Here is a 60,630-nt window from a genome sequence, read left to right as displayed (position 1 = left end):
ACATATGAGAGAAAACATGTGCCCTTTGTCCTTCTAAGTCTGGCTTATGTCATTCAGTATTACTGTTTCCTTACAAATGACAGCATTCTGTTCTTCATAATGGAAGCATACAGTTCTATTGTGTATATATCGCACATTTTCTTGATGCGGGCATCAGGCATGAACATCTGGGCTGTCCCATAGCTTGGCTATTGTGAATAGTGCTTTCCATCAGTAGATGGTTTTCATTTTGCAGCATCCTGACATGGCAGTTGGTTCTTTCTTTGTCCACGTTCCCCCATGTTGGGATAGGGCTTGCTGTAAGTTTGGCCTCTGCAGGACTTTTTGAAGATGTGAATGTGACCGGGCACCTTTCCCCATGGTCCTCGCATCTACTGCTCCTGAGCTTCTCCACTCATCTGGGATCACTTGTTTGTATTCCCTGCCTGGCCCTAGAAGCCTTTGGAACTTATGAACCTTGGTCTACAGGGGTGGTACCCAGACATTGTTTTAAAAAGTATAATGAGATTTGTAAACAGTACTAATCTTTCTGCAAATATCTGCCTTACTCAGGCCTTTGTGGTCCTGAGAACGCTTAGGACAAGGTCTTGCTCCTGAAGGACTAAAGTCTTGGGAGAGATGGGAGGGGACAGGAGTGGTAACTCACACACACCTCTGGGCTGGGGGCTGGACACAGACCTGCCTGCTCTGCAGGCTGGAAAGAACAAGAAATGGTTTCTTTCTTTCTGTGTTTGTTTGTTTGTGCCAGTCCTGAGTCTTAAACTCTGGGCCTACATGCTCTCCCTGAGCTTTTATGCTCAAGGCTAGCAAGCTACCATGTAAGCCACAGCTCCATTTCCAGCTTTTGATGTTTAATCGGACATAAGAGTCTCACAGACTTTCCTGCCCAGGCTAGCTTTGAAGCATGATCCTCAGATCTCAGCCTCCCGAGTAGCCAGGATTACAGGGGACACATGCCCCAGCTGGTCTGGAAGGCTTCTTTTCAAAACGACTACCTAGCAGTAGCTTCCACTTGACTAGTTGAAATTGCTTCAGCTAGAAAGAAAATAAATGTATGCACCCTGATAAAGAGAATTTGGGGTGCTACGTGGCCAGTGAAAAGAATACAGGATGAAGACACAAAAGACATGAGTTCGAGCGGAGCTCTGTAACTACCTAGGCCTGTGGTAAAGGCAGACCAGCTACCGTTTCAAACTCCAGTTTCTCTGTGGTAGAATATGGAAGAGGCAAGGAAAGGGATCAACATTTTCTGAGGTTCTCAGAGAGGAGCTGACCTTGTCCTATGGGCCAGCTCCTCTCTAGATGATATCATGGGCTTGATGGGACTGTGTGTGTTCACACATAGACACCCAAGCCTCTAGTGCTCAGAATGGCCAGCTAGGGTTTCTCAATAGTGTAAAATTTATATTAAGCCAGGAGAAGTTCAGGCCTGTAATTCAAGCTACTCAATTCTAGCTAATCATGATCTTCCCTAGCCAGCCTGGGGAGAAAAGTTCTGGTGATACCATCTCCAAAATAACCAGCAAAAAGCCAAGCCTGGAGGCCTGCCTCAAGCAGTAGGGTACCATCCAAACAAGCAAGCCAAATGGGAGAGGGGCCTTGAGTTTAAACTCCAGGACCACCCAAAACTTAAATGCTTTAGTATAATTCTTTGAAAACCTGAAGAACTGTCATATGACGGTTCGCAGAGGGAAAGAAAAGTGCATAATTGTACAAAATGTTGTTTATAATCACAGAAAATCACCAGCCACTGTGAAGCCAAGGCTAAGGATTCTCAAGAGAAACAATGAAAACAGACCAGAGTGGGCTCAAGTTCTAGGACTCCACTCTGATTGCAGGCTTCTCTTCCTTTGAAGACAAAAAAAAAAAAAAAGGAAGAAGAAGGTTTGAATTAAGAAACCAGACCTAGACAACGCCATCTTGGAAAATGAACACTGCTCATCTCTGAGAATGGGAAAGTACAAATGCAGAAAAATCTCTCTCCTAACAGATGCACAGGCCTGAAGGAGGAGCAGCAAGTTAAAGGCATTAATATTTATCATAGCCAAAGAAGAATGCTACAGGAAATGACTAGTGAGGGAAGGATGCAATTATAACCCAAGACAGGAAAGGAAGAAGGGGGTTAGTTATCTCCTTAGCCAAGGCAAGCAGAGTGACCACAGGCCATCACGCTGCGGGTCTCAAAGGAGCCTTAACCCCCTTCTAGAGTCCCCAGAGCCCCTGAAGAGGAGTCTGTGCCCTCTCCTTTTTTGGAAAGTGAGCATAGAATTCTGCTATGAGACGTGAAAGCTTTTATGTCAACTCTCAGTGCAAAGATACCAGGGTGTTGGTTTTGAAATGTGATTAAACCAGTTTATAGAAGCAGCCCCAAGGGTCGAGGTGCAAATGTGTTGGCCTGTCCCCAGAATAGACCAGGCCGAGCCCCGTACCCCTTCGGGATGGCAAGCTGTGTTGACTGCTGCCTCGGCTTCTGCCACATGGGGCTGGAGGATAGAGGGGCCAGACTGCCAAGCACTAGGGTGGGGACTTTTGTCTCACAGACACAGCCTAGCCTGTCGTTATCCACTCCCAGTACAACTGCTGGGTCTGTGGATGAACAGAAGGACAGGACACAGCAAGGCAGAGTTTACCTCGTCCTGCCTTTATCTTTATGCTGGGGGAAGGGGCTGGGGGACACAGCACACAGCCTATGTGCTGCCATTCAGCTCTGGGGTTTGTGCTGCTGGCAGACAGCAGGGGTGCTGGTCAGCCCAGTCTCCTGATAGGAGTGCTTCTGCAGGGGTATAGTCCCCTGGTCAAACACAGGAGCTTCCCACCAAATGTAGCAGAACCTGCTGGATGGCTCAGGAAAGACCACTGGTGTTCACAAAGTTTTTGTCCATTTTCAATTATAAGTCAGGATACAATAAAGACAGTTGCATGCCCATGTTCATTGCTGCACTATAGGGAAAGAGCCTAGATGCCCCTCGGTGGACAAATAAAACAAGAAAATGTGGCAGACATCTATAATGGAATTTTACTCCTCCATGGGGAAGAAGAACATATCGTTTGCAGGAAAATGGATGAAGCTATAAAAAATTATGTTAAGTGATGTCAGGCTCTGAGAGACAAAAGGTGCATGTTTTCTCTCATATATGGAAGTTATGGAAACATAGGAAAACACAGAAATGACCATATGCATATATAAATGATGACTGTTCAAGTATATGATACGCATGTGTAGAACAAGTAGCTGGCAGCTTAACAAAATGACTACCATGATGCAGAAGGATATCATGATGCCAGAAGGAGGCAGGGCTTAAGGAGGAGGGGGATAAATGGAGAGAGGAAAGGTGGGCAAATGTAGTCTTACTCCTCCATGTACTTGTGGGAACATGGAACCAGGCAACTGGAGAGGATGGGGTGGGGCTGGGAAAGGAGGGAGAGTATGATGGAAAGGGCAACCTTGATCAAGATGTGTTCTACTCATAAACTCACATGTTGAATTGCAGCCTCTTTGTACTTAAGTTTTAAAAAATGCTTTTTTAAAGTTGTTGTCTATATTCTTCATTTTTTCCTCTTTCTGCTGATTGGATAATCAATGTTAAGACAGAATCACTCTTCACACTGCCCTGCGTGGCTACAAAATCCGCACGCATGCATCCAGCTTTCCATGAGGACTCCACAGGGCCCTGACCCTCCACCATAAGTAACGTGTACAAAGCAGACTATCAACTCCTAACCTGAACCTGTGCCTCCTGCCAATGCTCCTCCCAGGAAAACTGGAACAGATCTTTGATTCTTTGCTTGACTCTACAGCACATCTGATCCATAACCTCTGGCGATTCTGGGCATGGCCTTCAGGTACTGCCATTGTCTCTGCTGTATACTCTGACCTATGCCACTCTCCATCTCCGCATCACCTCCGAGAGTTTCCTCACTGCCTTCCCCTGTCCACCCTTATTGTCTACACATTGTGATTGTATGTGTGCGCGCACACGCGTATGCATGTGCTGGTCCCGGGCCTTGAACGCAGGGCCTTGACACTGTCCTTGAGATTTTGTGCTCAAGGCTAGTGCTCTACCATTTGAGCCACAGCCCCACTTCCAACTTTTTGGTGGTTAAAGATAGCGTCTCATGGCCTTTCCTGCACAGACTGGCTTTGAACCACAATCCTCAGATCTCAGCATCCTGAGTAGCTAGGATTATTATACCCAATTTACCTATCATTTTTCAATTGTATCTTTTTTTTCCTGTTTGTTGCTGGTATAGAAAAATGTAATTGATATTATATATTGATCCTCTATCTAGAAAACCTAGTATCTTCACTACAGTTTACTTTTATATTTTCCATGAGAACAATAATATTGCCTTTGAGATATTATTTTCTGCGAAAGTCCACATGTTCTGATGGTTCATTCTGTGTCACAATGTTTTATGACTTGAAGATATTTCTTCTCTACAACCAATGCCTGGTAAGTATCCTGAAAAGGACACATTACATCTACAGGACTCTTATAATCTTATAATGGGCATTCTCCATTGCTCAGAATAAAGAAGCAAGCACAAAGTAGATTCTACAATGTAAAAACTACTTTATTATAGCATTATGAACTAGGTTGCTAGGTGCACCCTGATTGGACCTGCTTACATCTATTGCTTACTTCTGGACCAATCACGTGCCTAGAGGAATGCAATGTGCTTATTGGATTAGTTGAGCTCAAGTGCACCATCCTTAGACTCCAATAGGACCCAGGAGCTGCTGGAATGGGAGTAATGCATGCTGTGAGGCATTCCCAGTGTCTCTTGTCTTGGTCAGTTTGGGCTGCTGTGACAGAGTACCATAGATGGGGTGTTGGGAGGGGGGAGCCTCATACAACAGACATACTTCTCCTAAGTCCAGAGATCAAGGGGCTGGCAGGCCCAGTGTCTGGTAGGGGGCCCGTCTTTCTGGCTTAAACACATCTGTCTCCTCAGAATACATCTGTCTCCTTGGCTGAGAGCAAGCACAGAGAGGAAATAAGCTCTCCTGTCTCTTCTTATAAGGCCACTAACTTCACTCATGAGGGCTCTAGCCTTAGGACCTAAACCCTTCCCAAAGGTCCCATCCCCTAAAACCATCACACTGGGGTAGAATTTTAACATGAATTCTAGAGGGCCACAAGCATTCAGTCCATAGCATCCACAACACCCGTATCCAACTCTGTAACTCTACCTAGCTGTAGGCACATTTTAGCCAGCCTGATGTCTGGTCTTTGAGCCCACAGCAAGTGGGAGAGCATCTGAAATGGACAGACAAAAACAGGTAATGGCATAAAGTAGACACAAGGTGCCGAAAACCATAATCAGTTAGCCACAGGGACACAAAGCAACAGTGGCTCATTGGTGGCATTCCTCAGTATAATAACCGTGTTACAATAACCCTGAGGCCGTGTAAGCTGTCTCCAGTGGACAGTGCTTGACAAGAGAAATTAGAAGATGTTTAATGGACTTTGGAGAGAAGCCTATCAAAACATTAACCATTCTAAACCATGTCTGTTGTAACATTAACCGTTCTAAACCATGTCTGTCGTCAACAATATGAACAAACGGCGTATTTTGGCTCTCCCTACTGATGCCAATTAAATTAACTACTGCTAGCTATAATTATCAAAATTATAGTGAAATGAGAAGCGCTTCTTTCCAAGATTTCAGAGAATTTCCACCTATTACAGACCTAGAATTACAACAAAATTATAACAATTAAAGAGTAAAATGAGTGTTTTCACATAAAAAGTAAGAAGTAGTGCCTTCCAATCTCAAAATTTTAAAAAAGAGAACTTAAATCTCAGGTCCTTGTATTTGCCACTTAAGGTAGAGCTCTAGCTAGCTAGCTAATTTTTACTGAGAACCAAATCTATTTTTAGCCTGATTGTTCCTGACAGTCCTTTGGACAAAGGAGTCCTTTGGGCACATGGAGAAGTCAGGGTGCAAACCAGGGCACAACTCACTTACATGGGGACTGAGTCACTCATCAGTGCAACTTCCATTGGCCCACCTTGGCATTATGTTGAGCTGCCCATTGTTCTAAGATTTTCAGAACAAAACAGTGTGCTCCTGCTCCTGCTGTCAAAGCATTACTCCAGGCTCAGGGCTGTGCTCCCTGAACCTCCCTCCCTCCCTTCCTCCTAAGTATGAACTAGCCTGCTCAGTCAGGGTGCCTAAGCAATGTATCACAACCACAGAATGGGTACGTGAACAACTCTAGTTCGTTTTTCTCACAGTTATGGAAGCTACCAGTTCAAGATCAAGGAGCTGTCAGATTGGCTCTCTCTGGATCTCTGTCTTCCCTCTTAGCATGTCAAAATCTTAATTTCCTCTTCTTTTAACCTAATCCTTTTGGGCCAGAGTCTACACTCAAGACCTCTTTGTAACTTCATTTCCTCTTGAAAGACCTTTTCTCCTATGAAAACAGCATAGAGAACCTCCACGAGAGCTGTTGATCAGTAGGAAGTTTGGGGGTACAGGGAAAGAGAAACAGACTCTGCTAGTGAGTACTAATGGAGGGGGTTGGACTAACCACGAGAATGAGAGAGGAAGAATATGGCCTAAGGAGATTGTTTTCAGGGGTAAAAATAGAATACTGCAAAGAGCAAGCAAATGCAGTAGTGGTACTCACTAGACACTATGTTGAAAATGAACCGTACAACTTGTGGTGGGGATGGGAGGGAAAAACTGGGAGAGAGCGACAGACGAGCTGACATTTTCCAAAAAGAAATGTATTCTCTTAACCTGACTTAGGTAACTGTATCCCCTCTGTATACATCATCTTGATAATAACAGTAATTTTTTAGAATTATGTTCTTGATGTCCTTGCCTCTTTTCTAAATCTTATATAATATACATTCTCTTTTAGTTATAAAAAAGGAAACATGTAAGTTGACTAAGTTACTTAAATATGTAATTATGTTTCTTTGGGTTCTATTTTTATTTTTTATTTTTTTTTTAAAAATAATAAACTACTTTAATAGAATAAAAGACAGGAGAAATCAAATGATCATGACAACAGATTAATTTTTAAAAATTTGATAAAATTCAATCCAATTAGAATAAAATCTCTCAACAAACTGAGGAATGGAAGAGGACTTTCTCAATATGATAAATATTTTCAATATAATAACATTTTATTATATGAAATACAACTAAGTCTTGAACATTTTTTGCTAACGTGGAATGTAATGCAAGGATATCTACTTTCCTGGCTCTTGTATACTTAGTGTATAAGATCTTACCTTATTGGCAAAAAGCAGGGCTGGAGGTAAGGGTCAAGCAGTATAGCACCTGCCTTACAAGTTTGTAGGCCCTGAGTTCAAACTCTAAAGAAAGTGATAAGCCAGGTCTGGTGGCTCATGCTTGTAATCCTAGCTACTCAGGAGGTTGAGATCTGAGGATCATAGATCAAAGCCAGCCTAGGCAAGAAAGTCCATGAGACTCTTATCTCCAATTAATCTCTCAGAAAATGGGAAGTGGTGCTGTGGCTCAAGTGGTAGAGTGCTAGCCTTGAGCTGAAGAGCCGAGGGACAGCATGCAGGCCCAGAGTTCAAGCCCCACGACCGACCCAAAAAATAGTGATAAAATATATCTACTAAAAAAGTTAAAATTGCTTTTGTTTACAGATAATATGATTGTGCATATAGAAAATGTAAAGAAGATGTGCTACAGTTTGGATCTGTATTGCCCACAGAGGGCCACAAGTTGAAGGCTCTGTTTCCAGTTTGGTGCAATCAGGAAATGGTGTTCCAAGAAACTTTATTTGCAAAAAAAAAAAAAAAAACAAAAGTAAAAACAAAACCAGGTGGCAGGCCAAATGTGGCCTGCAAGGCATAATTTATTGACTCTTGCTTTATAAAACCTTAGTAAAGACATTACCTTCTATTCAAATCCAGACACAAAATAGACTTTTTTCTTCTATAATATATGGCAATAGCAGTCAGGTCTCCAATCCAGTGTGATTTTTTTTTTAATTTTTTTATTGTAAAGATACTATACAGAGGGTTACAGTTACATGAGTGAGGTAACGAGTACACTTCCTCTTGAACATTGTTACCCCCCTCCATTGTTTTCCCCCTACCATCCCCTCCCTCCCTCCCTTCCCCGAGGTTCTTTTTTTTTTTTTTTTTTGATTGTGATTAAGTGATTACATAATTTCCGGAAATTCACAGTATTGTGGAATAATGATGCTCATTTAAAGTCACAAGTTCATTCTAAGTTTCCTGGAGCAAATTGTCTATCACAGTCTGTAATATATAACGGTGCTCACATGTTATATACCATACATGTGATCAGCAGCATGGGGATATTTAGTAGTGGTTCAACCAGATGAGTGGGAGATCTTTGTTTCTTAAGTCCTGTTAGTTTTGTCATATCACCTAACATTTTGGATTTAGCATCCACTTATCAGGGAGACCATGTACCGTTTGTCTCTTCATTCTTGGCTTACCTCGCTCAACATGATTCCTTCTAGCTCCATCCATTTCCCTGCAAATGCCATTATTTTGTCATTTCTAATGGCTGCATAATATTCCATTGTGTATAGATACCACATTTTTTGGATCCATTCATCTGTGGTGGGGCATCTGGGTTGTTTCCATATCCTAGCTATTGCGAACAGTGCTGCAATAAACATGGAGGTGCACGTGTCCTTGTATATTGGTTCCTGTTGTTCAGGGTAGATGCCTAGAAGTGGTATGACTGGGTCGTAAGGGAGGTCAATCTTTAGCTTTCTTTTTTTTTTTTTTTTTTTTTTCTTTTTTTTTTTTTTCTTTTTTTTTTTTTTTTTTATTGTAAAGCTACTATACAGAGGGTCACAGTTACATGAGTGAGGTTATGAGTACACTTCCTCTTGAACATTGTTACCCCCTCCATTGTTTTCCCCCTACCATCCCCTCCCTCCCTCCCTTCCCCGAGGTTCTTTTTTTTTTTTTTTTTTTGATTGTGATTAAATGATTACATAATTTCAAAGTCACAAGTTCATTCTAACTTCCCTGGAGCAAATTGTCTACCACAGTCTGTAATATATAACAGTGTTCACATGTTATATACCATATTTGTGATCAGCAGCATGAGGATATTTAGTAGTGGTTCAACCAGATGAGCGGGAGTTCTTTGTTTCTTAAGTCCTGTTAGTTTTGTCGTATCACTAACCTTTTGGATTTAGCATCCACTTATGAGGGAGACCATGTACCGTTTGTCTCTTCGTTCTTGGCTTACCTCGCTCAACATGATTCCTTCTAGCTCCATCCATTTCCCTGCAAATGCCATTATTTTGTCATTTCTAATGGCTGCATAATATTCCATTGTGTATAGATACCACAATTTTTGGATCCATTCATCTGTGGTGGGGCACCTAGGTTGTTTCCATATCCTAGCTATTGCGAACAGTGCTGCAATAAACATGGAGGTGCACGTGTCCTTGTATATTGGTTCCTGTTGTTCAGGGTAGATGCCTAGAAGTGGTATGACTGGGTCGTAAGGGAGGTCAATCTTTAGCTTTCTAAGGACCCTCCAGACTGCTTTCCAAAGTGGTTGTATAAGTGTACATTCCCACCAGCAGTGTAATAGGGTTCCTCTTTCTCCACATCCCCTCCAGCATTTGTCGTTGGCTGATTTGTGGATGTGGGACATTCTGACTGGGGTAAGGTGGTATCTCAGGGTTGTCTTTATTTGCATTTCCTTCACCACCAGGGATGATGAACATTTCCTCATGTGTTTCTTTGCCATTTTTATTTCTTCATTTGAGAAGTCCCTCTTTAGTTCCCTTGCCCATTTAGTAATTGGTTTGTTAGGTTTGGGAGGGATTAGTTTCTTGAGTTCCCTGTATATACAGGATGTTAACCCCTTGTCTGATATATTGCTGGTAAATATTTTTTCCCAATTAGTTGGTTGTCTTTCTAGCTTAGTTGCGATAGATTTAGCTGTGCAGAAGCTTTTTATTTTAAGGTAGTCCCATTTGCCGAGTCTCTCTCCAACTTGTTGTGACCCTGGGACTCTGTTCAGGAAGTTCCTTCCTGTGCCTATTAGTTCCAGTGTCTCTCCTACTCTGTCCTGCAGTAGTTTCAGAGATTCAGGTTTAATGTTAAGGTCTTTAATCCATTTTGAGTTGATGTTGGTGCATGGTGATAGGCTGGGGTCCACTTTTAGTTTTCTGCATGTGGCTGCCCAGTTTTCCCAGCACCAGCGGTTGAAGAGGCTGTGTTTCTTCCATTGTATGTCTTTGGCTCCTTTGTCGAATATCAGCTGGCTGTAGGCCTGTGGATTTATATCTGGATCTTCTATTCTGTTCCATTGGTCTTCGGGTCTGTTTTTGTGCCAGTACCATGCTGTCTTTGTGATTATAGCTCTGTAGTAGAGTTTGAAGTTCGGCATGGATAGCCCTCCCATATTGTCTTTATCCCCTAGAATTGTTTTGGCTATTCTAGGTCTTTTGTTGTTCCATATAAATTTTTGGACTGTTTTCTGTATTTCAGTGATGTACGTCATTGGGATTTTAATAGGAATTGCATTGAATTTGTATATTAATTTTGGAAGTATCACCATCTTTACTATATTAAGTCGGCCTATCCAGGAGCATGGGAGGTCTTTCCATTTCCTAGTGTCTTCTGCAATTTCTTTCTTTAACTTTTTATAGTTCTCATTAAATAGTTCTTTTACATCTTTGGTTAGGTTAATTCCTAAATATTTTATTTTTTGGGAGGTTATTGTGAATGGGGTTGCTCCCTTTATTTCCCTCTCTTCCTGTGCGTTATCAGTGTATAGGAAGGCAACTGATTTTTGTGGGTTTATTTTGTATCCTGCTATTTTGCCGAAGTGACTTATGATTTCTAAAAGTTTGGGGATGGAGTTTTTGGGATCGTGGAGGTATAGTATCATGTCGTCTGCAAAAAGGGATAGTTTCACTTCTTCTTTCCCTATGCGGATCCCTTTAATGTCTTTTTCTTGCCTTATTGCCCTGGCTAAGGGTTCTAGGACTATGTTGAAGAGGAGTGGAGACAGTGGACATCCTTGCCTTGTTCCTGTTTTTAGGAGGATTGGTTGTAGCTTTTCCCCATTAAGTATAATATTGGCTATTGGTCTGTCATAAATGGCTTTTATTGTTTTTAGAAATGTTCCTTCTATTCCTATTTTCTCCAGAGCTTTTAGCATGAATGAATGTTGAATTTTATCAAAGGCCTTTTCTGCATCTGTGGCGATAATCATGTGATTCTTGACCTTGGCTCTGTTGATATGCTGGATTACATTTATTGACTTACGTATGTTAAACCATCCCTGTGTCTCTGGGATGAAGCCTACCTGATCATAGTGTATTATTTTTTTTATGTGTTTCTGGATTCTGTTAGCTAGAATCTTGTTAAGGATCTTTGCATCTGTGTTCATCAAGGAGATTGGCCTGTAATTCTCCTTTTTGGTTGGGTCTTTGCCTGGTTTGGGGATGAGTGTGATATTGGCTTCGTAGAATGAGTTTGGGATAGCTCCCTCCTTCTCTGTTTCTCTGAAGAGCTTGAGGAGTATGGGTATTAGTTCTTCTTTAAAGGTCTTATAGAATTCTGCTGTGAATCCATCTGGTCCTGGGCTTTTTTTTGTTGGAAGACTTTTGATAGCTTCCTGTATCTCATTATAGGATATTGGCTTATTTAATTGGTTAACTTCTTCTTTGCTCAGTTTGGGTAACTTGTATTTCTCTAAAAATGCATCCATTTCCGCCAGATTTTCTTCCTTTAGAGAGTATAGCTTTTGAAAGTAGTCTGTTAGAATTGTTTGGATATCTTGGGTACGTGTTGTGATGTTTCCCGTGGCATCCCTAATCCTATTAATATGGGTTTCCTCTCTTCTTTTTTTAATTAATCTTGCCAACGGGCCATCAATTTTGTTTATTTTTTCAAAGAACCAGCTTTTTGTTTGGTTTATTTTGGTTATGGTTTTCTGATTTTCTAATTGGTTAATCTCTGCTCTCAATTTGGTTATCTGGCTTCGTCTAGTAGCTTTAGGTCCCATTTTTTCTTGTTTTTCTAGCTGTTTTAGTTGCAACATGAGATTATTTACTTGGTCTGTCTCCATTCTCTTGATGTGGGCACTGAGGGCAATAAATTTGCCCCTCAGGACTGCTTTTGCTGTGTCCCACAAGTTTCTTTGTGAGGTGTTTTCATTTTCATTGAGTTCTAGGAAATGCTTTATTTCTTCTCTGATCTCTTCTGTTACCCAGGCCTTGTTAAGGAGTGTGCTGTTCAATTTCCATGTATTAGAGAAATTTCTGCGGTATGCTTTGTTATTGAGAGCTAGCTTGATTCCACTGTGGTCAGATAGGATACAGGGGATTATGTCGATCCCTTTGTATTTGCTTAAGTTCCTTGAATGAACTATGATATGGTCTATTTTGGAGAAAGTTCCATGAGCTGCTGAGAAGAATGTGTACTGTGTTGTTTTAGGGTGAAATACTCGGTAGATGTCAGTTAATTCCGCTTGAAGTATGGCCTCACTTAATTCGGTAGCTTCTTTGCCAATCCTCTGGTTGGTAGACCTGTCCTTTGGTGAGAGTGGCGTGTTAAAGTCTCCTAGTATTATCGTATTGGGATCTATTTTATTCTGTAAGTTTGAGAGCATTTGTTTAACATATCTGGGTGCACCGATATTTGGGGCATATAAGTTGATGATGGTTATATCCTCCTCTTGGATTGTTCCCTTTATTAATATGTAATGTCCGTCCTTGTCTTTCTGTACTGATTTTAATGAAAAGTTTATTTTGTCAGATATCAGGATAGCTACACCTGCTTTCTTATTGGGGGAATTTGATTGGTAGATCCTTTTCCACCCCTTCACTCTGAGTTTGTTTGTATGTTTGGCTGAGAGGTGGGTCTCCTGAAGGCAACAGATGGATGGGTCTTGTTTTCTGATCCAGTCCTCAGTTCGTTTTCTTTTAATTGGCGAATTCAGCCCATTTATATTAAGAGAAAGTATAGAGAGATGCATTGTTGTCCCTGCCATTCCGTTTTCCTAAGTTTTTCTTCTTTCCTTTCCTCCTGTGCTTGCTCAGTTAGACTTTGAGTAATGCCTGTTTGGGGCAGGTCCCAGTTCCTGGTTGCTTTCTTCAGGTTGTGTCCCCCCTCTTAGAATTCTTTGTAATGCTGGCTTAATGTTTATGTATTCATTTAGTTTTTCTTTGCTATTAAAAGTTTTCAGTTCTCCATCGAATGTGAATGCTAGCTTTGCCGGGTATATCAGTCTGGGTTGGCAGTTATTGGCTCTCAGGGCTCGTATGGTGCTTTCCCAGGCTTTTCTTGCATTCATTGTTTGTGTGGAGAGATCTGCAGTGATTCTAATTTTTTTCCCGTTGTAGTATAGCTCCTTCTTCATTTTTGCTGCATGCAGGATTGTTTCCTTATTATTCAGATCCATCATTGTTACTATTATGTGCCTAGAAGTGTTTCTCCTGGGATCTTGCTTGTTGGGTGTTCGATAAGCTTTTGTGATGTAGTTAAGATGGTCGTTTTTGAGGTGGGGAAAATTTTCATTGACTATCTTGTTAAATAGGTGTTGCATTCCCTTGCTCTGGAATTCCTCACCTTCGTCCACTCCGATTATGCGAAGGTTAAATTTTTTAGCATTATCTGCTTGCTCTTGAATTTCCCTTTGGTTTAATTTGAGTGATTTTTCCATATCTGTCACTTTTTGGTCCAGTTGGTGTATTCTGTCTTCTGTATCTGACACTCTACCTTCCATTTCATTCACTCTGTTGACCGTGGCTTCTATTGTGGTTTGCATGATGGAAATGGATCCCTTTATGGATTCAATGTTGGTTCTCAGAGTACTGATCTCACCTCTCAATGAGGTGATATCAGTATGCATTACCTCCAATTTGGCGTTTATCTCACTTCTTACTGAGGTTTGTGCAGCTTCTATTTTTGCATCCAATTTTTGTTTGATATCCTGTATATCTTTTGATAGTTCATCCTTGTGCTCTTTCAATTTCTGATCCATTTCTCGCTTTATTTCTTGAGTCATTGCCTCCAGCAACCCTTGGATGTAGTTTTTGTCTTCCATTCCTGCTTTGCTCCCACTGGGGCTCTCCCCTGCGTGGCTGCTGGCTTTTGAGGTGAGCTTGCTGTCCTGGGTAGTGGTAAACCTTGTGATTTTTCTCTGTGATTTTCGCATGGGGGTTCAGGAGACTGCTCTTCAATCTTGTTTTGGTGTGTCTGTCTTTGCTTGGTTGCTGATTCTCTATTGGTAGAGAGAGTCTGTGTCTGATCTGGATTCTGTTGGGAGCCTATTTCCAGCTGCTATTCACTTAGGATTCTCAGCTCTCTGCTGTAGCAATTCCCGCCTTTGGAAGGGTTGAGTAGCCTAGACTGCTTGTGTTTGCTCCTGCGGGTGCTCTTGGGAAGATCAGATGCTCTGGATGCACTCTCCCAAATACTGGAGTCTGCTATGGGCTCCTGATGTGTTTTTGTTTGTTTTGGGCTGGTTGTGGGCTTGAACTCTAGGTTTGGGTGCTGTCCCTCAGCTCTTCAGCTCAGGGCTGGCACCCTACCATTTGAGCCACAGCCCCACTTCTGACCCTTTTTGCTTTGTTCAGGCGCCGGTCCCCTGGCCTGGTTCCGGCCCCAGCCTGGAGCGCGCTCGTTAGGCCTGTGCTAATGTGTATACCACCTTGGTTATGCAGCCTGGAGGACACAGTTCAAATTTCTTCTACTGTTGGTAGTCTTGACCCAGGGGCACTGTTCCTGGCTTGAGCATTTAAGCTCCCTTCCCGGGGCGCTCTTGCTCTGGCCTGGCCAGCAGAGTGTGCTCCACCGGCTGGTGGGGCTCTCGAACAGTTCCCAGTTTTAGTGGGTCCTGTGGTCCGGGTGTTGGGGTAGGGAGTCTAGGTCAGGGTCTGGGGATTCCCTCCAGCTCTGGTCTCCCTTGATGGATTCCCTGTCCCCTGATGGGTACTCACCCTGTAGGTCGTCAGTTGTTGTTGCAGTCCGTCAGTTGTTGTTGCAGTCCGAGTTCAGTTGGGGTGGTTGCGGGCTGGGTTGGGCGGCCCCCCGCCGGGTCGTTGCGATCGCGACAGGTCCCTTTGTGGCGCTGCTGGTGCCGGGCGGCTTTGGCGGGATGGAGCCTCTCCGCTCCGGTGGAGAGTGATGGGTGGGGTGGGATCCTCCTGGAGACTCCCGGCTGGTAGGTTTCTCTGTTCCTGGCGATCCGCTGTTCTGCAATCCGGTACCTGGTGATCTGCAAGCAGCCCCCTGTGTCTCTGGGGCTCCGGCAGCCCCTGCCGGGCCGGCTGGCCGGCGGCTTGGCGCACTGCCGCGCGGCCAGTAAAGGTTGGGGGAGGGGTCTTCGCTCTTCTCTGTTCTGAAATTCTTCTTTTCCTCTCTTTCTTTTTTTGTTATTTTCCACCTCTGGTTTTTCTCTGAGTGTTCGTCTTTTTGTTGTTGTCGGTCTCTTGGGGAGATTAAAGGTTGGAACTCGAACTCTCTTTTTGGTTGGAGAGAGCTGTGGCGTTTCCCTACTGCCCCGTCGCCATCTTGAGAACTCCCAATCTTTAGCTTTCTAAGGACACTCCAGACTGCTTTCCAAAGTGGTTGTATAAGTGTACATTCCCACCAGCAGTGTAATAGGGTTCCTCTTTCTCCACATCCCCTCCAGCATTTGTCGTTGGCTGATTTGTGGATGTGGGACATTCTGACTGGGGTAAGGTGGTATCTCAGGGTTGTCTTTATTTGCATTTCCTTCACCACCAGGGATGATGAACATTTCCTCATGTGTTTCTTTGCCATTTTTATTTCTTCATTTGAGAAGTCCCTCTTTAGTTCCCTTGCCCATTTAGTAATTGGTTTGTTAGGTTTGGGAGGGATTAGTTTCTTGAGTTCCCTGTATATACAGGATGTTAACCCCTTGTCTGATATATTGCTGGTAAATATTTTTTCCCAATTAGTTGGTTGTCTTTCTAGCTTGGTTGCGATAGCTTTATCTGTGCAGAAGCTTTTTATTTTAAGGTAGTCCCATTTGTCGAGTCTCTCTCCAACTTGTTGTGACCCTGGGACTCTGTTCAGGAAGTTCCTTCCTGTGCCTATTAGTTCAAGTGTCTCTCCTCCTCTGTCCTGCAGTAGTTTCAGAGATTCAGGTTTAATGTTAAGGTCTTTAATCCATTTTGAGTTGATGTTGGTGCATGGTGATAGGCTGGGGTCCACTTTTAGTTTTCTGCATGTGGCTGCCCAGTTTTCCCAGCACCAGCGGTTGAAGAGGCTGTGTTTCTTCCATTGTATGTCTTTGGCTCCTTTGTCGAATATCAGCTGGCTGTAGGCCTGTGGATTTATTTCTGGATCTTCTATTCTGTTCCATTGGTCCTCGGGTCTGTTTTTGTGCCAGTACCATGCTGTCTTTGTGATTATAGCTCTGTAGTAGAGTTTGAAGTTCGGCATGGATAGCCCTCCCATATTGTCTTTATCCCCTAGAATTGTTTTGGCTATTCTAGGTCTTTTGTTGTTCCATATGAATTTTTGGATTGTTTTCTGTATTTCAGTGATGTACGTCATTGGGATGGGTTCTATTTTTAAAATTGCCTAATACTCTTGTCTCTGAATGGAACATTCACACATCCTATCTTGTATCATTGCTGATACCTTCCAATTTAATTATGCTAGTGTAATAAAGTCTTTTTTAATAGATTAACTGGGTTTATTAGAAATGTCATTTGAATCTGATGTTGGACATTAAAATGTCAGTTATTTGCTTTTAGGTTAAGAAAATGTTTTATGGGGGAGGGGAAGGAAAATGAAACAATGAAACCTAATGCAATTCCTTTAGGAAAAGGGAAGGGAGAAGGCTGGAAGGGAGCGAGACTGACTGGAATATGCTGCACAAGTATGGAAATGGCACAATGAGATTCTCCTTTGTATAATGATTAAATAAAAATAATAAATAAAATAATAATAAAATAAATAATAAAAAATATTAAAAAACAAGAATACCCTCTCTCCAAATACTCTGAGGTGCTGAGGTTAAGTATACCAACTTTGAATTGATGAATACCACTCAGCCTATAACAATACCTGACTTGGAAGGAGTCCCCTTCAATGGTCTTTAATTCCTCTCATCCTGCCCCCTGAACCTTGAACCCTGCCCCAATCCCTTTCCCACTTATCTCATTCAGAGACAGGATTGCTCGAGGCAGAGTTTTCTAGTGGTCCTTCTGGAAAACATCAGGTGTACTTGTTTGTTTAATCAGCATTGGAACGGGGGTGGGGTGGGGGGAGAGGGGGGAGGCCCTTGTGGGGTACCTTGAACCCTTCATTTGATGGGAATTGGGTCTCTTGGGTGACAGGCACACTGTGATTTCCTGAGAGGCTCAACATCCAAGTAAAGAACTGGGTGCCGACAGCTGCCAAGCAGTGCAGCTGACTGCAAACGAAAGCTGTTCAGAAGTACAGGGGTGCTGACCCCACCACAGAAATCACAACCGAGGGCCTGTTTCTTGTCCGGATTGAAACCCAAAGCCCACAGCCCCAAGCCAGACCTCAGGGTGGCCACCCTCCAGGCTCCACCCCCTGGAGTTTCACCACCTGGCGGCATACCTGCCCAGAAGAATGGCCTCCAGTCACGTTTGCGCAGAGGTATCTCACAGCGCTTTCCTCCCACAGAGTGGGAGGTATTCATCAGGAATCCATGGAGTTGCCTCACTCTGAGGAGCAACACTGGCTCTTTCAGCCCTTCCTTTCCCACTTAGGGACCTACACCCTGACTCTGGTAGGCACGGTTTACCCATTGGTGCTGGAATGGGAGCTGCCCCCCCCATCCCACCCCACTCCACCACTATAATACCACCCTCAGCACTTCATCTCCCCCCAGAGCAGAAGGGAGAAGGTAAATTCTGCTAGGTAATGGTTTGCTCAGTGGTACAACACTGTTCAATGAATGCAGAAGATGGTCCTGGGCTCCCTTGTGTGTGTGTGCATGCGCACGCACATATATACATACACACACATACACGGTCAATCAGGGCCCTCCCAACAGTTTCCGGTCAGCTACAGTGTATGGTAGACACACCCTTAACCAACACCGCGAAGAACTCCCATGCTTTCTCCCATTCCCCAAGAAAGAAGGGGTGAGATCTCCTTTGCCAAAAATCCTCCTAAGTGAGGGAGAGGCTCATGTATTTGAGCCAGAGGAGTGGGTGCTCTTTGGAGGCGAGACCTCCAGGAGGTGACCAGGATTCCTTGCGGTCGCAAGGGTAGGCCTCCCATGTTGGTGTTGGTGGCTTTATCAGCACAGGACACAGGGCCCAGCTGTTTCAGCACTCGATGCCCTCCCAGAGCCTTCCAGGTGCTGAGCAAGTGCCTTGCCACGCTTTTTGACTGTACAGCATTGACTGGGAATTTAGCATTACCCACTTCAGAATCTCCACTGTGTCCTCACCCTGTGAGGCTCCTTTTACTAACTCTTACTGGAAAAAAAAAAAAAAACTGTCTTCACTCAACCCTGTGATCTTATAACATTTCTTTACCCTTCTCTCCTTTTCCTTTATATAGCCAATTTTCAGCCTTCCCCTGCAGAGAAAACAAACAAACAAACCACTTCTTGCCTTACCCTGGTAGGTTATAGGAGGCTCTTAAACTAAAGACAGATTAGTCTTTAGTTAGTCGAATCTGACACAGCGCTGTCCCAAATGAAGACCTGAAGGAATAGGAACTGTGCGTTTTAATGGCTAGGCAGGCAGAAAAGTGATGTGCAAGACCAAAAAAGGTTCACCTTTCTGGCAAACTAGGTAGTACACAAAAGGAACGTGGCGAGGCCCGGTGATTCGGATTCTTCTTGGCATCTCTCTGTGGCATTTCTCTGTGGCATTCCTTCCCTCTGGGTCTGGGGCAGGACACCTTTCACTTTGGGTTTTTAAAAAAAGTTATATGGCAGGCTTATGGGGAGAAAGGTAAAGAGAAGGAGGAAGTGGCCTGACAGCTTCTGCTCTTTGCTCAGATGCCTAGGCACCAGATTTGGGGTACCCTTAAGTCTCTTCTGTACCTCCTTTCAGTTTGGTTTCCATCTATAGCAATCATGAAGGGATCCATTCTGTGACCTCGTGCAAAGCGGAGCGGGTGCACAGCCCCTGGTTCACGCCAGGAGAGAGTTATGAGCCCCCGAGAGCGAGCTTAAGATAGGTAGATACAGAGCCAGCAAGACACTGCTCAGAACGCTGCCACAAAGCGCGTGTACTGTGGTGCTTAAGCTGAGCTTCAAAACCCAGAAAGATTTTTACCTCTGCAGAGATAAAAATGGCTCCAAGCACAGGCCTGGAACTAGAAAGCTGTGGAAGAATCCAGGAAACTGCAGGCACAATGTCAAGCAAGAGCAGAAGCAAGGGATTCAGGCAGTGCAGACCAGAGAGGGAACGTAGACCCATTGAGCATTTTTGAGAAGTACTAAATGGGGAGAAATTCAGAATCACCTTACTACAAACTTGGGGCTTCTACTTTTTCTGTTTCTAAGTAATGAAGAGTCATTGTGTGTGTGTGTGTGTGTGTGTGTGTGTGTGTGTGTGTGTGTGTGTGTGTGTGTGTGTTAATCTTTGATGGCTAACCCTCTCAGTCCTTTACCATTAGTGAAAAAATACAACCCAGGAGCAATAATTCAGTGGCTTCATCAACAGAATTTTCACGGACTCTAGATCAGAAGTCTACTGGCTCAGTGTCACAAACAAACCGACCTTGGGCAGAGGAGTAGGTCACTTCCCTGGCCCTCTCCTACCTCTCTGAAATTCCACCCTCTTAAAGGGTCTGCCCCCACACACACACCTCAAAGCCCCAGCCCCCATCACCAGCTCTCCCACTGTGACTTGAGAGAACTGGGTCATCATAGAGCCATCTTGAAATGGCTGCCAAAGAAGGCTCCTTTCCCCCAGCTCGGTACTAGCTGATCTGGAAGACAGGCCAGGTGAAATGAAGTCGTAGGAGATAGCAAACAATGCTACAGCGATCCCAGGAAGGGTGGTCAGCCCAGGGCTCATGCTGAAATGTCACACTGTCTTGGCGCATTCCTATCCTCCTGTTTCAGTTACGAGATACTTTTTCACTTCTTTAGAGATACCTAGCCACTGCTACCCTACGTGTGTCTCTTCACCAGCCAAGAGGACCAAGCCTATATATTTACAAGAAATGTCCAAATATATATTTTTTTTGTCCCCAGGTCCAATCTGGATAGCTTTTACTTCCAATTTTATATATAAAAAAAAACAAGTTTGCCAAAAAGATCAGAGGAGATTAATCTGTCATTGCTTGTTTTAATGATATACCTGTCCAGAAGTGTCCCTAAAAGAGGTAGATCTTTTTTTTTTTTTTTTACTTTAAAACAACAACAACAACAAAAGGCAAACTAGGACCAAGAACTGGGACATTCTCTAGAGTCTCTATGACCTTCAATTTGTCCTTCTAAAGGGGAGTTATATAATGGCAGCTAGTTAATGAAGAAGTTCTGAAAAATATTTTTACCCAGATGTAAAACCTTCCTCAGGTCTAGAGCTAGATGCAGCACCTCTGGATAGAAAGAAGTGTCCTTTCCAAGTTATGTCTAATTTGGATTCTTTTCTTTTTTTGGCACTAGGTCAGCCTTAAATCTTAGAAAATCTTGGGATAAGAGAGCCACAGAATAGGGTGATGAACTTTTCACACAACCCAATTCCTAAATGTCTGGTTTAGTGAAATCTTACTTAAATCACACAGCCATTCTACAAGGAAATTATTTGTGTTGAGGGGTGCTAGGGATTGAACCCAGGGCCTGATGTATGTGCTCTACAACTTAGCTGTCCCTGACCTCTGAATTTTCTTTCTCATTTTTTTTAGGGTGGGGGAAATAGGCGGGGGGAGTGTGAAATTTGGTCCTGCACTGGCTAAGCAGATGCTTTAACCCCTAAGCCACACTTCCAGACCTATTTTTCTGCTGGGTTTTTTTTTTTTTTTTTTTTTGGTCAGTTGTGGGGCTTGAACTCTGGGCCTGGGCGCTGTCCCTCAGCTCTTCAGCTCAAGGCTAGAGCTCTACCACTAGAGCCAAAGTGCCACTTCCAGTTTTCTGGTGGTTAATTGGAGCTAAGAGTCTCACGAACTTTCCTGCCCAGGCTGGCTTTGAACCTCGACCCTCAGATCTCAGCCTCCTGAGTAGGTAGGATTACAGGCATGAGCCACCAACACTGAGCCTGAATTTTTTTTAATGTAACAAAAACATTAGTAATTTAAAGTCTCTTTTAGTAAATGCACTTATGAAATGAAAAAATTATTTTGTCCTCTTTGAACTACCTCAACCATTTAGAGTTTCTTAAAATAGTATTTAATGTAATATAAGCTAGAAACAATCTGTCTTTTATTCTACCAGCCCAGCCACTAAAGCAGATGACTCCTTCCTGCCAGTGTATCCCCCTGAACTCTAGAATCAGACCTTAATTGCTTCACTTCTTCAACCTAACCAGGCCTGTTCCTCCCTGTACCTCACAAGCAGTTCTTCCCAGCAGAGGAAAGAACAGGAAGGAAAGTCAATGATAAATGAGTTGAGTTTGCTATTTTTAGTAAATTTGGGACATGGACTGATAAAAGGCAAAGCTCAAACCAATTATGGAATTATGTTCGTATATCAATTATCCCTGCCATTCTCAAATAGTTGCTTGGGAATATGTACATGTAAATAGTCCAGCGAGAGTAATTACCCCACCACAAGCCCAAGCTGTATGAGGATGGCCCATCTGTAACGGCTGGGAGAGTTAGAAATGGAAGCACCTTGTGTTCTGGGCCAGCTCAGCCCCTGACCTGTGCGACAGTAGCCTGTGTGTAGTGGGAAACTCAGAGCACAGGATCTTTGCTGCTTCTGTGAGTTTGCTTGAAGAGTTACAGCTGTTTTTGTGTATCTGCTGGTACTGGGGCTTGAACTCTAGACCTCGCACTTTCAATCAGCTTTTTGCTACTGGCTGGTTCTCTGCTACTCGAGTCATGCCTCCAATTCCAGCTTTTTGCTAGTTAATGGAAATAAAATCTGGTGGTTTTATCTACGCAGGCTAGCTTTGAACCATGACTTCTGTTCTCACCTCCTGAGTTGTTAGGATCACAGGTGTGAGCCACCAACACCCAGCTAAAGGACTATGTCTATCTTAGGAAGAAAAAGGAGCTTTCTTTGCCTATGTTAGCTCTACTTGTGCAATTATTCTAGTTTCGATTAATTTGTAACATGGAAGCACAGAATCATTTTACAAGTATATAACAGAACTTTGTACTTAGTGTTTAATTACTCTGTGGCTTTCAATCAGAACCCCAGTGGATTTTTATGCACTTCTCAACCTCAAGCTGGGAGACTTCACTTATGGTTTTGTTCTGCCTGTGGCTCTCCCGCATTGTCCCTCCTCGGCTCTCACTACTTGGATGAATATTTAATAAAGTGAGACTTCCACATCTGTAATGAGATTTCCACAGTTCTAACGTCTATTACTACTCCTTCATCTCTCATAAAGGTTCTGCCTTTTCCCAGCACTAATTTAATAACCTTGAAAATAGTCAACAGTCTGAGCACAAATCCTTTCATTGGCTTTATTAGAGAGAGGGAGAAAAATGCATGCAAAAGGTACTCTACCAGGCAACCACAGAACCACGAGGGACAGCTCTGAAAGCTAGCCACAACAGTGCCCTCTGAGCAACCAGCTCACCACTTGCTACATAAGTGAGTGGCAGCAAGTTATTGGTGAGCCTCAGTTTCCCCACCCTCAAAAGGGGGACTCACAGTACCTGCCAAGACTGCTAAACATGTCTAAGTTTCACAAACTACAAAACAATAATAAAGATCTACTGTTCTAATATTTAGACATCAGAGCAAGGATCTGTAGGTATTTTAAAGAGCTGAAGAAAGAAGGTCAGGGATCTGAGAGAGAAGTTAGGAGCCCAAAGGAAAGGTGGAAGCCACATATCTAGCAGTGGTGAACACAAGCTGGCCCCGGGCACTGTAATACATCTGAAAAACAGGAACTCATTGCCACAGGCCAATGTATCCTATGTGACTGTTATATAACCCAAGTGACTCCATGACCTCCACTCTTCTTTCTTTTTTCTTTTTTGGTAGTAGCACTTGAACTCTGGGCCTGGGCGCTGTCCCTCAGCTCTTCAGCTCAAGGCGAGCCCTCTACCACTTGAGCCACAGCGCCACTTCCGGTTTTCTGAGTGGTTTATTGGAGATAAGAGTCTCACAGCCTTTCCTGCTCAGGCTGGCTTTGAACCATGATCCTCAGATCTCAGCCTCCTCAGTAGCTAGGGTTACAGGTGTGAGCCACCGGCGCCCAGCTCCTTTTTCTTTTTAAGTTATTAATGCAAGTATTATTTTTGTATTTCAGATTGAGTCTTATTTATTTAACTTTTGTTCTTGTTTGTTTCATTTTTGGGTTTTGGTGGTACTAGACCTTAAACTCAGGACTTCATACATGCTCAGCTATGGCTCTACTACTTGAACCACATCTCCAGTTTAACTCTTTGCTGCAGTCTCTCAGATTTTTCTACCCAGGCTGGCTTTAAACCATGATCCTCTGGATCTCAGCCTCTAGAGTAGTTAGGATTTATAGGTATGAGCCACCAGAATTGGATATCTTTTTTTTTTTTTTTTTTTTAAGGAAAATAACAGATGCAGGCAGGGATGCAATAAGTTAGACTATTTTCCCATTGCTAATGGGATAAGAGTACAACCACTGTAGGAAAGGGTACAGTGGAAGTTAGGAAAGCTAAATATAGAGTCAGCATGTGATCAGCAACTCTGGGAAAATACCCAAAGTCATTGAAAGCCAGGACTTGAAAAGATGTGTGTCCACCCATGTTTCTAACAGCATTATTTACAATAGCCCAAAGGTGGAAGCCAACCAAATGTCCACCAACAGATGAATGGATAAATAAAGCACAGCCTCTATATACAATGGAATATTATTCAACCTTAAAAAGCTGTAAGCGTGAGGGTGGGGATGACAGTTGCTGGGAGGGGCTGCTGTTAGCTCCTGGAGACTCCAGTCCCGCTACGGGGATGGAACCCAGGGCCTCACACACACTAGGCAAGCGCTCTACCAGCCTTCCTGGGGGAACTTTTTAAACATAGAATGTGAGAGATGGAAAGTAACTGCTATCGGCTGTTGGATTTGGGCCTCTGTTACAATTTTAGGACAACAAGAAAACCCAACTTCGGGGCTGGTGGGTGTTGCTGGGCGCCGGTGGCTCACACCTGTCATCCTAGCTACTCAAGAGGTTGAGATCTGAGGCTTGCGGTTCAAAGCCAGCCCACGCAGGAAAGTCCGTAGACTCTTATCTCCAAAAAACCACTCAGAAAACCAGAGGTGGCGCTGTGGCTCAAGTGGTAGAGTGTTCACCTTGAGCTGAAGAGCTCAGGGTCAGTGCCCAGGCCCAGAGTTCAAGCCCCACAACTGACAAAAAAAAAAGTTTTTCTTTCCAAGTAACATACATATAGATATGTATGTTTCATACATACATGTAACTACTGCAAGGAAGCCATTTTGTGCAATTGAAGTATGCTAATAAAGATTTATTTTTAAGTCTCTCTTTTACCAGGCACAGAGGCACATGACTATAATCCCAGCACCAGGATGCTAAGGCAGAAGGGTGACAAGTGTGAGGCCGGCTTGAGTTATAGAGTAAGACCTTGTCTTCTAAAGAGAAAGAAAATCTTGGATGAGAATGTGGCTCAAGTAGTAGAGCACCTGCTTAGCAAGTGCAGGGCCCTGAGTTTAAACCCCATTACCTCCAAGAAGGAAAAGGAAACAGGTCTCTCTTTGGCTCAGCAATTGAATTATCCTCACTCTCTCTCCCCAAACACCTCAGGTTTCTACAGCATTTTCAAAATTCCACCAAATTTGCATAAGGCACCTATAAACAGAACACTAACCAAACCCAGACCAGCAGAAGGAACGCAAGTCATCCTCAGACATATTTTAACCACCCAAGACTCCTCAGGCCAGGTCGCATATGCTGTGCGCCTCTCACTTGTAGCATCACTTGTATGTGTCGGTGGATTGAGAGACTGTTACAACTTAATGGTCTTACTATAGGATTCTGGTCAGATAGTCCAGCCTCTAATGATTATCAGCTGGAGTAGATGGGGAGTTTACATTTTTCTGTTCTTTTTGAGACATTACCCATGAGAACCATTGGGGTCTAGATCACAAATAATTTTTTGCATGAAAAAGGATCATCCTAAACTTTACATGAGCAACTTTTTTTTTCAGTTGTAGGGCTTGAACTCAGGGCCTGGGCTCTGTCCCTGAGCAATTTTGCTCAAGGCTAGCACTCTATCACTTTAAGTCACTGCACCACTTCCAGTTTTCTGGTGGCTAATCGAAGATAAGAGTCTCACGGACTTTCCTGCCAGGGCTGGCTTTGAACCACAATCCTCAGATCTCAGTCTCCTGAGTAGCTAGGATTACAGATGTGAGCCACCAGTGCCCAGCTTTTTTTTTTCCCCTCCTTTTGAGGATCTTCTGCAGTCCTTCTTTGTTTGATTTTATGTTATACATGGGGGAGATTTCGCTATTACAGTTCCACATGTTTCTAATATATTCACTCTATCACTATGTTCCCTCCATCATTCCTCCTTCCCTCCTTCTCTAAACAATTTCAACAGATCTTCTTGTTCTATTTTCATAATTTTAAAACTGGAGATGCTTCTCTTATAGAATTCTTAAACTGAACATAGAAGCTAGGGTTGTGGCTCACATGGTAGAACATCTACCTAAAAAGCACAAATTCAAATCCCAGCACTGCCATAAACACACAATGTCAAGGCCGGGGGGTATGGCAGCCCTAGGTCCCAACCTTAGCACCACTAGAAATGAATAATTCCCAGTTTCCTTTCACATTTATTTTTCCTTCAGTATTGAACTAGAATATAAAATTGCACACCATTTGATAGAGCTGTGAAACGATTCTGTTGTATGGTAGATCCAGTCACAAGAACAGAGAAGCCACCACTTAAAAGGCTGAATTAGGAATCTTTACTGGAGCACTAATGGTGGCAAAGGGGCTCTTGTCACAAAACCATACTGCCATGAATACAACTAACATGTGGCTTATATACCCCAAAACCACACAAGCTGCATGAAATTAATCTGAACAAAGTAGAAAGCAAAAGAGAGGTGAACACGATCAAAGTAACTCAAAACCAGTGAATAGTCAAATCCAACAAAGATGTTAAATATAAGCCAAAACAAATCAAATATGGACACAATCAAGGGAAATCAAGAACCAATCATCTAAGGAGAACAAGACTTTTCAGGAACTTACCAACTTAAAACACATTTTAAAGAACATCCTCTATTGTTAAGGCCTTTTGCTTAGACCCAGTCTCCTTACTTTCAATTCCATTTTGTATTATTCTAAACTTGTCATACAAAAGTTTCCAGGTTGTATTTCCTCATTTTTAGAAGGAGAATAAATAGCCTGATTTTTATTTTTTGGTCGGTCTTGGGGCTTGAACTCTGGGCCTGAGCACTGTCCCTTAGCTCTTCAGCTCAAGGCAAGCGCTCTATCTCTTGAGCCACAATGCCACTTCCAGTTTTCTGAGTCTCATGGACTTTCCTGCCCAGACTGGCTTTGAACCACAATCCTCAGATCTCAGCCTCTTGTGAGCCACCTCTCGTGTGTGAGCCACAGGGACAGGCACCTGATTTTTTTTTTTTTAAGTGCATCCATCTTCCTTCTAACAATGCCCATGGAAGTTTGAGATCGCTAGACAGCTAAGCTTTGGCAGGTTCTGTTCATTGCAAAAGCAATATAGTCACAACAGAACATTTAGAACATATATACTACTTTAAGAATCACAGTCCAAGTTTTAGTAGAAGGGAGCTAGGTAAATGGAGAGTGTGCAGATGACCCAAATACTTTATGTACACATGTGAAAATGGAACAAAAGTTGGTAAAGATTGGCTAGGGGAGGGGCAGGAGGGTAGTATTGGGTGGGGTGGGTCTGATCAAAGTACATTGAACACATTATATATTACATATTATATATATTATATATATGAACATGTCAAAATGGAGACCTATTCAACAATTGATGCTAATTAACAAAGCCAGACATAATCACAGCCAAAAAGCATATCTGTGATCTTTCTGATGTACTTCCTTCTAATGTCATCATACATAAGAAATATATTATCTAAAGCCGGTTGCTGGTGGCTCCTGCCTATAATCCTCGCTACTCAGAAGGTTGAGATCTGAGGATCATGGTTCAAAACCATCCGGGGCAGGAAAGTCCGTGAGACTCCAACCTCCAATAAACCACCAGAAAACCGGAAGTGGCACTGTAGCTCAAGTGTAGAATGCTAACCTTGAGCTGAATAGCTGAGGGATAGCGCCCAGGCCCAGAGTCCAAGCTCCATGACCAGCAAAAAAACAAAAGAAAAAAGAAAAAAAGAAAGAAATTCATTGTCCAAAGCCGACATCATAATTTACATATAATTTTGTAGTATTCTTTGCTGCCCTCATAATAATATATAAGGCCTTTTCTTTGTTTTGAGACAGGGTCTTACTAGATACCCTAATTCATGACCTCCCAGCCCACTCTCCCACTCAGGGGGATTATTGATGTACATCAACATGCCAACCTCTTCTCTCATCTCCCATCATTTTTTTGTTTTGTTTTTGGTGCTTGAAATGGAACTCAGGGCCTTGAGCGTGTTACTCAAGGCCTCCTTAACAGAGATTACAGGCATCTGCTACCATGTCTGCCTGGTTTATGTGTTCATTACCGACTGAAGTATCATTATGGGGCACATGACTGTTTTTCCTTTCGAAGTACAAACACATTTAGTGTAATGTCTTGGCATACTTGTAAATTGTTAATGTTCATAAAGTACCTACGAATTGTCTCATATTGAGGATCCACATACTGTATCAAACTTTCTATTATAGCAACAAAATATTTGAAATATTTCATTTAAGGGACATGGTGGGTTTGGAGCTCACCGTCTGGAGGTTTCAGTCCTTAGCAGGTAGCAATAGGCCACTTGGTCTGGGGCCTTTGGGAGACAGTGCCTTAAGGTGACAGAGGACACACAACCTCATGGCTGACAGGAAGCAAAGAGAGACAGGAAGAGGTGGGCCCAATACCAACCCCAACGGTGGGCCCACCTCCCGACCTCACTTCCTCCTAGTAGACCCCACCTCTGAAAGGGGCCACTACCTTCCACTAGTCTCTCAGGCTGGTGACTAAGACTTTAATACATGACTTTTGTAGGACATTTTAGAACCAACTATAGCACACATGATGGTCATGTAATTAGCAAAGACGACCGTTGCTGCCACATTAATTTTATTAAAGTCAAATAGAACCTTGGGTGAGGGAAGGTTAGCTCTGTGATAGAGCACTTGCCTAGCATATGTGAGAGTCTAGGTTCCATCCTCAGACTAGAGATTTAAAAAAAAAAATCAAATGAAACTTTATAAATTTCATGAGTCTGTCTTTTGTCTTAATTTTAATTTTTTTTCATTTATTTTATTTTATTTTGTGCTGGTTCTGAGGCTTGAACTCAAGGCCTGGGTGCTATCTCTGAACTTTTTCTGCTCAAGCCTAGCGCTCTACCACTTGAGCCATAGATCTACTTCCAGCTTTCTTTTTAGTGGTTAATGGGAGGTAAGAGTCTCGTGGACGTTTCTACTCCAGTGGCTTTGAACATGATTCCCAGATCTCAGCCTCTTGAGTAGCTAGGTTTATAGATGTGAGCCACGGACACTTGGCTATTTTTAAATTTTATTTACTCGTTTATTTAGTTTTGAGAAAGGGTCTCACTCTGTAGCCCAAGCTAGATTTGAACTCCCAATCCTCCTACATTAGCCTCTAGAATGGTGGGATTGTGAACATGTACCATCACACCCAGCCAGACTTGAGTTTTAATGCAGTAACAACACTGTACAATAAGATCTCCATTTTTTGTATCTTTGTTTGTTATTTTTCTTTCTCCCCCCCTCAACCCCTAGACATTACTTATCTGAATAACTGTCTTTAAGATTCCCTCTAGGGGCTGGGAAGGTGGCTCAGTGGTAGAGCACTTGCCTTGCATGCCTGAGGCCCTGGGTTTGATTCCTCAGCACCACATAAGCAAAAAGAAAAAAGCCGGAAGTGGCGCTGTGGCTCAAGTGGTAGAGCGCTAGCCTTGAGCTGAAGAGCTGAGGGACAGTGCCCAGGCCCAGAGTTCAGGCTCCACAACCGGACCAAAAAAAAGATTCCCTCTAATCCTTTTTTTTTTTTTTTAAACTTCTCCATGTGTTCTTTACTACTATGGGGTCCCTCATAGCTAGTTGGTATTCAGGCCTTGACAGATATAGGGGCTAGAAGCCAGTCCATGCTCAGTTTAGTTAAGCTGGGTCCCTGGCTAGGTCTATACCAGCTAAGTGTAATGTCTACAAGGATCTGGCTAATGCTACAGGGCGGCCTCATTTCCCCCTGATGCTTCTGAGCTCAAATTCTGTTCCTTCCCCATTCCTTGCGGCCTGTCCCCTTTGTCTTTTTCTCTCTCTTTTACTCCTAATCCCATCATCCTTCAATATCTTCTTCTTTTCTTATCCACCTGAGAGAAATGGCAGCCATAAAATCCTAACAAAGCAAAACAGGAGACACAATCCAGGAATCACACATATCAAAATATTATTATTATTACTGAGGATTGAACCAAAATTGTTTTTTTTCCTCTCCTTTATCTGACTTCTTTAAAGATATGGTTACCTATATTACTTTTCACCCATAGTGTTTACTATTATTTACTTAAATTACCCCATGATAAATGCATTTGTATTTAACACAATATGGGATGAAAATATGAGAAAAAAATAACATAACCAAAAAATTTATTGTTCTATTTGCCAGGGGACTGGTGAGGATCGGAACTGATTTTCTCCTGGACTTGATTCAGAAAGAAGGGGATAATAATGCTTGCCTAATTAACTACCATATTGGGTAGATTAAAGCACTTTGTAAACATTAATTAGAGATGCAGGGAGTAAGGTGAGGCCAGTGTGTTATTAGAGAAAAAGTAGGCTTTCCTTTGATCAGGCAGGTATCTCTTCTTGGGAGGGCAGAAAAGTGACCTCAAGACTGGGAAGTGGGCTCAGTCCTGCAAGCTGCCAGTGATAATGACCAGTGACACTGTACTGTACTGTCATCTACTTCCTTCCTCAGCTTTCTGAGAAATGGGAAAACTCTGAGAATCAAAATTGATAGAATGGCAGGCACTTGGGTAGATCACAAACCCTTCAATTTATAAGACTTCACAACCTCTGTCTCCCTAGCCAGTAGTTTGCCTCCTGGAAAACAACTGGTAACAAGGTAATATTAACTGCCACCCACTTACAAAGTCTTCCCCAAGTAGCTATTAGCCTTAGATATTTCCAGTGATAGCCAGAAAAAAAAAAAAAAAAATGAACACGGTAAGATCAAAAAGCTCTTGAAGGAATTTTTTCCAGCTCTCAGGACCCTAATTTTTCCCACCCTGAAAAACAAAGATAAAAACTCAAGAGGATTAAAAAAAAAAAAAAAAGGTAGAAACAGGGTTTGAATACGTCCATCTCACAGAAATCATGAAATGCTGACAGAGATCTATAGGCTCACCCTTAGATGGAAGCTACACGATTATATACATGGCCCACAAACATGGATTAATGTGTCCAATTTAAAAAAAGAACAAAACTAAGTGGTAAAAAAAGATTGTTTGATGATTGAAAAGGAACCCGAGGAAACAAATGTCTGTCCGTAATAAGCCCTCTCTGAGAATATTACTGTTCAATAAATGGCTGTTACTGTTACCATCGAACAACAAAAAAGTAATCATCTCTCCAGTGTGGCCAAGTGGTACATGTATGTGATCCCAGCACTCTGGAAGCAGAGGCAGGAGGATTGGAAGTTCAAGGCCAACCAGGGCTGCATAGTGAGAGTCTGTCATAAACAAAACAGAGTAATACGAAAATAGAGTAATGCCGAAACTCCCACCTGGAACCAGGACCCCTTCCAGGCGTCCCGCGAGGCCGGTTAGGTGTCGCGGGCACGAGCAGCGCGTGCCGGGGGGGGGGGGGGGGGGGGAGACGGAATTCCCAAGCTAGGGGGCGCGCGCACGGCCGCAAGGGGGAGCGCTGGGCCGAGAGCGCGCAGGGACGGGCTCACGCGGGAAGGGCGCGCTGGCTCAGGAGCGCGGGTAGAGGCGCGCGCGGCGGGTCGGGAGCGCGGCGGGTCGGGAGCGCGCCGGCCCGGGTGGAGCGCGCCGGCGGCGGGCCGGCCCGGGACGGTCTCTCCGGCTCGCTGAGTCGCAGGCTGACGGCGGGCGGCGCGAGCGCTCGGGCCGCGGGCCGCGTGGACACCTGCCTTCCCGGGAAGGAGACCCCCCCCCCCCGTACCGGGTGAGTTCAAGTTGGGTCCTTCGGACCCCGGGCGGCGTCCCGGCGAGGTGGGCGCGGGCGCGGGGGGCGCGGCCGCTGTCCGGTTCTCCTCGCGATCCCTCTCCTCCGCGCCGGCTCTCCGTCTGAAGTTGGGGGCCCCCCTGTGCCACCCTGAGGCGGCCGAGGTCGCCGAGCGCGAGGCCGCCGGGTGACCCCCCTTGGGAGGCGCGGGGCCGGGAGCCGGGGAGGGGGTGGCGGGGCTCCCTCCGCGGCGCGGCGTTGGCGGCATGCTTTCTTATCAACTTGGGGCTCCCATCCACCGCCCCCCCAACTCCGCGCTCCCTCCCCGGAGCCGGCGAGGGGAACAGGAACCCCCACAGGATCTGACTCAGGTCGGCGGGGGGTGTCGGGGATCCCCACGGGGCCTGGGGTCACATCGCTGGGGGTGTCGGGGACGGGCCTGGGCCGCGTCGCTGGGGTGTCGGGGACCCCCACGGGGCCTGGGCCGCGTCGCTGGGGTGTCCGCAGGCACCTGCTGGGCCCGAGGTCCCGACCCCCCTCCTCCCCCAGGTAATTGGATCACGGGGATGTGTGAGATCCCGGGGCAGGAGGGATTAAAAGGGAAGAAAATGTGGCTAATAAAGGATAAATCCCAGTCTCTCTCGGAGGCCCTGGACTTTCCCAGTATTGTTTCACGCCAGCCGAAATGCAAGCATCCAGCCTTTGCGCGCCCCGCACCCCTGCACCGCAGGGACGAGCTCTTTTTAAACTCTTTGCCTCGACCGACCGCGTTCTACGCGGAGAAGCCGCGTTGCATGGAGGATACTGGTGTTTGTCTGTGGTTTTCCTCCGTCCCTCGGTCTTTGCTGGACCGAAGAGAGGAAGAAAACACCTCCTGGCTCCACCGTTTTACTGGAGAAATCGTTTCTTTGATTTTTTTTTTCTTTGTTTTTGTAAAGCTTGAATTTCTGAAACACCTAGAAGACACACCAAACCAGGTCGAAATGTTTCCTACAAGAGAAACCTTTCCTTAAAAAAAAAAACCAAAAACTTTTCTCTCTTCTTCCTCCTCTTCTTCTTCCTCTTCTCCTCCTCCTTCTCCTCCTCTTTCTCCTCCTTCTCCTTCTTCTTCTTCAACCATATATTCATGCCCTAACACTTTGCCCTCCGTGTTCTGGGTCTGAGCGGTACAGATTGTTTTTTCCTAGGTGGAGGAGGAATTTTCATTCTCGCAGCCCTTTGGAAATACAAACAAATGTCCTATTTACTTGGGATTGGGTGAGGAGGCTGGAAGTTGCCTGAACCCTCCTCGCCAAACTTGACAGTGTATGTATGGAATCTTGTGTAGTTCTTGGCCAGACCGGTAACAGCCGTTTTTAAAGAAGTATGTCCTTTTCTTGGAGACCAGCATTTCAAATGAGCCTCTAAAAAAAAAAAAACAAAAAAAAAAAAACACTAAAACTAAAAACCCTTCGATGTTGCTCGTCATTTAAAAAATAACCTATTTCTCCATTCATAGAAGCCAGGAATTCAAAATTAGAATAATTGAGAGCTCTAGAAAAGGAATGCGGTGATTAAAAAAAAAAAGATTTGAGTATGTTTGACTACATAGCTACCTTATTACATTTGCTTGTCTGTCTGTGAGTTCATTCATTCATTCACTCATTCATTCCTCCATATTTGTATGCTGTTTGACTACCTGTAGTGTACTAAATCTTGTGCGTTCTCTCTCTCCTCTCTCTCTCTCTTTCTCTCTCATACTATGGCTTGAACTCAAAGCCTCATACCTTGCTTAAATTTTTTGCTCGAGGCTGACACTCTACCTCTTGAGCCACACTTCCACTTGCAGCATTTTGCTGGTTTGGAGTCTCTCTGGATTTTCCTACCTGGGCTAGTTTTGAACCACAATCCTCAGATCTCAACCTCCTGAGTAGCTAGGATGACAGACGTGCGCCATCAGCGCCAGGCTGCTGACATTTCTAGATCACAACCATATGACCAAAATTCCTTCGTCAGAGGCTGGCAGACACCTGGCCCTGGTCCCCAAGTTCTCAGACACCATGGGAGCTGTTTCCTGGCTCAGCTCAGACGATTGCACCACTGCATCTTGGAACCTGGAGGCAGAGGAGGGGGGGAAAGGGCTAGGGTGGAGCCGGGCAGAGCACCAGGGATCCTCCTGAACAAAAGTTCAAGTGCATCTTATCTGCAGCTTGGGACAGCCCTGGAGCCTCTGGGGGAGGTGCCAGAATTCTAGCAAGCCCCAGAACTTGAGCCCTTTCCTTTGATGATTTGTGTTCACACCTGTTGCACTTGGGGTGGGGGCAGGAGACTTCCTCCATTTCTTTTAATTGTAGGAGGCTACCTAATAAACAAGAAGCTGTGTATGATTGTAGACTCCTAGAATCCCAGCTCTTAGGAGGCTGATGTAAGACTGGGAGTTCAAGGCCAGCTTGGGTTACATAAGAAACAAGGCCAGCCTGCTGTACAAAGCAATATCATGAAATTTAGCGTTTAAAGTGCCCAAAGCAAAGACACTGAGCACATTCTTAAGGGTCACAAGAGCCACCACCCCTGTCTGGTTCAGAACCCTTGCATCTCCCGTGTCCATTTAGCCCTCACTCGCCAACTCTCCTAATCTCTAACATGGGTTAATTCACTCGTTGTCTTGGGATTGGCCTATTCTAGACATTTATATAAATGGAATCATAAAACACTGTCCTCCTGTCTCTAGTTTCTTTCATCCAATGTAATAGTTTCTAGATTCTGCCATGTTTTAACATGCATCCATTCCATTCCTTTGGGAGGGAGGTGCATAATACTCCATTGAAGGTGTAAGTTGCATTTTATTTGTTGGTCAGCTGATAGCTGTTGGGTTGTTTTTCCCCTCTGGCTTTTGTGAAAGTACTGCTGTGGACAGTTGTGTATATGTTTTCGTTGGAATACCTGTTTTTAGGTTTTTGGGATCCATACATAAGAGTAGCATTCCTGAGTCGTGGTAATTCTATGATTAACCTGATGAGGAACTGTTTTCTTTGGCATTAGCACTATTTGAAGGTCCTAATTCCTCCACATCCTTACCAACACTGGTTATTTTCCTTTTATTGTGTTAATTACTCTTATCCTCCTGGGCCTGAGGTAGGGTCTTGTGGTTTTGATTTGCATTTCCCTGGTGACTAATCCTTTTATGTGTTTGTTGACCATTGATAGATGTCGTCCCTCTTTGAGGATGCTTTCTCTCTCTTTCCTTTCCTTTCCCTTTCTCTTTGCTATGTTGGGATTTGAACTTAGGGCCTTGCACTGGCTGAGTGGGTGCTGTACCACTGAGTCACACCCCCAGCTCAGGTTTGCTTTTGGTTACTGCAGGAAACAGTTCATGTCCAGTGGTGAGATGGGCTGGTTTGATAGTGGGAGACAGCAAAGCCCATTCACAGGGCTTGTTAGGATTGTTCTTTGTGCTTCTTATTCATCTCTTCCTGGGCTTCATTTACAAATTGAGTGTCAGACACTGAGTGCACGCATAGGAAAAAACACACTGTGCTGTGCGCAAGTTGACCCAGGTGCTAGAAGTTCCCTGCAGAGGAGCTGGTGCTCCCTGGAAAAGGTCTGCCTCTCCTTGTGAGCCTTCCTGCTGCTGGAGTCCTACCTTGAAGTGTAGTTATATTTACAAGGTTTGCTTTTATACGATGAACTTTCAGAGTTGTTGTTGTTGTTATTTTTAAATTTTCCTGCTAGGAGGCCATTTTCTGAGGAGTGCTTATTTTAATGTTCAGCAGTTCTCTGGATTTACTCCACCACTGCTCCTGAGCTGAGCCCTGGACATACCCGTGTGTTCAAATGACCCTGTCGTTTTCAACATTAACAGGGTGAGGCAGTATCTGGGATTACAGGCATGCACCTGTCTCATACTTCATTTTTTTGGAACAAATCAGTTAATTGTTAATTATCACAAATTGTTAGTTATTAATTCCATCCCACGCTGGAATTGAGGGGACTCAGTTTCCCAGGTGTGTAAACTTTGGGATATGAACGAACCTTGCGGGCCCTTCTCAAATCTCAAAACTTGGGGATTCCAAATTACTGACCACTTCTTTCTCTCAGAGACGCCACTCTCTGCATTTAAAATGGTTTATTTTGCATAAAATACTTAAAGGAATTACCTTGTGTGAAAAGAAAGCAGTGTTCTATACTAGATGTAAAGGGTAAGCGTGGTCCAGTGCTGCTTCTGAATATATGGCATATTTTCTATTAAGATTCAGATACTGAAAGGTTCTACAGAGCAATTTCAGTTGCTATTGGGCCAGGCCCAGTGGAGAAGGTAGAGAAATTTAGGAAGTCTGGGGCTGGTTCCTCATTCCTTGAATCCAGCTACTCAGGAGACTGGGACTTGGGAATGTTCAGACTCAAGGAAGGAAATATGAAGATATAAGGATGAGAGAGTAGCTGGGAATGGCGATACACACCTGTAATCCCAGCATTTAGGAAGCTGAGATAGAAGATCGTGAGTTTGAGCGCAGCCTGGGCTCCAACGTGAGACCCTGTCTCAAAATTAGCCATGCTAAAGACATAGCTCACTGTTTATTTGTGTCTGTAGTTTTATTTTTTTTAATTCAGTACAGAGGATAAAACCCAAGATCTCCTGCATGCTACACAAGTGCCACATCGCTGATAGTTTTTTTTTAATGTATTTTGGGACAAGACCTATGTTGTTCTGGCTGGCCTTGAACTCAAGGTCCTCCTGCTTCAGCTTCCTGAGTAGCGGGAATTACAGGCATGAACCACCACACGTGTCTCATACTTCGTTATTTTACACTGTTAATGATCAATATTCGTTTAACCGTAGAAAATTACTAATACTCAATCATGCTAGACCCCCATAAAGACACCTGCTTCAGAATCAATCCCATCATGTGTGGCCCTCGTTAGGCCATCCATTTCAACTTGACTAAGAATGGCCTTGGGACGGGCTGGGAAGGTGGCTCAGTGGTAGAGCGCTTGCCTTGCATGCCTGAGGCCCTGAGTTCGATTCCTCAGCACCACATAAGCAGAAAGAAAAAAGCCAGAAGTGGTGCTGTGGCTCAAGTGGTAGAGTACTAGCCTTGAGCTGAAGAGCTGAAGGACAGCGCCCAGGCCCAGAGTTCAAGCCCCATGACTGGACTCTGCCCCCCCCAAAAAAAGAATTCCTTGGGGAATTTGAAATTTTCAATCTTATTTCTTAACTAAGTCTCATTTCTTTCTTTCTTTCTTTCTTTTTTTGTCATAGAGCTTGTACTCAGGGCCTGGGCGCTGTCCCTGAGCTCTTCAGATCAAGGCTAGCCTTCTACCATTTGAGCCACAGCCCACTTCTGGTTTTCTGGTGGTTAATTGGAGGTGAAGAGTCTTATGGACTTTCCTGCCTGGGCTGCTTTTGAACCGAGATCCTCAGATCTCAGCCATCTGAGTAACTAGGATTACAAGCGTGAGCCACTGGCCCCTGGCTTCTAAATCGCATCTCATTGGGATGTTAGCTTTGTGTTGGTTTTCAAGGTGGTTTGTTAGGTTATAAGCCTGACTGCTCAGCAGGCCGCAGGCCTTTCTGGTTAGGTAATTATCAAACTCTACCCTTGAACTATGAATGTGGAGGAGCAGAGGCCAGTAGAGTGTGCACAAGTGTCAAGGCCCCAGAGTTGAGCCTAACCCCCAACACAAACAAATACACAAAATGAAGTAAAAGCAGACTCCAGTAAGCAGGATGCGAAATCCCTGAGCACACCATCTTTTCACACTCCTGAGCAGCCAGTCAGCAGGTGTCGGAGAATCCAGCAGCACCCCAGGGCTTTCTCCCGCAGTGCTGGACACGGGCCCCTGTTCTCTGTGAACATTTATTTTTGGAACCATTCTTTTCTTGTTAGCGTTTATGTATTTACGACCTATTTCCAGTACTGTGGCCTTGCCCTTGCTCAGTCAGCTTGCTTGCTCAGCTGCTGCTCTACTACTTGAGCCATGCCTCCAGTTCTGCTTTTTGCTGGCTATTTTGGAGATAGACTCTCCCAGACTTTTTTTTTTTTTAACCTGGGCTGGCTTCAAACATGGATCCTTTGATCCTTTGGATCTCAACTTTCAGAGTAGCTTGGATTACACATGTGAATCACTAACCTCCAGCTTTTATTATTATTTTTTTAGGTAGAGAACCAAAACCAAAGAGTAAAATATATGTATTTCATTATATTTTGTAGTTGGAAGCCATCCCAGGCAGAAAAGTCCTTGAAACACTCATCTCCAATTAATCAGCAAAATGCTGGGCTGGAGTCATGGTTCAAGGGGTAGAGCACCACCAGCTGAGCATACATGAGGGCCTGAGTTCACACCATAGTACTGGCACACAAAAACATATTTTTTAAGGTGGGTTGAAGGTGTAGCTCAGGTGGTAGAGTGCAAGCCAGTGAGCAACAGTGTCAGGTATAAGTTCTAGTCCTAGTCTCAGATGTAAAGAATTATTTTTAAAAAGAAAATGAAATGTAGGCCCACAAGTGCTTTCTCCTCCTTTTCAGCCGGCGGGGGCGGGGGGGGGGGTTCCTGTCTGTGGGGGCCACGGTGGTGCTGGGCAGGACAGGAGAGCAGATCGGGGGCCTCTACGGGACACTGGAGATAGGGAACCCCCAGCGTGGGACAGCTAGAGCAGAATCCGCCTTTGTGCACATAGTCTATAAATCCTTTTTTAGGGGAAAAGGAAGCAGCTAGTTTCGTGTAATGCTATTTAAAGCCCTAATTGGATTAAATAATGGAAAAGTAAGAAGGTCAGCTCAGCTCCCCCTTAGGAATTCAGCCAATGGAACTGTTCAGGAGCAAGCAGCCCTTACTCACCTACCCATAGGAGCCGTGTCGGCACCAGAGGGCAATGGTGGAGGTCAGACCCCCATCCTTGAGTAAGACCTGAGCAAATCGCCCCTCACGGTAGCCGGCCCTGCCAGCTGGCTGAGTGGGCCGCACGGGTGCCCTGTGTGACTGTTCCCCACCCTCCATGGGGCCTTACAGAAACATCCACTGGCGGTAACCACGCATGGGATTCACAGGCAGCCTCCCCACGGGCAAAGCACTTTATTTATTTATTTTTTTTTTGAGCTTTGAAGGTCAAAAAGAGCATATCTTACACCTGGAATCCTAGCTACATAGGAGGGTGAGACCTGGAGGACCATGGTTTGAGGCCAGCCCTGGTGAGGAAAAGAAAAATTTGCTAGACTCCATCTCCAAAACAGCCAGCAAAAAGCAGGAATGGAGGTGTGGTTCACATGGTAGAGTGCCAATCAACAAGGAAGCCTAGCAAGTGCAAAGCCCTCAAGTTCGAATCTGTTTCAGCTAAAAAGAAAGAAAGAAAGAAAGAGAGAGAGAGAGAAAGAGAGAAAGAGAAAGAAAGAGAAAGAGAAAGAGAGAAAGGGAAGAGAGAGAATGAATGTATCTTTTTTAAAGTGGTTTGGCTATTAAATCATATTGGAATTCCACCACCCACCCACCACCCACCCATCCCCACCCTGGGATGTAGCTTTAGAAATAATTCCTTTTCAAAATTGTTTTTCTTTCTAGGTTTTTGAAGAAATCTCGATCCAAGAACCTGTGGCTCACACTGTAATCCTAGCTACTCAGGAAGCTGAGATCTGAGGATCATGGTTCAAAGCCAGCCAGGCAGGAAAGTCCATAAGATTGTTATATCCAATTAATCACTCAAAATCCAGAAGTAGAGCTGTGGCTCCAGTGGTAGAGTACTAGCTTTGAGCACAAAAGTTCAGGGACGGTACCCAAGCCCCGACTTTGGAAGGAAGGAAGGAAAGAAGGAAGTGAGGGAAGGAGGGAGGGAGGGAGAAAAAGAAGGGAGGGAGGGAAGGAAGGAAGGTTCCTAATGGCTACACATATAGATTCTTGCAGTTGATCTTTACTAATATATAATTTAATTGCATTGTACTAAGAGCATTTTTTGGTAAAAGTCTGGAGTTTTTCTGAGAATTGCTTTTGGCTGGATATGCCATCGTTTTCATGAATATTCCTTATGAGCTTGAATTGGGGGTTTGTTTGTTTATATTGATACAGTGTCTGGCTTTCTAGCCCAGGCTAACCTTAAACTTTATTTCAGCCTCCTGAGTGCTGGGATTGCAGGCGTGTGCCACCACACCCAGCTAAAGGAATGTATATTATGAAGTTATTGCCTATGGTGTGTAGTAAATGTTGATTAAACTTTTAACTGTATTGGTCTCTTGATCAGTTGCCAAGAGAACTTTGTTGTTACTGTCTTTGAGCTAGGTGTAAGTATATGCAGGGTCAATTGTAATTTTTATGGTTCCCCTCGCCCCTTTGCCTGTTACCTGGATGATTTTGTTTTCTCTTTGGAGGGGAGGGGTTAAGACTGAATGTAACTAAATAGCCCAAACTGGCCTCAAATTTCCAGCCCTCCTGTTGCTTTAGCCTGCTGAACTCTGAGATTACAGGCATGTATCAAACCACACCTGGTTTAGATGTTGACTCTTCTATTTAAGGTGTGTTTTTCTTTCTTTCTTTCTCTTTCTTTCTTTCGGTTTAGATGTTGACTCTTCTATTTCAGGTGTGTTTTCCTTCCTTCCTTCCTTCCTTCCTTCCTTCCTTCCTTCCTTCCTTTCTTTCTTTCTTTTTGGTGTGGTTTACTTGTGACTCTTAACATAAAGACTAATAAAATTTAAAAGTTAATCAATATTGTTATCACCCTCCAAACATGGTACCCCATTGTTTCCATGTGCAGTTAGGTTGTCCTGTCTGCTAGTTCTACCTTGTTGATTTCAGAAAACAATGCTGCCGTTGGAGAGGCTGAGTTCACTCACGTCTGCTGTTTGTACCGGTCAGCTTTCTTTCTTTTTTTTCCCCTCCCACCTGGGATCTTTCCTTCCTGAAATGCCATTTTTAATAGAGGTCTATTGATAGCAGACACTTAGCTTTTCGGGTTTTGTTTGCTGTTGCTTTTGTTTTCCCACAGTGCTGGGAACCAACCGAGAAGTCAGTGGCTAAGCCGCAGCCCAGAGCCAGCTTTTCTTTAGATTACAACCAAACTTGCTGGTTTTTCCTTGTTCTTGTTTTTTTCTGCAAATATTTTAAAATCCATTGTATATGTCTTCAACAGTTATAACCTTCACAGTTTTACATATGTATGTGATTTGTGTATATATATATATATATATATATGCATATATGTTTGTGTGTATATATTTCTTTTTAACCTAACTTGGTTTCAGATGAAATAGGACTTCTAGAAGCTATTTAGCCCTTGTTCTTGAAACCACACTTTCTTAGCCTTGCTCTAGTGGCTCATGCCTGTAATCCTAGCTGATACTCTGGAGCCTGAGATCTGAGGTTTGTGGTATGAAGCCAGCCTGGGCAGGAAAGTCTGTGAGATTTACCTCCAGTTAACCACCAGAAAAACAGAAGTAGAGCTGTGGCTCAAAGTGGTTTGAGTACTAGTCTTGAGCAGAAAAGCTTAGGGACAGTGCCCAGGTCCTTAGTTCAAGCCCCATGGCCAGCAAAAAAAAAAAAACAAAAACAAAAACAAAATGAAATGTATATATATACATATATATATATGTATATATATATATTATATGTATGTATGTATGTATAGAAGGGGGGAGCCTGTTCCTGAGCTGCTTTTGCTCATAGCTAGCGTTCTACCACTTGAGCCACAGCATCACTTCCAAACTTTCTGAGTAGTTTTATTGGAGATAAGAGTCTCACGGACTTTCCTGCCCAGGCTGGCTTCAAACTATGATCTTCAGATCTCAGCCTCCTGAGTAGCTAGGATTACAGGCATGAGCCACAGGCATCCTGCTATATACTTTCTTTTTAAATTTTTATTAGCCTCTGTTGGCTGAAAAAGGGATTTCATTCTGCCATATCTGTGTTTTAGTTTCCAGTGTTCCCTGATCAAATTCATCCTCCGTTACTCTCCCTCCTCCTCTTCCTCCCCTTCTGAAAACAATGTCAACAGGTTTCATTGTTCTGTTTTCATAAATGCATATGAAGGACTCAAGCTATATTTGCCCTCCTCTACCCCTCCAATTGCCCCTGCTCCCCCCAGCCCCCCAAGCCAGGCCTGCTTTACATCCTCATCGTTCTGTTTTGTTAGGCGTCTGTTGATTGATTGTGCTATTTCACACTTGTATCTGTTACATTCATCAGACTTTCCTGCTCCATTTACTCATCCTCCCCCACCCCCACCCCATGCTCTGTAAGTTTCCAGCAGGTCCCCTTACGCCATCTTGATACAAGATACAGGGTAGTGTATATCCTTCACCCTCTTAACTGTCTTTGGAGACAGATTTCCATAGCACACAGAGGAGCAGAGGCTGGAAATCGGAGGTCGGAGGTCGGGTTAAGTTCTTAGCACAGTGCAGCTAGTCTGCTTGCTTCCCTGCTGCTGGAAGAAAGAAGTCAGTCCTATGAAAATAACCTTAACCTTGAGCATTCTTCTAGCATCTTCTTTCTATTTTAATGGGTGATTCCAGTTCCATGACTAAAGCCTGTGGGTGAGTTCAAGCTCACTGCTTTAAATTGGTGACATCAAAGCCACGTGGCAAGATGAATCCAGCCAGAGACTCCCAACAAAAGTGTAGGAAGTGTGGGAAAGTGGCTCAGTAGTAGAGCGCTTGCCTTGCATGCATGAGGCCCTGGGTTCGATTCCTCAGCACCACATAAGCAAAAAGAAAAAAAAGCCAAAAGTGGCGCTGTGGCTCAAGTAGTAGAGCACTAGCCATGAGCTGAAGAGCTGAGGGACAGCGCCCAGGCCCAGAGTTCAGACCCCACGACCGGACCCAAAAAAAAAAAAGTGTAGGAAGAGAGGAAAGCCAGAATAGAGAGGTGCCATGGCAGTGACAGGCATTTGTCACCTTGCTCTATTTTGGGGGTGGGGTGGGGGTACCAGGAAGGAAGCATATACAATTAAAGTCCAAATTCACTGGCTAGGCATGAGAGGTGACCGGCCCATGAGCCATATAAGGTTGGCAAAAAATCATTTGGTACATTGTTAAACAGACAAATACACACCTTGTGTTTGCTGTGGCTGCCCATGGCTGGCTGGCTGGCTGTATTGATGTGTGTGTGTGTGTGTGTGTGTGTGTGTGTGTGTGTGTGCGTGTGCGTGTGCGTGTGTGCGCGCGCACACTGGTCCTGGGGTTTGAATTCAGGGCCTGGGCCCTGTCCCAGCTTTTGTGCTTAAGGTTTATCACTCTACCACTTTGGCCAGAGCTCCATTTCCAGCTTTTTGGGTGGTTAACTGGAGATAAGAGAGTCTCTTGAACTTTGCTGCCCTGGCAGGCTTCAAGCCCTCATCCTCAGATCTCAGACTCCTGAGTAGCTGGGTTTACAGTTGTGAGCCGCCAGCACTCAGCTGTATTGGTAATTTTGTATGGCTCGTAATGTCATAAATACCCAGATAGCCCTTGGCAGAAAAAAGAGGGGGGGGGTGGTCTCTGGTCCTGAGAGGGAGAGCAGGGCTGGTGTTTGGCTGAGATGACAGGAAGAAGAAGGAGTCTCTGTGGCCTGCGATGCTTGTGTGTGGATCAGCTGTGGGATTTGCACACCCAGAGCTGTCAATGCATAAAGACCAAGTACTTGGGCTGCCTGCCTACCTGATTCTGTCTATGTAGCACTAAAATGATGTGGGCGGCTGTGTGCACACCAGCTAGGCCATGCTAGGTCTTTCTGGAAAGTCCAGGAGAAGACGAGCAGAAGCTGCTTTTCTCTTCTCACTCCAGTGCACTCATGTTGGGGTTCACTGGGCCCAGGAACACAGCCCCCATATCTCCTGGGACCTTCTCTGCAGATGCCCCTCCTGCCTCACCCAGCCAGGCAGCTCCGTAGGATTTGGTGACCTCTTAGGGATCTTGACCTCATTATTTTCTTTGCTCAAAGGATAAAATAGACTTTGCCAAAAAAAAATTTTAAAGGAAGTTTCCAATAAACACTGAAACACAAACAGAGGAAATGGAAAAGAAAATGGGCCCTTGTGGCTGGATTTCTCTGCGCCTACGGTCCACACCTCGTTGGGTTATTCCACGGGGCTTGCTCAGTCTCCTGGGAAGAGTCAGGTTCGCCCTGGTCCGCGGGGCCTGCCCTTGCTCTGGCCTCACTTGTGTTTTATAATGTGTACTGTTTACAAACCCAAACAACAAACCCTGGGTTGATGGCACATGTGGAGATTGTAACGCGGTTATGACCCTCACCGACGCATGGCCAGGCTGTCCCCTGGGCTCAGGCCTTGCTGACTCTGGGTCCCTCCCAGGGCAGGCCAGCGCAGAAGGCTGCCTCCCTGCCCTCCCCTTCCGGAGACTTGCTGTCCACAGTGGGCCTCTTCTGGAAGTCTGTTTTCCTAGAGAACCACAAATTCTCGGGAGATCAGAGATGATTGATTCTTGTTGGCTGTGGTGGATATAAAATCAAGGTTTGTGCTTTCTTTCCTACCACCCCTGCCCTCTGCTTTATGTTTCCTCAAACCCTTTCAAGAAAATGGCTTCACAGAAAGTCTAGATGTTACAGTTTTGCAGCTTGGAAAGTGATAGCAGCAGCACAGGAAAAAAGGAGACTCTTGCCCATTCCCACCCTCCAAGTATTGCCCACTCTGCCCTGACCTGGGCCTTCACAGAGCCTGCCCCACCTACACGAGCTTCTCCAGCCAATCAGCAGGCCCTGTCCCACTTAGCCCCACACCAGCTGTGTCACAAAGCCTTTCTGCAAGATTCGTGCCAGGCTTTAGCTCTGTTGGACTGAATACAGTAGAGATTTACATTGACTGCTACATTGCAGAGTAGCACACTCTTAGCTATTTAGATTTTTATAGGAACTCTGTATTATTGTGGAGGCTCTCAGATTATTGAATGCATTTTAATACAACATTTTTCAATCTTTTTCAAAATTGTTTTTACTCTTTGGAATAATAATTTAGCAAAAGAATAAATGCTCAGAACCTTCTCATTCCTTGAACTGATTCTCCTACAAGAGAAATGGAGTAAACAATATTTTAAAGTCTTTTTTTTTTTTTTTTACAGAGATGGCTACAAGATTTCTCTAAGAAGGTTTTCATAATGATTTTTGAACTCTTTAATAACAAGGTCCCTCAAAAGGGGTTCAGTACTGATTGGACTTTTTCCACAAATGCATGTATTGATCATTAGGAAGTCTATTCCTATTAGTCTTTTTTGATGATCTAGAACATTTTGTCATATTCAATTGTTCAGGAGCTGAGCTGAATTTCTAGCTAAGAGCCAGGCCTATAATCCCAGCTACTCAAAAAGCTGAGATCTAAGAATCATGGTTCTGAGCTAGCTCAAGCAGGCACATTCATTTGACTCTTAATCTCCAGTTAACTAGCAAAAAAGCAAAAAGTAGACGCATAGCTCAAAGGTAGAGTCCGACTCTACCACATGGCTCATTGGTCAGCCATGAGTGAAAGGCAAGCAAGAGCTCAAGGCTGGAACATTGTAAGTCATTTGTAATGTGTTCATCTTTCCTTAAAAATTTCTTTTATGGGGCTTGGAAGCTGGCTCTGTGATAGAGTGCTTGCCTTGCATGCATGAGTCCCTGGGTTCGATTCCTCAGCACCACATAAGCAGAAAAGGCCGGAAGTAGTGCTGTGGCTCAAGTGGTAGAGTGCTAGCCTTGAGCTGAAGAGCTGAGGGACAGCGCCCAGGCCCAGAGTTCAGGCCCCATGACTAGCAAAAAAAAAAATTATGTCTGGTATCAGTTGCTCACACCTGTTATCCTGGCTACTCAGGAGGCTAAGATTTAAGGATCATGGTTCAAAGCCAGCCCAGGCCAAAAAGTCTGTGAGACTCTTTTCTCTACTTAGGCACCAGAAATGTCCAGAAGTGGAGGTGTGGCTCAAGTGGTAGAATTCTAGCTAGCCTCGAACAACAACAGCAGCAGCAACAACAAACACCTCAGACACCACCCAGTCCCTGAGCTCAAACCCCAGGACTGCAACAGGAAAATGTAATTCCTCTCACATCTTCAGAATGGGTGGTGACGGAAGGAGAGGTAGAAATCAGCATCCCCTAGCCAGCTGACTTGACAGCCCCCCATACATCGGACCTTCTGGTTTTGAGGACTAGGGACTGTCCTGCCTTGGCTCAGGGACCGATGCTGTTCTGTCTCGATTTCTCTAGAAGTACTTCTGTGCCTCAGAAGCTCAGAATGGGAGACCAGCCCCTACCCCACCCGCTGTGATCCGGCCTCGCCGAGCTTCCGTCGGGATGCCTGTAAACCACCAGAAATCCGGCTCCTCGGAGATGGACGCTGACATGTCGCCCAGCTGCAGACTTGGTGATGTGAGCAGAGGTGGCAGTGTGGAGAGCCGCAGCCGTGCTCAGTCCAGAAGTTTCTCTCTGGTGAGTGGGGGTTTCCAAGCCTTTGCCCTAACCTGTCTGCCCTTTAAGGAGTAGCTTTAAGGAGAGGCAGCCGGCTGGATGTGGTAGAATATTTTCTCTGTGAAAAGCCGTTTTGCGTTTCTTCCCTGTAGTGTTCTCTGCATAAGCCCAGAGCATTCCCACAGCGCTGGAGCAAACCTCCAGCTGAACCAGGAACTCTGGGTGGCTCAGAACCTAGGCTGAGCCTGGCTGCCCATGACTGTATGCCCTAGAAGACCTGTGGTGTTCAGACTACAGAGGGTTAAAGGTAGCATCCAGAGGGGCCTTCTAACATATCAGTAATTTCTCTATAAATTTCTTTTGTGTGCACGTGTGTGCTGGTCCTGGTGCTTGAACTCAGGGCCTGGGCGCCATCCCTAAGCAATTTAACTCAAGGCTTATACTCTACTACTTGAGCCAGAGCTCCAATTCAGGCTTTCTTGGTAGTTTAGTGGAGATAAGAGTCTTAGGGAACTCTCCTGCCTGGGATGACTTCGAACTGCGATCCTGAGATCTCAGCCGCCCGACTGATTTCTCTATAAATTCTAAAACAAGTCCTTGCCTATCTTCAGTTGCTTTCTTCTTTAGTACCAGGCAGTATCTGAAGATGAGAGATTCACAATACTCATAACCACAGAGGTGTGAGCCTCACCTGCGGGCGCGCAGCTGACCTCACCCTGCAGGAGCTCATCGTGACTGAGTTTTAGTTTCTGAAGTAGAAGAAGGGGGGAGGGGCAGAGGAGCCTCCATCGGGGCTACACTGGGACTTCCCACCTGCCTCTCCCTTCCCAGAGTCCTATTGGCTTCCAAGCTGAACTTAGTGCCTTCACTGCCACTGCCCGCTTCAGTTTCCACAGGAGTCCTCTTATCAGTAGTTGTCTAACTTGTTTGTCTTTGATCACGAACTGGGCTGAGGGCAGAAGGCCACCCCAAGGCCTGTTGCCCGGAGGCTCCACCAGCCACTGAGCTCCCTGTGGCCACCATTCTGACTCAGACTGCCCTCACAGGGCCATGTGCACAGTCCTATTTCTCTAAAAGGACTAGTGTGTGGAGGGGAGCAGGGTTGTTTAAATACATATATTTTTAACTTGTTATTCTAAAGGTGATGTACAGAGGGATTGCAGTTTCAGAAGTCAGGTAATTTCTTCTTCTTTTTTTTTTTTGTCAGTCATGGGGCTTGAACTCTGGGCCTGGGTACTGTTCCTGAGCTCTTCAGCTCAAGGTGAGCACTCTACCACTTGAGCCACAGCACCACTTCCAGTTTTCTGGTAGTTAATTAGGGATAAAGTCTCATGGATTTTTTTTCCTGTGATCCTCAGATCTCAGCCTCCTATGAGTAGCTAGGATTATAGGCGTGAGCCATTGGTGCCCGGCCATGACATTTCTTTTTGGACATTTTCACCTCTTCTTTGGCTCTCACCTAGTTTTTCTCCTCCCATCCCCACCCTCAAGTTTTATAGTTCATTTTCAACAGAGTGTCTAGTGAGTATCACTGCTGCATTTGTTTGGGTTTTTTTTCCTCATAAGGATTTCTTCCTCTGAGCATTTTCTAGAAAGCAGTAAATAGAATTTGGACTCAACTGCCAAATCCTTGAATACGTGACTATGTATTAAAGTGAAGAGAGGTAGTTCTAATCCAGACACAGGTAGGCTTTCTTTACGAAAGCTGGGGAAGTGGCTGCCTTACGAGGGGCTCTGAGGGTTTAGAGACGGTCACACACGGGGCCTTTCAGTGCTGCTCAAGGGAGCTCGGGATATTGGGTTACCTGTTTGCTTAACCTCTGGACACAGGTGTCTAAATATTTGTGCCATTTCACAAACCACCCAGAATGTCACCACCAGGGACAGAATGTCACTTGGTGCCAGTGTCTCGGGATCTGACTGAACGCATTCCTGAAGCCTGTTCTGCCCCAAGGCACAGTGGGTGCTTCCTGTACAACATTCCAGCATTCACTTGGCTAGAAAGAGGCAGAATCCCTTCATGCATTCACCACTCCATAGTTATTCTTAAAGCATGTCACGCTATGTGCACCCCTTTAAAGGTAGGATGGGAACATTCCAGCATACCTTCTGTTCATAGGATCTCTGACTTGGCCAGAAACAACCATCCAAACCCACTGGGGTGCTTGTCAGTGAGATTCAGTACTTAATGAGCTAGTGTGTGTGTGTGTGTGTGTGTGTGTGTGTGTGTGTGTGTGTGTGTGTGTGTGTGTGTTTGTATACCTGTATGGGGGCTTGAACTCAGGGTCTCACACTCTTTTCCTCTGCATCGGTCAGGGGGCTTGAACTCTGGGCCTGGGTGCTGTCCTGATTTCTTCAGCTCAAGGCAAGCACTCTACCACTTGAGCCACAGCGCCACTTCCGTTTTTCTGGTGGTTAATCGGGGATGAAAGTCTCACGGACTTTCCTGCCCAGGCTGGCTTTGAACCATGATCCTCAGATTTCAGCCTTCTGAGTAGCTAGGATTACAGGCTTGAGCCATTGGAGCCTGCAATGCCCCTGAGCTTTTGTGCCCAAGGCTGGTGGTTGATTAGAGGTAAGAGATTCAACAAACTTTCCTTTGGCTTTGAACTGTGCTCCTTGGATCCTCCTGAGTTGTTAGGGTTACAGACATGAGCCACCAACACCCAGCTCCTCACATGTTTTCCCCCCTCCCCCCAGCCACCCCCCACCCCCAGAGCTGAGGACCTAACTCAGGGCCTTGCACTTCCAGGCAAGTGCTCTTCCACTGAGTTAAATCCCCAACCCCTCCTCACACTCTTACTTAATTTTTTTTGTTCAAGGCTGGTGCTCTACCTCTTGAGCCACGCCTCCTCTTCTGGCTTTTTGCTGGTTAATTAGACAAATCTGAAACTCTTCAATTTGTCTTCCTGGGTTGGTTTTGAACCAGGAGCCTCCAATCTTAGCCTCCTGATTAGCTAGGATGATAGGTATGAGCCACTGGTGCCCAGTTTGACGAACTATCTTAAACCTCTCCCCCCCCCCCCCCAACCCCCAGCTAATGATTGCTGTGGCTCTCAAATCCCAGGATGTGTCTGTAGTCAGATAGATGTCAGCTTTTGAGCTAATCCCTTCCTTCTCCAAAGCATCGGATGTCTCTTGGCCCTGCCCATTGGTCATAGAATGAGGATGTACAGCAAGCAGCGGGTAGTGAAGACCAGGTGGTGTCCTGGATATGTGTTGTGAGATTTCCAGAAGAAACACCAGAGAAGTGAGGAAGGAGCGCAGGTCCCTACACCTGTCAGCCCTGGCTTCTAGCCACAGCGACCCCTGAGCCACCCTGGGCAAAGCATGTACACTAAGACATGGCCACATAGCTTGTCCTCAGTTCAGCAGACATCGATGAAGGCCCCTTGTGTACAAGAACTGGTTAGTAACACATAATATGGCCTCAAGACAGAGTGTGTAAAGACAGTGTGACTTAAGGGGCTCAGAACATGTGGAACGCCCCTGCTCTCGTGTGCATCTGTCTCAGGCAAGAGCTCCTATAAGCACTGTGGATGGAGAGCAGTTGAGGTAGACCTTGGCCTTGCCAGCTTTGAGAACTTGGAGGCAGCCAGGGAGCCCACTACTAATCCTCCTTCAGTTCTATAATTAAAACCATCCTCATTATCATTCCTCTCTGATTTGTTTACTTCCTTTTCCTGCCAGAAATACATGTTGAAGTTAGCCACAGTAAATAAAAAAAAAAAAAATGACAGCAATGTGTAGTTAGAAATAACCACAATTCAACCCTTGATCTAAAGCAAGCAAAGGTCATGCATGCTTATGGTCTCTTCTGGGTGAGCCCAAGTAAGCCCAGTATAAAGGCGATGTGAGAAGAGGGCCCATTGTATCTTCTCCCTGCCTTTGGTCCATTCTAGCTTCTGTGGCCTCTCTTCAGCTGAGATGATCAAACCTGTAAAACCTTTGTTCACGTGTTAGGGAAATCATTCTGGTATCTATACAGAAAGAAGGAGTAAGCATTGGATCAGAGTTAAGACAGACAACCCGTGCGGCCCACCTGAGTGGCGTGCCTGCCCGGGCTCTGGATGCTGGCCTGTCCTCAGCCAGCAGCATTGTTTTAATAATTTTGGTCTTCATATGTGTAGGTTCAACTCCATTGTCAGATCCTTCGCAAGAAGTTGCTAAATTGTTTCAGTCTACATAATTCAGTATCTTGTTTTGGAATAAAAATGAAAGGACAGCCAAAGAACTATGGGAGCAAGAGTTGGTTTTGTTTGTTTTGTTTTTTAAGGTTTTTAAGGGGTTATTATAGTACATTTTTGTTGTTGTTGTTGTTTTTATGCTGGAACTGGGGCTTGAACTCTGGGCCTGGGCACTGTCCCTCAGCTCTTCAACTCAAGGCTAGCGCTCTACCACCTGAGCTACAGCACTACTCACAGACTTTCCTACCTGGGCAGGCTTTGAACCACAATCCTTAGATCTCAGCCTCCTTAGTAGCTAGGATTATGGCATGAGCCACCGGCACCCAGCTATTTGTTTCTTAAGACAAGATACATGCCAAGTGCTGGTGGCTCCCACTTATAATCCTAGCTACTTAGGAGGTTGTGATCTGAGGTTGCTACTAGCCTTGAGTAGACAAGCTAAGTGACAGTGCCCAGGCCCTTGGTTTAAGTCCTAGTACCAGTGCTCTCTCTCACACACACACACACACACACACACACACACACACATACACACACACACACAGAGTCTATACACACAGAATCTACATAATCCAGGCTGGCCTCAAACTCACAATCTTCTTGCCTCTGTCTCCTTTGTGCTAGGATTATAGGCATACCACCACATCCAGTTCAAAATGAGTTAAACACTTAAATACAAGACCTGAAACTGAAACTTCTGGAAGAACCCATAAGTAAAATACATCAGGACATTGCAATAGGTGTGTTTATGAGGAGGTGGGGGTGTTGGATAAGACTTTTTTAAAAAAGCACAAGAAGCAAAAGCAAAACTGGACAAATGGGACTACTTCAAACCATAAAGCAAAGGAAGTAACAGAGCAGAGACAACCTAGAGAGAGGGAGAAAAGTTTTGTAAAGTATATATGTGATAAGGAGTTAATATCCAGACTATATAAGGAACTCCAAAATTTCAATAGGAAAAAGAAAATAATCTGGCCAAAAAAAAATTTAAAAGGCAATAGACCTTAAATAGACAGTTCTCAAAAGCAAACATACAAATGGCCCACAAGTGTGAAACATTCAACATCAATCACCAGGGAAATCCAAACCACAATGAGACACTGCCTCACCCCAATCAGAATGAGACTGGAGACTTCAAAGGCTGGCAAGGAGGTGGAGGAGAGGGAGCCCTCACACACTGTTGGTAAGGATGGAAATTAGCACAGCCAATACAAAACGCAGTATGAAGATTCCTGTCAACACTAAAAATTGAACTTCAGGGCTGGGAAGGTGGCTTGATGGTACAGTGCTTGCTTTGCATGCATGAAGCCCTGGGTTCGATTCCTTAGTACCACATAAACAGAAAAAGCCAGAAGTGGTGGTATGGCTCAAGTGGTAGAGTGCTAGCCTTGAGCAAAAGCCCCTCACAGATAGTACCCAGGCCCTGAGTTCAAGGCCCAGGACTGGCAAAAACAAAACAAAAACAACAAACTTCGTCTGATCCAGCAATCCCACTCATTCCTGGGTATGAGGGAAATGACATTAGCATATCCAAGGGACATCTATACTCCCATGTCTATTACAGTACAAGTCACAAAAAGTAAGAAATTGATGAGGTAAGTGTGATGGAGCCCCCCTGGAGACCTAGCACCCCTAAGTCAGAGACAGGAGAATCATTAGTTCACTGCCAACTACACAGCAAGACCCCATCTCCAAACAAACAAACAGAAACAAAAAGCAAAAAAGAAACAAATGGGAACAACCATCATCTAATCAATGGGCAAGGAATAAATGGGTACCTGCACACTGTACGATTCAGCCATAAGAAAGAATGAATCCTGTCATTTGCAACCACATGCATAGAATTGGAGGGGGGTCATTACGTTTGGTGACATTAGCCAGGCACAGAAAGACATGTATCCCGTGATCTCACTCAGACCAGACTCTTTAAAGTGGAAGGCTGGGGAAGGTATGAGGAGGAGAGACTACAAAGATGGGTCAGTGGTCACTAAAGGATCGTGAAGTCCTGGCGTGCTGTTGCCTCGGATGGTGACTACAGATGATAATTGTGTGCTGTGCATTTCACAGCCAAAAGGCAGGAGTTGGTCCATTTTCACCACAAGGAACTGTTCCATATTTGATCTCATTTGAGTAATATGTACATGATAGAAACTTCTGAATGTTCACCATTTTATGTCTTTATTAATTAAAATCAAGTTATAAAAAGAATAAATGATTGAATGGCTGTGCACATTTCCATTGTGCTACAACCATTACCACAGTTGGTTTTAGAGCATTCCCATTCTTCTGAAGGGAACCCCTAAATCCGCTGGCTCTCGAGACATGCCTCCGGTCACTGCAGTCCCTCTTGATCCTTGGTCACCCCCAAACAGGCCATGCACATTCAGAGCAGCATCAGGCATCCTTTGATGGGAAGTAGGCGAGAACTCTTGGCCGAGAGCCAGGCACCCCTCTCCTAGCCTGGCGCACCCCGCCCCCTCTGCCCGCGGCCTGGGCTTTTGCTCTGTCTTCTTTCCTGTCCTGGGCACACAGTGCCCAGGGTCATTGGGAGGCCAGCCGGGAGTCAGGGATTAAGCAACAGCCTGGGCCTGCAGCATTTTTGGCCTTGTCTCCAGAGAGCAGGGCTCCAGTCCAGGCTGGCTACAAAGAAACAGGTACCTGGGAATACATTCCAGTCCCACGGCCCACACTACGGCCCCCCAGTGGAGGACTGACAGAGTCGGGGAGGCGTGGACTAGGCTGCCTGAAGGCGGGTTGTGTGAATAGTGGAGGCGAGGTGGGGGAGAGCTGTGGTGAATGCACCGGATTACGTGAATGAGGCTGAGCATGTGTCCACGCAGGTTCTGTGGGTACAGAGCAGCCTATGATTAGAAAGGGGGATGGAGCGGACAGAAGCAGCTGGACCCTGTGTTCTCACTGAGAGGCTCTTGGGAAGTCCTGGCGCCTTTGCACCCACCTTCCCAACCTCAGGGCGGGCTGGCCCACTCACCCAAGAGCTGGGAGTACTGCGCCACAGCACCCGGGCATGGCAGGCATGGGGAGGCACCTCCTAAGCCTATTTTCCAGATGAAATCTCACATGGGGACAGCCTGCTTTGAGGCTGGATTAGCCCTGGGTTTATAGCCCATTCTTGTTTTGTCGCTCCTGTAACGTGGGAAAATGGCCTGTCTTGAGCCATAGGTTTGTTTTAGGCCAGTATTATGCTTTTATTTATTTTACGTTAGTGGTATTGGGCAGGGAATCCAAGGTCTTGTGCGTGCTAGCTAGGCAAGCAACCTATTATGAAGCAAGGCCCAGCCTCAGGCCAAAGGAAACAATTAGACCGAAGTAAAGCAGACTCCAAAAGAGTCATGCATAGTGCCGGTGGCTTGCCTGTAATCCTAGCTACTCAGGAGGCTGAGATCTCAGATCAAGGTTTGGGGCCAGCCCAGGCAGAAAAGTTGGAGACTCCCATCTTCAGGTAAACAGCAAACTGTCAGGCTGGAAGCATGCCTCAAGTAGTAAAGTACCATGAAGGAAAAAGCTAAGAGCTTGAAGCCTTGAATTCAAGTCGTAGTACCAGTGCACACATATATAAGTGCACGTGCACATGCTCGCACGCACACATACACACACATGTGTCATACATAACCCTACCAAAGCACAGTACAAGGTCAGTCTGAGCAAAGGGGAGAGAATACAAATGGATTCATTTCCCTAGATGATGCTTTTTTTATTATTATTATTTGGTGCCAGGCCTGGGGCTTGAACTCCAAGCCTGAGTGGGGTTCTTTAGCTTTCTCCCTCAAAGGTAGCACTCTACCACTTGAGCTACAGCTTCCCTTCTGGCTTTTTGGTGACTAATTGGAGATAAGAGTCTCACCCAAGCTGGCTTTGCACTGTGATCCTCAGATCTCAGCCTCCTGCATAACTAGGATTACAGATGTGAGCCACTGACACCAAGAAGCAGGTTTTATGTTTCCTACCTTGATGGTAAAATGGTGACAATTTGTCAGTGGCCCGTGCAAATGGTGGGGAATTTGCAGGCCGCAGTGGCTTCTTCTGGGCTGAACATTGGCCCCTGCTTTGCCAGGGCTTTATCTGATGGTTTGTTGCTTCCATTCTCAATCTCCTGATGTGTCTTCCAGGATGACGAAAGCCTGCAGTACCTCACACACGAGGAGAAGGATGTGATTCTGTTCTTCGAGGAGACTCTCGATTCCCTGGCAGACGACTTCGAGGATGCAGCACTGGGTGATGGTGGCAGTTGCTGCCACTCCCCACCCACTCCGGAGGAGAGCCCTGCCAGTCCCTGGGAGCCGGGAGAGGTCATCGACCTGGTGCAGCCAGGACCCACAGCTGGTGGAGCTGGGAGCCTTCCAGATGTGCTCCATACAGCAGGTGAGAGCCCCAGCCCTTTTCTTTTGTTGCTGCGACCAGGACAAGGCACGGCCTCAGCTGCTCTGCTTCACTGCAGTAGTGTTGATCGTCCAGCCAGGGAACTGCCAAAAGGACTGGAACAAAGAACAAGAGCCACGGAGCTTGTGAACGGAAGTGGTATATTCATGCACATGTATATGAAGCGGCTTCTGGGAAGTAATGCTGGCCCACAAAGGAACTACACAAAGTACCCATATTTCATTGCAAGATGAGCCCCATTTCTGTAGCCCACCTTTCCAAGGTGGGAGTATTTGATCAGGAAAGTGAACGAGTTCAGAAGAATAGAACAGAACAGAACAGAACCCAGGCCCACATTGACCCTAAGTTTGCCTTGACTCTGAGCAGCCTCAAAGGAGCAGGTGCCTCTGCCGCCGAGTGGGACTGGAGGGAAATGACAAAAGTCCATCCACTTGTTTCCTCGTGATTTGAAAGGACAGTGAAAACAAATGGGGCAGGGCGTACTTGGGAGGGTAGGGAAGAAACGAGAGGAAAATGCCTGGGCCCTGCTCATTATAACCCACTGTTACTGATGTAAACCTGTAAGAATGTGTGGGTGCTGTAAGCCAGGCTGTAGATCATTCAGAATCCTCCATGCTGCAGTTGTGGGGAAGAATAGTTGGCTTTCCAGTCACCCCTTCAGAAAAGTGACAAGCGGATTTTGCATTTTTTATGCAAAAATGTTTCTGCTTTGAAGTGGTGTTCCTCAAAGAAATCAGAACTAGTGAGCTGATCCTTTAAAAAGATCAGATAGCAAAATTGAGCCAAAGAAGATAGTTTTTGTTTTTTGCCAATCCTGGGGTTTGAACTCGGGTCCTGGGCGTTGTCCTCGAGCTTTGCTTTTTCACAAGGCCAATACTCTACAACTTGAGCCCCAGCTCCACTTCCAGCTTTTTTTGGTAGTTTGTTGGAGATAAGAGTCTCAGACTTTTCCTGCCTGAGCTGACCTTGAAGCGCACAATCCTTAGGCCTCATCCTCCTGAGTAGTTAGGATTACAGGCATGAGCCACCAACACCTGACCAGAAAATAGTTTTTGAAAGCACATATCCCATACCCACTGGTTTTTGTTGTTGTTGTTGGGGGGGGGGAGTTGTGTGGCTTGAATTCAGGGTCTGGGCACTGTCCCTGAGCTCTTTTGCTCAAGGCTAGCAGTCTACCACTTGAGCCACAGCTTCACTTCCAGTTTTCTGGTTGTTAATTGGAGATAAGAGTCTTAGAGACTTTCTTGCCTGGGCTGGCTTTGAACCATGATCCTCAGATCTCAGCCTCCTGAGGATTACAGGTGTGAGCCACCAGCGCCCAGCAACACCATTTTTCTAACTTGATACTTTTATAGCTGTTGCCAGTGTTTCTCTATGGCCAGCACTGTGTGACATTGCACAGGTATAAAGATAAAAGGATGTGGCTTATGGTTGAAGCCAGAGACAGGTATGGAGAAGAAGCAATGAAATGGGAAACAGAATTGAGTCCCAAGCAAGCCACTGAATGCCACCTGAGCTGGTCAGGAGTATTTCTTTTTTTTCTTTTTTTGTCAGTCGCGGGGCTAGAACTCTGGGCCTGGACGCGCTGTCCTTCAGCTCTTCAGCTTAAGGAGAGTGCTCTACCACTTGAGCCACCACACCACTTCCAGCTTTCTGGTGGTTTATTGGAGATAAGAGTCTCACAGACTTTCCTGCCCAGGCTGGCTTTGAACCATGATCCTCAGATCTCAGCCTCCTAAGTAGCTAGGATTACAGGCGTGAGCCATCAGTGTCTGGCTTGGTCAGGAGTATTTCTGTGGTACATTTTGGGCCACTGGCACAGCCTGAATCCTTCCTGTGGGTCAGGTATGGGAAACATTGGGCCCTGGGAAGCAGACACTGTGCTTCTTGTGTGATTCTCATTGGCTGTCCTTGCACATTGGCCTGTGATGATAATTCCGTATGGCCCCAGTGAGATGACAAATATCCAAATGGCTCTTGGCACCTTGGCAGATAAAAGGCTCCCCACGCCTGTTCCAGGGCTCTTTGGAGTTGATGGTGTATGCACATAACTTTCTAACTTTTCAGTCCCTTCTGTACATCCCCAGTGTGGTAGCAAGCACTCCACTAGCTTCTGCCATCGTTGGTCTGCTGGTTATCAGCCTGTGACCATGGGAACAATGAACTGATTTCTTTCACCAGTCCTAGGAGTGGGACAGGAGGGTGGCAGTTATACTAGTCGCTGTGGAGTTCAGTGGACAGGAATGTCACACATTTACTTTTTTTGTGTGTGCCAATCTTGGGACTTAAACTCAGGGCCTGTTCACTGTCCCTTGGGTTTTTTTTGTTTTTTGTTTTTTTGGTTTTTTTTGTTTTTGCTCCAGTATAACACTCTATCACTTGAGCCACAGCTCCACTTCCAGATTTTTGGTGGTTAATTAGAGATAATTAACCACCAAAGTCCCATGGACTTAGCTGTCTGAGCAGGCTTTGAACCATGATCCTCAGATCTCAGCTTCCTGAACAGCTAGGATTCCAGATGTGAGCCACTGGCGCCCAGCCACACATTTACTTTTGCACAGGTGGAAGCTAATGCATTTTTCTCCCTTGTCTTTCAGGGAATGAATCTGCAGGGCAGGATGATGTCCCTGTCCTTGAAGGCAAGAAAGAAGATGCTGAGAATACCCCACTGCCAGACTCCAGGGACCCTGAGGCCCCTCCTCAGCCCCCCGTCCTGCCCAGCGACCCAGAGCCAGCACCTCCCAGGAAGGAGCTGCTCAGCCCCGGTCCTCCTTCAGAGCATCCAAAGCTGCTTCGATCCATCCCCACACCCCTGGTGATTGCCCAGAAAATGTCAGAGAAGCTGGCAGGAAGTGATGCCCTCTCTCCCACATCCCCCTCAAAGGAAGGAAGACCCGGAGAGTGGAGAACTCTGCTATCTGCAGCCCCTCGAAACGGGGACCACCCCTTGTGGCACAGACACACAGCCCAGCCGTCCCCCAAGATCCACCGCTTCCCCAGCAACATCAGTGTGACCAACAGCTCAGGGAAGGATTTCAACAAGACCATCTCCAAAGCCGCTGTCAACGTGCAGGAGCGCAAGGCCCAGGTCTTGGCCAACATCAATGGTGTCTCCTTCCTGGCTTCGGGAGACATGGAAGGCCGGCCTCCAAGAGGTGATATCCCAGAGCAGAGGGACTTCTGCCCCGATCAGAGCAGGCCGGGCCTGGCTAAGGAGGCCGAGGGTCCCCAAGCAGGAGGGCCGGCCAGTGGTCAGCAGTCCCGGGCTGTGCAGACCGAGCAGCCTCCGCTCCTGGCCAATGGCTTCCAGAGCATCCACGAGGCACTGAAAAGCGAGCCCAGCGTCTTTATCCCCACGGGGAAGACCATCACCTTCCGGCCTGACCCTGCCCTGGCCAGCAAGCTGGCACGCCAGAATGCCAGCCGGAGCCTGTACCAGCCACAGCCACCTGACTGCAATCAGAATGCCAGGAAGCGGGCTGGCTCTCTCCCCAGGGCGGTGGGCTTCCGACCCCAGGGCATCACCGTGCAGTTCTCAGGCCGCGGCTCCACGGAGGAGGCTCGGCGGGAGGCACTGCGCAAGCTGGGGCTGCTCAAGGAAAACCTATGAGCCCAGGCCACAGGGAGGCTGGAATGTGTGGGTCCTCAACCCAGACAGAGGGCAGGGAGTTCAAGTTGACACAGGGATCTTCTCCCACAACCAAGAGCCAAGGCACAAAATGCTGCATTCTTAAAGGGGCGGAAGCCACAGCCCCCACCGCTGCCAGTGTGGGAGGGAACCCAAGGCCTGGGCCCTTGCTCTGCTGAGCAGGGCATCCTTCTGTGAAAGAGAACCGGGCCAGTATCTTGTCATCTTCCTTTTCCTAAGGTCTCAGAGAGAATAACCTTTAAGGCATATGGGTTTCCTTGGTTTGGAAGTGGCGTATATGTTTAGATTGTTTGGGAGGAGGGGATTTATTACATCTCTAGCCCTTTTCATGGGACATGAAAGCCAGTTTAGCTCTTTCTCATACTCAGGATTCTCTCCCCCCCACCCCCATTCTAAGACAGCAGAAAATTAATGCTTGTTCAGTTTTATACTATATATATATATATATATATATATATCACTTTTTTTTAAGAGTTGAAAGATTGTACTTTACCCCCTAGGCAAGCTTTTGTTTCTTGATATAATTTAATAGGATTCCAGGGGGTTTTTTTTCCATCAAAATTGGAATGAAAGTTTTAGAGTAAGTAAGGTGTACGTTTTGAAGCTGAGGTTGAAAAAGGTAGCATTTGGAGAAAGAACGTCTGCTCAAAACTGTCCAATCTGCGTTCCTGAGACAGGAGTGTGTCTGTGTTGTATGTATATATATGTACATAAGATGTGTTAACATATTCCTGGGTGTTGTGTGTGCTCACGTGCATGTCCGTGATTACATAAATACCAGTTCTGAAAACCCTGTTATGTAACTCCAGGATACCCGCGCTTCCTGCTCTCCTCTTCCCGCAGGCGCCTCAGCCATGTAACCAGCTGCACCGACGTCGTTGCTCTGAACATGGAAGTCTTCTGAGGACACGTGTCTGCGATATTTTGGTGAACCAGAAGTACTTTTTCCTCAACAAGGTGTTCTTTTGTTCCCAATTAAAGAAAGCAATGTTCCCTACTTTACAAAATAATCATCTTTGCTTTTTCACCCAAGATCACCACATTTTGGTTTTGTGCATCCCGAAGCAGATACTGGGCAGGAGGGAAACAAAAGCTTCTCAAAGTCCTCCTGTGGGAGCACAGCTTAGAATCCATTTGTAAAGGGAGAAAAGATTGGAGAAGTCAGGGCCCCAGCCTGAAAAGAACTCTTGTAGTCCCAGACCGTCTCCTACAGGCTGAGTACTGGCCACAGGTATTACTATCACAACTATTGAAGGCTGGAGTCCTAAATCTCTAAAAATATTCAGGGAAGGGCAGCCCTGGAGAGCCACACCCTTCTGCTGGTCCCTGCCAGCCCTGAGACAGAGCCGGTTTCTTTCCTGTTGAGTATTAACTGAAATTCAAACTTCTAAATGTGCTGTGAAGGATTTATTCATAGTATTCCATTTGCCTTGTAAGTTTCACAAAATGAATGATGCCAGTTGCTTTTCTTAGAACCACAGTATTTTGTGTCTCATCCAGCCCTCGTTGGACTGTTTCTGATGAACTAATCTCTCATTTGTGATCGTAACTAGGTGCTTTACTCTTACAGCTTTTCAAAGTACTTCTTTTAAAAAATTTTACTTCAGTGTCTGTTGGATTTGTTTAAAGGATTTCATGCATGTTTCCTTTTTTATGAAGTGAGATGCCTTCCACAGTGTTTTAATAATTGACGGTCTTGCTTTAGGCAGACATTTTAAGTATTCTTGATATATGAAGACTCTTTTTATCATGTCCCATGATTTTATTGTGAACGTGACTATATTAGCATATCTACTCTTAAGACATTTTTGAAAAAAACAAATTTTGAATTTTATCTTGCATATTTCAACCTGGGTTTTACATCATACAATACATTTTCAATTGTTTTCTTTTCTTCTTTTATTATTATTATTATTATTATTATTTTGCCTGTCCTGGGGCTTGAACTCAGGGCCTGGGCACTGTCCTTGAGCCTCTTTTTGCTCAAGGCAAGCACTCTCCCATTTGAGCCACAGCGCCACTTCCAGCTTTTTCTGTTTTTGTGGTGCTGAGGAATCGAACCCAGGGCTTCATGCATGGTAGGCAAACACTCTACCCTTAAGCCACATTTCCATCCCCATTGTTTTCTTTTAAATGGTTAGGTCTATTCCTATTTATTCATACTTTCTATGTATTCTGGATTATTTTCTGGTTGTGTTGGCGTTTCTTGATAGTTAGGAGGCCTTGTCCTGCATGTGTGTATGCAGTTACCGCACAGTTGAGTTTGCTGAAGGACGGGAGTCCGCCTGTCATTCCATGCCCTGGGTGTCCTTGAAGGCCGTGTGGCTCAAGGTAACTCAAAGGACCATACTGCACAGCAAGATTGTAATGAAAAGGAAAGATGAATCCCAGACTCTTTTCAGGTGATGCTCGCCAGTTTTAGGAAGCTCTCTTTCTTTATTTTGTATTTTATTTTTTGCACCTGTCCTGGGGTTTAAACTCCGGGCCTGGGCGCTGACCTTGTGCTTCTTTTTGCCACTTGAGCCGCACAGCTTCACTTGATTTTCCCTCCCTGAGAGAGCTGCCTGAAGGAAGGTGGCCCAGGAAAGAGCTGAGCTCCGCAGTGCCACACAGCACAGCTTGACTTCCAACTGATTTCCCAGTTGACTTCCAAGACCAGCTGGGCTTCTTGGCTGAGT

General features: G+C 45.2%; 1 protein-coding gene across 1 annotated transcript; it reads left to right on the top strand.

The window, feature by feature from the left end:
* Window positions 1–31,273: 31,273 nt before the first annotated feature.
* Window positions 31,274–59,859, top strand: Proser2 (proline and serine rich 2). Its single transcript, XM_042686305.1, has 4 exons — window positions 31,274–31,391; window positions 45,518–45,739; window positions 54,033–54,285; window positions 56,901–59,859. Exons 2-4 carry the CDS (start codon window positions 45,605–45,607, stop codon window positions 57,911–57,913), a joined length of 1,401 nt encoding a protein of 466 aa, XP_042542239.1. The 5' UTR covers window positions 31,274–31,391; window positions 45,518–45,604; the 3' UTR covers window positions 57,914–59,859.
* Window positions 59,860–60,630: the final 771 nt, after the last annotated feature.

This window comes from Dipodomys spectabilis, unplaced genomic scaffold (assembly GCF_019054845.1).
Source record: "Dipodomys spectabilis isolate Male_0828 unplaced genomic scaffold, ASM1905484v1 ptg000096l, whole genome shotgun sequence".
Lineage (NCBI taxonomy): Eukaryota > Metazoa > Chordata > Mammalia > Rodentia > Heteromyidae > Dipodomys > Dipodomys spectabilis.
The sequence above is the reverse complement of the archived record's forward strand: the minus strand, read 5'-3'. Positions and strand labels throughout refer to the sequence as shown.

Coding starts and splice junctions, on each gene's coding strand:
- Proser2 (XM_042686305.1), top strand. CDS start 45,605: ATGCCTGTAAACCACCAGAAATCCGGCTCCTCGGAGATGGACGCTGAC. Junction 45,740..54,032: donor AGTCCAGAAGTTTCTCTCTG/GTGAGTGGGGGT, acceptor TGTGTCTTCCAG/GATGACGAAAGCCTGCAGTA. Junction 54,286..56,900: donor AGATGTGCTCCATACAGCAG/GTGAGAGCCCCA, acceptor CTTGTCTTTCAG/GGAATGAATCTGCAGGGCAG.